Source organism: Akebia trifoliata, chromosome 11, assembly GCF_017979445.1.
Source record: "Akebia trifoliata isolate Shusen 1 chromosome 11, ASM1797944v1, whole genome shotgun sequence".
Lineage (NCBI taxonomy): Eukaryota > Viridiplantae > Streptophyta > Magnoliopsida > Ranunculales > Lardizabalaceae > Akebia > Akebia trifoliata.
In genome coordinates, this window is record NC_141385.1 from 17,933,264 (window position 1) to 18,005,352 (window position 72,089).

Sequence of the window (72,089 nt, forward strand, 5' to 3'; positions counted from 1 at the left end):
GAAATTCCAGATAATCTAACCCGGAGGTTTCGAAGGTCTTGACGTCGTCGTCTTTTCTCCCTTTTGCGACAAAGGACGGTTTGATCCCGGAACGGAGGAAATCCGAGGTTGAAGTTTCGAAACCCCCGTATATAAATACGGCTGATTTTTGACGATACGAGATGAAAATGAAAGTGAAATGAAAAGATCTTGGGTGGGTTTCGTAGATGTCGAGACTGCAGACCTTTTTCCCTTCTGTGTCGAAGTCGACGACGACAGATCTGAGTTTGAAAGTTGAAGAAAAATAATAATTTTTTTTAAAAAAAACGCCTTGGCTGGGTTTTTAACGCATTTGGAGGATGAATAGTGAAAAAAAATTAAAAAAATTATTTATATAAATTTTGGGATGAAATCGGTATTTTACTTATTGTTTCGATCGACGATAACTTGACCGTCTGGACTCCAAAAGTGATGAATGAATACTCTATTTCGTTTAATTTTTTGTTTCGAATCTAATGGTGTAGTCAATTTCTACAAATTCTATTTCTAACAAAAATTTACATTTTTGGCCTGAGGTGACCTTTAAAATTGACGTCATTTTGTTTTTGACGATAATTTGACTTTCTGTGCTCTAAAAATGATAAATAAAAGTCCATGTTCAATAAATTTTTTTACGAACCCAATGGTATAATCAAATTTTAAAAATTATTTCTCTAGCAAAAAGTCATTATTTTGGCCTGGTCCGACTCAATAATCGAGGATTTTGTAATTTTTATGTTCGAACTTGCATTTGAGTGTGCTTATAGGCTAAAATATATTTTTCGATCATTTTGAATCCAATGGTGATGTCAAATTTCATTAAAAATGATCAGAAACATCCTAAAGTTTTACCCTTAAGTCCCACTTTCAAGATTTTCTCAAAATTTCATTATTTATTTTTTCTTGAGATACGAATTGAAAATTTGGGGTTTTACACATCTTCTCGGGCTTCCTCACAACCATCCACATAGTCATCCTATCAACCATCTACACAACCATTTTATCAGCCATCCTCACATTCATCCACACAACCATCCTATCAGTCATATATACAACCATCTGTACAGCTATCCTCTTGAGTATCCTCATAGCCATACACACAACCATCCTATCAGCCATCTACATGCCATTCTATCAGCCATCTACACAGCCATCTGCATAACCATCCTCTTGGGCATCCTTACAGCTATCCACACAACCATCCTATCAGCCTTATACACATCCATCCCATCAGCCATCCACATAGGCATCATATCGGCCATCCTCAAGTCATCCTATTTGCCATCTACACAGCTATCTTATCAGCCTTATCAACTATCTACACAGCCATCCTCTCAAGCATCCTCACAACCATCCTATCAGCCATCTACACAGTCATCCTATTAGTCATCTACACAGCCATCCACACAACTATCTGCACACAAGTTTTATTTAAGAGATTTATAATATGTATTTTTTAAATTAGGGCCAAATTTAATTAAATAAGATTTTTATAATCAAATATACATATCTTTTTATGATAAACTTTAGGAAAATGATCGCGATACAATAAAAATTTGAATAGATTTATCGAACATTGAAACAATGTCAGAAAGCTCCTTCTGACATTAGATCAAAATGTATTTTATAAAGTTTAATAAAATACATAATCTTTCACTTTATAGAATACCTTTGTAGCATTATGGTTCATCAGCGTTCATATCATTTGGATCATCTCTTTTAAGGAATGAGCCATCTTTTATTTCCACAACTATTCTATCAGTCATCCTCTTGGCCATCCTATCAGCCATCTACACAGCCATCCACACAATCATCCTCACAACTATCCACATAGCCATCCTGTCAGCCATCTTCACAGCTATCCTATCAACCATCTACATAGCCATTCATACAGTCATCTTCTCAGACATTCTCATTGCCATCTTATCAGTCATCTACACAGCCATCCACATATCCATCTTATCGACCATCCTCATAGCTATTCTATCATCTTGAGCCCAACAATACCGAGGTTTCACCATTCAGAGTTCGTATAAAATATAATATGCGATATTTTTTGAGGATTTTTCTAAAAAATCTAACTTCAATTAACAGAAAATCAAATCAAAATTTTGGATAGAAGTTATTGGATCATATCGTTGTCCTTGGCAATGGCACCAATTTGTTTGGTGTAAATTAATGATAAAATAATGAACAAAAAATAAGCCTTGGCTAGCAAGGATCAATCTACAAAGAAAACGTTGATCCAACGAATCTTTCAACTCAAAATCGAATGGGATTTGAAGTTATAAATTAACAAAAAAATTTACGAATAAATTACTAGTAAAAAATGAAACACATAAGAACATAAATCAACCTGAGTTCATATGCAAGTTTTAATTAAAATAATCATTTGGCTTCATAGAAAAATAAGAGATGAGAGAAAGAAAAATTATCTTCTTCTATTGATCTTGATCTGAAACTAGCAGTATCTCCTTACAATCTTGGAACTATTAACGAAATAAAAAAAATCAAACTCTAAAACTATAAAAGAACAGAAGAAGAGAGGTTGGTTTGAAACTAGGGTTTGGAAACCTTCCCTAAACAAAATTACCTTCAACCCACCCCACTTCAATATGAAATATTTGTATTTGCTAAGATCTAGCACAAATCTCGAACAATTTTCCATCGATACCACTGCATTGGCCAAGTTGACCAAGGAACCATGGTCTATGTAGGCCCAATAAGCCTACATATTGGTCTTTGGTCTTGTTTCGAATCCTGCATCGTAATAGAATCTTTAGATTTTTTCTAATTCACATAAAAACTTTATGTCATTTAAAAATATCGTGAGTCTTTCAATCTTCTACATGAATAATCGAAAGCTTGCGAGAGCCATTCCCCATTTCTTTCTCAATTTATCCCTATTATTTTCTTGAAACGTGCAACTTATAAATTTTTGCCTAGAATGTGATTTCGACCAGAATGATTTTTAATAATGAAGTTATATATTAAATGTAATAAGGGCCAAGATTTAAGCACGCAACGCATCTTGAAGATGTGTTGACTAAATTCGTCAAACTCTAAATCTCTCGTTTATATGACTTCAACTCATTTTTTCTCACAACACACGTTCACTTTCACCCTAACGACTTGAGTGAACACTTGCAGGTTCTTCCATCAGAACTCACAAATATTAATCTCCTTCTTCTTTTATACCTTTCAAGAATTGTAATCTCTATATTTTTGTCAAAAATTAGCTATCCTCTATAACTCACTCTCACTTACTCACTCTATAACCTACTACAAAGCTTTATTATTTTGATTTTCAAATTTTGTTAAGGAATCGAAAGGAATACCACAGATAAATAGGTGAGTCTCTCTCTCTCTCTCTCTCTCTCTCTCTCTATTTGTCGTTGAACTTGAAGAAACCTTTTTAAAACATACAATTCTGTTCAATCTGGTTTTTAGATATTTTCTTTCTTGATTTCATGAATTAGATTTAATGTCTTCTAAAAAACTCCAAACTTTTGTATGAATGGGACTTGTGAAAGTACATAGTCTTGATATCCGTAAAAGGTTCCAAGGTGAAGTGGTTTTGATCTTATTTATGCTCTTTTGTGCTCAGAAGGGTTAGAATTAGAAGAAACACATATTCAACCCCTACGCAGAAGGATTTAGTGAAAGGGTACACCCAACCGATGAACATCACGAAGAAACTATTCACGGAGGTCCCATTGATATTTCAGTACTTAGAATATTTAAGACACACAAGGCATTTTTAGTTGGCAATCACAAGTAAGTTCTACATTAGCTTTTTAATTATTTGATATAATTAATTATTATCTTATCTTAATTTTTTCATGTAATCATTTGTAGGAAAGTGATGCTTTGACTATATTCAATCATTCAAAGAAGTTGGATGATTGGGACTACGAAATAGAGACTAGTATATTTCAAAAGAAAGTTAAAGTTTTGGGTCTCTTAAATCTTGTAAGGTACAAATACCAATATCTTAATAAAACTTTGTTGACTACCTTTATCGAGCGATGGCAACCGAAAAACAATATATTTTATCTTCTATTCGGTGAGATGATGATTACATTAAATGGCGTTGACCATATATTGAATATTCCAATTACTGGTAAATCCATTTTTGTGAAGTCCTTACTTGGTTCAATGACTAGAGATTTAGTAATGGAGATTTCGGATCTTCAATTTGAAGAGGTGGCGGTTGAAATGATTACAAATAGGGGCTACATTATTTCTATCAACTAGCTCATTCAGAATTTTAAAGGGTATAATTACATTGTAACCCCACAGGAATTAGACTGTATTGTTAGAGGGTACTTATTATATGTTTTGGGGTGTACCATTTTTGCTGATAAAATTGGTATAAAGGTATTTGCAAGATACCTGACATTGTTACGGGATGTTGAGAACATAAAAGACTGTTTTTGAGGCACAACCGTACTTACAATTTTGTATCGACAACTGGAGTGCGCATCGAGGAAAGATGTGATACAAATAGTAGGATATCTACCATTATTACAAGTATGAGTAAATTAGATCTTATTTTATTTTTAATTTGACATCTATGTAATAACAAGTCTATATTTTCATTTGTAAGCATGGATGAAGAATTTAATGTTGGAGACTCGCGTATCAAGCGGTGGAATCCACGTTTTGTAAATGCTATTTCAATTGATGAGCTTTAGCATATACAACAAGCCATAGATGATATGGTGAAAGAAGACATAAATGTTAACCCATTTTGTATAATATAATGAGGTCATAATTATATTCAATCTAATTTATATGCTTAGCAGGTGATTTGCGGCTCATACAAGGAAGAGAGACAACAATATCCACTAAACTTAGTCACATTCTACAACAGTTCTGTGAGGTCAGATAATGTCGTAGAACCTTACTATCCAGTAAGGTGTCTTCGACAATTTGGATACGTCCAAACCATTCCTCCATATCCAATACAACCTATCTCTGAAGATAGGAGCCTAAATGTACTTGCTTACCGAGTTGAGTACAAATTTATCAAGAAACATTGGCAAAAATGGTCTAGGCATGTACTATCTCCAAAAGTATTGGGAGATAAAATAACTTTGCCATGGGATGCTGAACTGGCTTATCAGTTATGGTACGTCAACATATCGCATACAATCATCCAGAACCCGGATAATTGGATTGGAGTGATACAACAACGTCAAAATCAATCAAATAGAGACTTGATCCCCGAAGAAATCTCTAAATTGATAATTTCATATATATATATAGCTCAGATTTTATAGATTTGAATCAAACTTGTGCCTTATTATTTACTCTATTTTGCAATATTAATTAGTGCATATGTATGTGGGTCAGGTTGAGATAAGATTTAGCGTTGGGCCTATTGAAGGAATCAATTTCCTTAGGGCCCAACCAAGAATTACAGACTTTGCTAATGCTTAATTTATATTTTTATATGAATACAATGTCAGAAGGAATGATTCTTCTAACATTGTATAAAATACAATCTGATCTCATGTCAGAATGATGCTTCTAGGGACATAGAATTTATTAGTTATATTTCAAATAGATCCTTTATGAGAAATGTTGATCATTTTATTGTAATAAGGTGTACATATGAATCCTACTAATAGAAATAATTTGTATTTTTTTTGTGTACTGAACGTAAAGATAAATTAAGATTTTCAATTATGATATACATACATTGGTATTAAATTAAACTTTTTAATACTTACAAGTAATATGCACGAGAATGATGGTGACATGAACATAGATAACTTTCAAAGAAGAGTTGAAGGTGAGTCGATTTGATTGTTTAATATTCACAATCTTGTTTTAAAGTATTTTATAAATGTAAAAGTTTCTTACATGCTCCTATGATATGGAAAGTGAAAAGAAAAATCCAAAAAACTCCCGCATCACGACGACCTGATAGTACCTTAATAGATGCCATGATATTACTAAGAAAAGAGTATAAAAAGTATGAACAGTTATTGTGAAGTGTACATAACGTGTGAGTAGTGAGTTATATTTTTCGTAATTCAGACTTTAAATAATTTATTTTTAAAGTTGTGTTTACACACATAATCATGTCAATAATTTATATATATAGATATATAAAGGGTGGGGTTCAGAAGACAAACATAACAACTCACATCTCTACAAACTAATTCAGCCGTCGGATATATGCGAGACGTGCAGGCCAGATCGTTTGTCACTTTACAAACCTTTTTAAACAAACAAAAATTCTGAAATTGCAGCCACCTCCTTGATCTGTCCTTTATTCAATTCATTATCTTCTCTTTGATTCAAACTCTTCGATCTACCACTAAAAACGAACTCATCTCTTCGATTCACTCTCTTCACCCAAAAACAAAGACCGATTGATTCGATTCACTTCCCGTAAATTTCTGTTCTTCTTTCTTTGACAGAGATCAGAGATCAGATCTGACCTCATTTCTCTACAATCGATCTTCATCTTCGTCTTCTTCTTCCTCTCCTTCATTTCTACTAACATCACGATCTTCCTCATTTCTCTCTTTCTCTCTCTCTCTCTCTAACTCGTTGCAAAAAACAAAGAGCTCGACAGAACCCCACCCAAAATTTCAAACTTTCCTCTCCCTCTTTCTAACTCGTTGCAAAGAAACCTTATGGTAACAAATCACAAACCCTTAATTAATTTTAATTTTTTAATTTTTTTACACTTTTATTTGTTTAATCTGAAAATTTTGTTAGAATGGCAATTCGTATGTGTTTTTATTATAAATGCCTGAAGATATTGATTATGACGAATCATCGAAAACAAAGATTCATAAGGAAATTTTATGATTGTTGTTTCAATTTTTAGACATATTGAGGTGAAATTTATGATTGTGTTTCCAATTTGCTTCAGTTGCTGCTTTCTTGTTCTTTCACTGGTACATAGTTGTATTTTTTAACTATTGAAGAAATTCATGGCTTGCTTATAAATAGTTCATATTGAGTTCTGTTGGTTAAACCTTGGCCTAAAAAATGGCTATGTGTCCCATGTAACTTTTTTCCGAACCTTGGCCTAATTTCATGTTCTGCTGAGTTTTATGTATGGATTATGTACATATAATGTTGTAAGCCTTTATGTATTGACACTTTGAATAGATTTTGCGAAGAGTTTTTGTAGTTGGATATTTTGTTTTTTATACAAGATGACCATTACCCTGTTTATAGCTCAAATTTTAGCCAAGATCATACTTTTATAGGTATTTAGACACATTCTTTCAAGATTGAAAAGCATTCCTTTCATTCAGCATGCTTGGCTTGTCTCCTTATTAGCCATTAAACCAAATATCTAAGATCACCAAATACTATTTCACTATGTGTTGGACAGTCTCGACCGTCGAATTGGTCCATCGAGTTGGGCCTTGTCCAAAAAATATTCGATGGTTAAGAAACATAGAATTTAGGGATATAGCGACGATCGACGATAAAAAAAACCCTCCGTCGGTATATGAAGTTATAGCGACAACCGCTATTGGCTGTCACTATAGGGTATTTTATTAAAAAAAATATATATTAAACCTTTAGCTATGGTCGCCGACCGTCGCTATAGGGTACTCTTTTAAAAAAAATATTAGATCCCCAATTAGAACTCGCCCAATCTGGAAGTCCAAAAAGTAACACCTCTAATTTCAACCAACCACAAAACACATTCAGGCCTCAATCCTACATATGGCAGTAAATAACAAAAGGCCACAAGGATCGCGAGTCACACCATCAAGCTCTCCACCGTGAAATTTTCAAACAAAGAATAATGGAGCTAAAGGCCCAGTTACAAGATTATATTTTTCCAACAAAAAAGAAAAAAGTTCCTCTAAATTCCTTGTAGATCTTGGTCCAATAGAAAATTAGCCCCGTGATGGTTGTCAAGACTTCATGCAAAGGATGTCCTTCCTTTAAAGATCCTGCTATTCCGTTCCAACAAATACCCCCAACATACAACAAACATGATAAGTGATGATAGGATTCTCTTCTTGACCAACTTTTCATTCAAATGTCAACATTGGAATAATGCTAGACTTGAAGATGGAAACACCAAGACATTTGGAATAAAGAAAGAAAATATGACCATACCTCTTGTGTAAAACCCTGAATTTTCAATTCGTATCTCGAAGAAAAATAAATAGTGGAATTTTAAGAAAATCTTGAAAGTGGGACTTAAAGATAAAATTTTAGGATGTTTTTCATCATTTTTAATGGAATCTAACCTCACCATTAGATTCAAAATGATCAAAAAATATACTTTAGCCTGTAAGCACACTCAAATGCGAGTCCGAATATAAAAGTTACAAAATCCTTGATTATTGAGTCGGACCAGGCTAAAATAGTAACTTTTTGCTAGAACAAGAATTATTAAGATTCGATTATACCATTGGATTTGTAATAAAAAATTATTAAATATGGACTATTTATTTATCATTTTTGGAGCACAGAAAGTCGAATTATCATCAAAAACGAAAATGACGTCAATTTTAAGGGTCACCTCTGGCCAAAAATGTAAATTTTTGTTAGAGAAAAAATTTGTATAAATTGACCATACCATTAGATCCAAAATGAAAAATTAGATGAAATAGAGTATTCATTTATCAATTTTGGAGTTCGGACGATCAAGTTGTCGTCGATCGAAACAATAGGGGAAATACCGATTTCGTCCCAAATTTTATATAAATAATTTTTTTTAATATTTTTTAATTCGTTGTCATCCCCAACCCGTCCAAAAATCAACCAATAAAATACGAATTGTTTTTTTATTTCTTCCGATCTTTCACCTCAGATCTCTCACAAACGGCTCGCCGTTGACGATCGATGCAGAAGGGAGAAATGTCACAGCTGCGTTCTCTACAAAACCCACCTAATCTCTTTCCATTTCACTTTCTTTTTCATCCAATATCGTCAAAAATCAACCGTATTTATATATGGAAATTTCAAAATTTTGACCTCGGATTTCGTCTGTTTCGGGGTCAAACCGTCTTCTGACGTAGAAGGGAGAAACGTTCGTAGCCTCGACATCTACAAAACCCATTCAACCTTTTTTCGTTTCACTTTCTATTTCACCCGATATCGTCAAAAATCAGTCATATTTATATATGGAAATTTCGAAACATCGACCTCGAATTTCATCGATTTCGGGGTCAAACCGTCCTCCGTCACAGAAGGGAAAAATGACGATGGCGTTGAGATCTTCAAAATTACCAGGCCAAATTCAAAAATCAGTCGTCTCGAAGTTCGGTCCATCTCAATTTTTGTACCATTTGCCTCGATTTTCGAGCACGTGCTTCGATTATCTAGCATAGAGATTGTAAGGAACTTTCAATTTCTATTAGTAATCGTAGATTGTGAAAATTGCATTTAGGTTTTTATCGGAAAATTTTTGATGTATTTACAAAATATAGAATTCTTTTGTTATTTCAAAATTCACGCCAGAAATTGCATATTTGATATGTTTAATTGTATTTTTAACAAATTATACGTGGATAAGGTATTTTAACGGGTTATTTCCATCAATTGAGACTTGTGCACTGCTCGGATCTCGTTTTGATATAAAATTTGTATTCTTTTCCAATATTATTGATAAAAATAAATTCTATAGTTGGAAAATATGATTTAATATTCAATGAACTCATATTGAGTTGATGAATATCAGAAAATAGATATTTTATTGAAGAGATTGATAACTGTAAAAATCGGAAAAGGGGAAAAAAGGGTATGAAAACAGTAAAATATCAGAATCACACCCGAGGGGTGATGTTTGCATTTTACATTATTATGTTGTGTGTAGGTTGGTAAACGGGTATCCAGGATAATATTACTCGTTGCATGTTTATTTACTTTTTGTTAGCGCAAAGCGCTGTTTACGTTTTCGTTTTGTTATTTATTTTAGGCCGTTTGCCACACTTGCATGGTAGGAAACTGGATATCCATTCTCAACCTTGTATTGTTAATTTCTCTTTCGTTTTCAAATGAAAATAATATATATATATATATGTAGCTATTTTGTGAGTTATTAAAGAGTTTGTGAATGCCTGAAGGGATAGTGCGTCATATCATCCGGAGTGGTGTACTATCCTAGGATGTACAGTAGGGACCACGAAGCTCATACGTGGTATGGGACGCGTATGAGAGTGTAGTCACAATTGGAATCCGGGATATTCCTCTCTATCTTTACCAGTGAACTTGTAATGTAAAGGTGGTCGTATACGAATGGTTTATATATTTGGGAATCACATGTACGCCTGATAGGCATAGACGAAGATGATTAGTCAGTGATCACTAACAATCTATAGTAGTCGAACGTTCTGACACATCGAAAGGAGACCCATTACTTACGATCACGTCAAACGGCCAGCCTGAGCAGGATAAATAATCAACCAAATATGGTAAACAGTGACCAACCACAATATCGAGAACTAAAAGTCAGAGAAGAATTATAACATCATGTCTCGACTAGGAGTAATTCAGTCGTGAATCCCAACTTTCTAATTTCAATACTCCACCATTGTGTATTATGTATCTGTTGCTTATTTTGATATATAAAATGAAATCCATGTTTAATGTTTCCATTTGATCAATTAGATTTGTATAAAAAGAAAATGCTATAGTGGGTATTGTTGATTAATGTAATGTGAGTTTTAAAATATTTAGTTGCTCATCCCTGGCTATATGTACCAACTATTCGTAGTTCTTTTATAAAATTTTACAGATTTTAAAATGATTTAGCATGCCTATTCGTTCATGTTAGAAGTGGTTATTAGCAGAAATTGTGTTCTTCCTTACTGGGTAACCATTGTTACTCACCCTTTCCTTCTCCATTTTTTTTGTTTCAGATCCGGAGCTTGGCGAAGCAGGTGTAGAACACGAGTGAGGACTATTTAGTGGGTCAGATAGACAACCAGAGTCCGTCACCTGGTAAGTATTGGGGTTATACTACATTTGTCTAGGAGTATTATAGATTTGTACTGAGTGTTAGGACTCTTGTTAGAGTGAGGAATTTTTGTATAATCCCGTAAATTTCTTCTTCTGTATTCTAATCTATCGTACATTATTGGATGTATATAGGCTTCCGCTCATATTCTATTTTGAATGTATACATACAGATTGTATGTCGTTTATCAGGTGCAGGTTGAACGCCTTGGAATACTAACATAAACAGAGGAGACCATGCCGAAATTTCGAGGTGCCACCTAGTACCTCAAGACCTGACATGGGGATTTGTGTTAGCGTTTGGCGGGGCAGCACATCTTGAGAAAAAAAACAATGGATAAGGATGTCGTTGGCCGATTCACTGCTTGAAGATGGCACACAGGAAAGTGCCTCAATATCAGCAGCAGCATAGGAAATCCCATATCCAAATCTTGGGGAAAAAAATTGGAGGCTCGTCACTTATCATGTAGAGCAATGGTGCGAATTCTGCCGAAGGAAGCAGCAGCAGTGACAATCCCTACGGATCTACAAGAGCATCAGAAGTACCATCTCCAATCATCTATCAATAATGTACCCCCTCAAATCCAAGGTGACACAATGGCTAAGAGAATTCTCAAAGAGATCCGAGAAAGGATTGGCAGTTGGCACATTAGGGAAACTATCTTAATCAATACAAAGTGGTGAACAACAGCTCAACTTTTCGACACTATTTCCTTCTAGCCAAGACATTCTTTCTCATCTAAAATGCTCATGATAAGCTTCCCGTAGATTCTCAAATTGAAGTTGTAGCACATAAAAAAAGATGTTAACCAACACAAATCCAAAGCTTTTGAATCTTTAACCACATAACAACAATAACCTTGTAAGAAAATAGAGCATAAAAACTGTTCCAATTAACAGATCTGGAACAAATAAATTAATAATCAGCATTGCAAAAGCAGGATACCTGTTAACGTAACTGTAAAATTCGTTTTCCATAATTAATACTAATTCATAGAAACACGATTGTGTAGACACCCCATTTTTGCACTCGCCTGATTAATCAACTCGTCAACCCGATTGCAACGGTTCCCAATGATGGATGTTTATTCCAATGCTTTATTTTGTTACTACATATGTTTTAGAAATCCAGATGAGGTATCTCAAATTAACAAAACTGTAGAAACCACGCTACGTTAGGAAAATATAACCCCAAAAGCTTAGAAATCATCATTTTTCAGACAAAAATAAGCTTCACGATAAAAATCACTTAAACATGATCAAATTACAAAAATACCCCTAAACTTAAAATATCCCTAGAGCTTACGTTACGTTTAGGAAAACTCCTTCAAATACATAAAACAACAAATGAAACTAAATAAATTATTTCGCCAATTTTCATAGAATTCGACAAAATTACGAAAATACCCCTCATAAATTTCACGACCATTCCACACAAAAAATTTCATAAATGACACAAATCAATATTTCATTGAATTCCTTATGAAAAATCGATTCTTAAACATCCTGAACATAAAAAATCGACTTGAAATACAAAAAGTCCTCTCTGAGGGCAAAACGATAATTTTACAAATTTTATAATTAAAAATTTTAAAATTAATAAATAAAACATTAAATAATTAAATTGAAACATTAATAAAATTTATTTAAAAATTTGAACCAAAAAAATTGATCAATCAAGCTTTCAGGCAAAATTGTTGATGGTTGCCAAGAGATTTATTCAAGGACCCCTCCATTTGGAGGTCCAAAGAATTAAAGATATAATAGAGGGGGGTTCTCCAAAAAATTAAAGTCAATCAAGTAAGACTAAAGTCAAAATTAAAGTTAATCAAGTAAGAATAAAGTCAAAATCTTAAAGTCAATCAAATAAGACAAAAAGTCAAAATCCTAATAAAGTTCTAATTAAATAATAATTCTATTTAACAATCCTAATTAAATAATAACTCTATTTAATAGAATTCTAACTAAAATATAACTCTACCTAAAATAATTCTAATTAAAATATAACTCTAACTAAAAGAATTATAATTAAACATTAATTCTATCTAAACAAACACTTAAAAAATCTATAAATAGGAGCCTCCACACCCTATTTTCGTATCCAAGAATAAACCCTAAGAGAAGTAGGTCAAAAAGCTTTCCTAGCCTCTCATAAACTCTAATGTTGAAGCCCTAACTCCTTACCTAACACCCATACTTCAACTTTAGCTTGAAAAACATCTAGAAGCCCTTAAAAAATACCCAAAAATCCATAAACAAATCCGAAGAATCCAGATCTAGGAAAGAGATAGCTTGCCTCGAAGATCAGAAATCAGATCCGGAGACAGAATGAAGTGAAGAGTACTGTACAAGGAATTAGTCTATTAGATCTGAGGGAACAAGACCGTTGTCTTCAGAAAGGTATACAAATTTCTTATTTTTTTTATTATTACTTAGGTCTCTTAGCAATGTAGTTTATTTGGGAATTAGTAGAGACCGGTGTTTACCGGGCGGGGTTGGTGCCTAACACCTTCCAACCCCGTAATTTGATCCCCGAACCCAGTTATTGTTTAAGTAGATTAGTTGTTTTCATCCATTTAAAGTCGATATTCGATTCCTAGACCGTAATAATTAGGTGGCGACTCCCAAACCTCAAAAGTCAAAAGCGGATCCGCGCACCTCGCGGATCGAGGGCACTTTCAGATTGGTGTCTGTATTTCAATCTAGGGTTTAAATTTCTCAAGACAATACAGCTGAGGATCAATCAAGAACAACCAGTAATTTGAGAAACAAAGCATCCATTAAAAATTTAAAAAAATAAAATAAAAACTATAATTCATGAAGAATTAAGTACCAACGCATGATTTGATGGTGTGGATCTTGAGAAGCAAGACGAGAACACTGTCGAGATGGGTCATATCTCCTGCTAATCTGAAAATTTTCATCTTTGTTTGATAGATAGATCGATCGATCGATTAAAAATGTAAATGTTTCTTGAAAACAGATAGATTTCCTCTTCAATCGATCTGATCAACAAAAGGGGAAGATAATGTTTTTTTATTATTATTCAAAATTTTAGGTTTTCTTTTTCTTCTTATTTGCAGAATGAGACATAATTACCACTAACCAGGTTCCGTTCTTGCCTCTGTGATCAGAGTTTTGCTGTTTAATAATACTCCGTTCTAAGCAGTTGATCCAATGGAACGACGCCACGTATAATAAAAATAGAATTGTATCTGCGTCTCTACACACTTGTGTGGTGTTTCTTTACACTGCATTGTTGGTCTCAAGCCTATATAAAACAGAGTTACATCAGGTTGGCAGTCTATATAAAAAATTTATCATCTCTTAACATGAATCATGACCTTTCATTTGTGTCAACTAGGGCATATTCTAGAAATGACGAACAACAATGGTTTCCTATTGTGGTGGGAAGGTAGTTAAGGATTCTTTCATCGAACTGGATGAATGCAAGTAAAGAAATTAGTCCAAGAGTGTAGTATTTGTCTCATAACTTGGAATATGAAGATTTTACAAAGTACCTTCTCGTTAAGCACTACAGAGTCTGTAAGCATTGTGATGAGAAATTCTGTGAGCAAAAAATCACTCTTGTACACCGACTAAAATAACAGGTAAGTGCTTAAAGTTAGTGATACAATGAAAATAAGTCAAAGCAACATAGCTTATTTATAATAGATAGCATTCCACCATATTCCAAGCATTGGTCATTTGGTGATACAAGGATTTCTTTTGCCTTTAATTTGCCATTGTGAATTATGTTTTTGAAACATAGCTTATTTATAATAGACAATATTTTTTTTTATCATTATTTATTTATTTATTTTTCAAAATTTTAAGAACTAGAAGACCAAAAATACAAGCCAAATCATTGGTGAGACAAGGAAGAAAAGAAAAAGCCCAGCAATGTTAAGAGATAAAGTTAACACAACAAAGATAAAGTAAATGCCTCATACCAACTTTACCCACACAGTAGACATGATTCATGAGAAGTAGTGAAGGTTGTAAAGAAAAGAAAAAAGTTATTCAGCAAAATCATTAATATATAAATCAACTTTCAAAAGTCTCACATAAAAATGGTTTACAAGCATTAATATATAAATCAATCCCTACAAACTACAATACCCATGGCACGTATGAACATGTGCTGTACATGTACAAATGTTGTTTCTACGTGTGTGAGTTTTGATGCATATTCAGGTGATGAGACGACCCAATGTTATTTGCATGTTATGATGATGGATGAAAGACATAGAGATGATGATGGTGCACAAAACTATGAGATTTTGGTAGTGGTGGTGGAGCTGTTGGTGATGGTGGTGATGGTGGGTTGAGAAAATGAGTTGTTGGTGATGATGATGGATATCAGCTTTCCCACAAGACAATCCACCTTCCACTTCTACAATCCTTGTCCTCTGAATAAAACCCATATCTGTCTGCCCTTGCCCTTGGTCTGCAACATTTATTTTACTACAAATCAAATTGGAGTCATCCTAAGAACAAATTAACCATCTATTTTACTAACCTGAAAAGGTGTCACAAAAAGAAAAATCAACATGATTGAAAAGAGAGGCGAGTCACCGTTTCTTTGCAGCCGGTTCCTTCTGAGAGTTGAAGTATACTGCTGAGACCGGAAGGCCCAATCCATTCTGAACCGCAAAGTGTCTAGTACTAAAATTGGCACGGGCATCTGGCACTCGACTCCCAACCAACATAGGACCTTTTTGCTCAAATAAAGTGAATATGTATCGGTGAATCCCAGTCAGAGGCCGAGGTCCCATGTATGGGACGACCTCTTTTCCTGCAATAGAACCCACCACAATCATTACTAATCCCTAGAAAACTAGTACTTATCTCTAGGAAATCTGTACTTTTCATCTTATCTCAACGATGGGTCTGATGGATAGCCCACACTTCTCAATTTCATATATTTAAATTAGATCATGTAGTTAGGATACTTTGTTTCTATATAAAGATTTATGAAGACTTGACACAAGCAAGGTCAAGAGACTATTTAGTTCACGTTTGAACTACACGGTCCAAGGTTGGGATGGTGCACTCTCCCAATTGAGATGAGAGAATTTAGAATGAAATTAACCTTGATTTAGTAAGACTAAAATGATACACAATTAATATAGGGACAAGATGCACCTGTGTTTCCCTGTATATGCAAAAGTTCAAATGCAGATTGCACAACAAATAAATAAGAATTAGAAGAGTAAACTAAAGTTTGTAGGACATACTTATCTATAGCCGATTGCTCGAGTTGCAAAATTCGAATTTGGAAGAAGGATCCATATCAAGAAGTCGTGTAGCCTCGGATAGAAGTCCTTCATGTGCTACATTTAAAGACCGTTTTTACCAAAATGTATTACACAATGTGTCAAACCAACCAAGCTATGGGTCCCTTTCCATTTCATTTACTTGGCTACTTCAGCATGGTTTCTCTGATACTATTTTTAGTTTGAGGGATTAATGCTTTTAAGAGAGAGAGACATTAAAAAATTAAATAAATAAAATTATTATTTTTTAGCAAAGTATCCCAAGTATCCAACGACATAGAATAAAGAACACCATACATGCACACATTTTTAAGTAAGAAAACAATGAAAATGCCTGAGGAAGAGTTCCTCTTCCTGTGGTTGGTATTCATGCACAGATTTGGTGTAGAAAAGCTTGAGGAGAAACAAAGCAAAAAAAATATCTCAAGTGAGTTTTTGTCCTCAGTACTAGGACTATCAAGCACTCTCTCCATGTTTAGGAACAATGGTTGCATTTAAGAAATCCATTTGTAACAGGCAAATAAGGTAGAATCAAAATATAGATAAAGAAAACAACTAATAGTAAGTGGGACCCAATGATGAGCTCTAACACAAGTAGCCCTTCTTGTGATTTGTTTAAAATCATATTGGTTCATAAAAAAAAATCAATAATGCAAATTAATATGCTTATATTGACAGTTGCTTCAACTCAATGTGATAAGGCTTATGATTCTAACCATGCAACGGACTGGAACCCAATTGATACCACGGAAGAATGGGTGCTGCTTAACTTCATATATGTCACTGTATGGAGATGCTTAATGTAACGAAATAATAAGTGTAAAAAATAAAAACAAAAACTGTCTCAAAGCAGAGCAAGGCCTGGCCTTGCTAACATGGCTAATTTAGACAACACACTAACCAGTGCTATGTACTCCTCCGTTCCAACAAAGGAATTTGACGCTCGCATTAATTCAGCCATAAATATTGGAGGCAATTGTTTTTTCTGTTGCTTCTTCTGTTCCTGGTTATATTGAATTAAAAGCTGAAAAGTACATCTTAGACTCATTAGTCTATGCAACAATAATACACCAAAACCAGAACCCAAATAATTGTAAAATCAAGGATACATGCCCATTGTGCTGGAGTAATACATTTTCACGTTTCAAATCCCTGTATATTATACCTGTATAAAAACAATGATTTTCCATGAAATACTCATGTTTGTTTGATGACATAAATGGGTTAATATGAACATGTTTTTAACAATCAACAAAATTCAAAATTGATTCTATCAATCACTAGTGAAACAACGAGATTGGGTTGGCATGGACCAAAGGAACACCAATCTGATGGACTGCACCGCACGCTCACAGGGAACCTGAAAACATAATCGGGGGGCTCATTGATATGTGGATCACAAAATTCTGAGAACTCTACAAAATGATAAGGTGCCACGTGGATGTAAAAGCATAAAATTCTAAAAAAGGAAACATTTTTCATCATTGATGAACACATTTTAACAATTGTTAGTACAATGGTTGAAACCTTTTTATCAGGATTCATCTAGACCATTGTTCTTTTTCTTTTGGCAACACTATTGTTGTGGACCTCTAGAGAATAATTTAGAAGATACATGTATGGCAATTTCACTACATTCATACCTATAGTTGTCACATTGATGTGGAACAGGTAGCTGATTAGCAGTCAGGTTGATCTATGTGATTTGTCCTTAGCCACATGTTTGTGGGTTAAGTGAGAAATAGCTTAATTTAGCCAAATTGAGGATGTTTGATAGTACACCACCAGTCCCACTGTTTTCTAATGTGTTGGGGCAACAGTTCATAGATCAGACACCAAGGCACCCAACCAGCCCACACTATCCTCTCTCTTTAACAAGTAGCAACAGATGTGCTACTTTCTTGCTCACAACCAGCCCTCACTATCCTCTCTCTTTAACAAGTAGCAACAGTAGCCATGTGCCATTGCCAATATCTCAGAATTTAATGGATATCTAAATCTATTATTTACTCGATTGGCTTGAAAGGAAGATAACATTTTTTAAAGGAAAATGTCATCTAAATAGTCTAGATGAAGCTAATCGTTACAAAATTTTGGAAAAAATGAAATGTTTATATCAAATCAAAGATAGTAAAGGCAAAAGAATATAAGAGAAACAGAAAGATAGACGGATTTGAGAGCAAAGCTTTTTCCACCAAAAGACTCTACTATTGCTTCGAAGTGCTGCATCAATAAAACAAGAATGTTATTGAATATACCAAAAAATGTCATTAAAACCAAGATTGAAGTATCTTGCATTGAGTTGTCAATGGTAGCTAGATACATGAAAAGGTTAAGACCAACCAGCACTCCTCATAGCACTTGTAAAAGCTCAAGCAAGTCTACAACTTGCCCTCAAAATAGAGAGGTGATGAATTCTGTACAAAGAGTCGATGGTGAGAGAGATTCTGACGGCACCTGCTGTACAATTTACCCACAGCAGAGGCCTAGAGGACTAACAATTTCAACTAGAACAGTTAATCACCAAAACGAAGAAAAGTGAGATGCGCATAGTCAAAGAACTGTCCAAGATGTTAAAGTGATTGAAATGCATGAAGAAGCGATGAAGTTCTTACAAACATTCACATGGTCGTTTATGTGGCGCCCCGCCGAACGCTAACACAAATCCCCATGTCAGATCTCGAGGTATTATGTAGCACCTCGAAATTTCGACATAGTCTTCTCTGTTTATGTTAGCATTCCAAGGCGTTCAACCTGCACCTGATAAACGACATACAATCCTGCATACATATAAAAAATAATATTAGCGGAAGCTTATATACGTCTAATAACGTACAAAAATCAGAGTGCGGAAGAAGAAGTTTATATACACGATTATAGAGGAATTTCTCACTCTAACAAAATTCCTAATGCTCAAAATAGGATCCACAAAACTACCTGGAGGAACTGACACCACTAGGGGTAATAACCCCAATACTCACCAGGTAATGGACTCTGGTCGTCTATCTGACCCACCAGATAGTCCTTACTCGCTGGTTCTATGCCCGCCTCGTCAACTGCAGGCTCTAAAGCTAAAAAAAATAGGAAGGAATGGGTGAGTAACAATGGTTACCCAGTAAGGAATAACACAATTTCTGCCAATAACCCCTCCTAGCATGAACGAATAAACATACTAAATCATTTTAACAATATAAAATTTTACATAATAAACTACGATTAACTGGTACATATAGCCAGGGATGAACAACTAAACATTTTAAAACTCACATTACATCGATTAGTAGTACTCACTATAACACTCTCTTTTTATACAAATCTAATTGATCAAATGGAAACAATAAATATGGATTTCATTTTATATATCAAAATAAGCAACAGATACATAATACACAATGGTGGAGTATTGGAATTAGAGAGTTGGGATTCACGACTGGATCGCTCTCAGTCGGGACATAATGTTACAATTCTTCTCTGGTTTTTAGATCCTGATTTTGTGGCCGGTCGCTGCACTTACCACACTTGGTTGGCCATTTATCCGGCTCAGACTGGCCGTTTGACGTGACCGTAAGCAATGGGTCTCTTTTCGATGTGTCAGAACGTTCGACTACTATAGATTGTTAGTGATCACTGACTAATCATCTTCGTCTATGCCTATCAGGCGTAGATATCATTCCCAAATATACAAACCATTCATATACGACCACCTTTACATTATAAGTTCATTGGTAAAGATAGAGAGGAATAAACCCGGATTCTAGTTGTGACTCCATTCTCATACGCATCCCATACCACGTATGAGCTTGGTGGTCCCTACCGTACATCTCAGGATAGTACACCACTCCGGATGATATGACGTACTATCCCTTCAGGCATTCACAAACTCTTTAACAGCTCACAAAATAGCTATATATATATTATTTTCATTTGAAAACAAAAGAGAAATTAACAATACAAGATTGATAATGGATATCCAGTTTCCTACCATGCAAGTGTGGCCACCCGGCCTAAAATAAATAACAAAACGGAAACGTAAACAGCGCTTCGCGCTAACAGAAAGTAAATAAACATGCAACCAGTAATATTATCCCTGGATATCTGTTCACCAACCTCACACAACACAACAACGTAAAATGCAGACATCACCCCTTGGGTGTGACTTTGACATTTTACCGTTTCACACCCTTTTTTCTTTTTTTTTTTTATTTTTACAATTTTCAATCTCTTCAATAAAATATCCATTTTCTGATATTCATGAACTCAATATGAGTTCATTGAATATTAAATCACATTTTCCAAATATAGAATTTATTTCTAACAATAATATTGAAAAAGAATACAAATTTCATATCTAAACGGGGTCCGAGTAGTGCACAAGATCCAATTTATGGAAATAACCCGTTAAATTATCCTACCCACGTATGATTTGATAAAAAATACATTTAAACATTTCAAACATGCAATTTCTGGCGTGAATTTTTAAATAACAAAAGAATTCTATATTTTGAAAATACATCCAAAATTTTTTCGATAAAATCTTAAATGTAATTTTCACAATCTACGATTACTAATAGAAATTGAGAGTTCCTTACAATCTCTAGGCGAAAGGATCAAAGCACGTGTGCGAAAATCGAGGAAATCAACACAGAAATCGAGACGGACTAAACTTCAAAGTGGCTGATTTTTGAATCTGGCCTAGTAGTTTTGAAGATCTTGACGCCATCGTCCTTTCTCTCTTCTGCGACGGATGACGATTTGACCCCGAAATCGATGAAATTCGAGGTCGAAGTTTTCGAAATCCACGTATATACGTACGGCTAATTTTGATGATACGGGTTGAAAAAGATGAGAAAAATAAAAGAATTTGGTTGGGTTATGTAGAGAATGAGGCTGCGGACGTTTCTCCCTTCTACGTCGGAAGACTATTTGACCTCGAAACGGACGAAATCCGAGTCAAAGTTTCGAAATTTTCGTATATAAATATGGTTGATTTTTGACGATATTGGATGAAAAAGAAAGTGAAATGGAAAGAAGTTGGGTGGGTTTTGTAGAGAACGCAACTGTGGATATTTTTATCTTCTGCGGTAATCGTCGAAAGTGGACTGTTTGCGAGGGATCTGAGGTGGAAGATCGGAAGAAAAAATGAATCTTTTTGTTTATTATCACGGCTGTATGGACGAGTTTGGGGAAGATGAGATAAAAAAAAATTAAAATATTATTTATATAAAATTTGGGACGAATTCGTCATTTTGTCAATTATTTTTATCGACGATAACTTGACCATCCGGACTCCAAAACTGACAAATGAATATTCTATTTCGTCTAATTTTTCTTTTCGGATCTAATGGTAAAGTCAATTTCTACAAATTATGTCTCCATAAAAAATTTACATTTTTGGCCTGAGATGACCCTTAAACTTGATGTCATTTTCGTTTTTGACGATAATTCGACTTCCTGATCTCCAAAAATGACAAATAAATAGTCCATGTTCAATAATTTTTCGTTACGAACCCAATGGTATGATCGAATCTTAACAATTATTGCTCTAACAAAAAATCACTATTTTAGCCTGGTCCGACCCGGTAATCGAGGATTTTGCAACTTTTATATTCAGACTCGCATTTGAGCGTGCTTACAGGCTAAACTATGTTTTTCGATTATTTTGAATCCAATGGTGAGGTTAGATTCCATTAAAAATAATAAAAAACATCCTAAAATTTTACCCCTAAGTCCCACTTTTAAGATTTTCTTAAAATTCTACTATTTATTTTTTCCTCGAGATACGAATTGAAAATTCGGGATTTTACATTCTCCCCCCGTAATAAAAATTTTATCCTCGAAATTAAAATCATACCTTATCGAACTTTGTCGTGATTCCACTAACATGACATTATAATAAACAACACCTATTTTCGATTACCATCTATTCTTGAGTCCCAAGTCAATCTCATTTATAACTCGTAGACTTATGTTTCTCATATTCCGTAAACCCAACACATTCATTAATTTATCACTCTAATTCAAATTCATACTCCAATCAATCCATTATTTATATAACTATAAGATAACAATCAATTCACCTTATATCACTTCCCCACCAATGTCTATCAACAACAATCCTCTGACATCTTTTCTATTCTTTATCTTTATTTCTCTCATTAATTACACCATCTATTATGTTTTACTCATACTTGTTATGAATATTATTCCTCAATGCATAGTCTTACCGCAACCACACCACTATCTTTATATTCGATTCAATATTATATTTTCTACTTATTGTGATATTTATTAAAAATCTTTATCATAACATTTATAATTTAATATCTTGCTCGAGGGGATAGATAGTACATCCCATCAACTTTAATTCGAGATATATATGTACTTCCCATTCTACATTACATCAACCAACCTACACTTCTCCTTTAAACACATCTAATAAATTTTCTTGCAAATTAACCACGTGTGTGTGTGTGTGTGTGTTTTTTTTTTTCCTTCTCATCTAAAAATTTCTTGTATAAATAAATGAACCTTACCTTATAAGAAGTGCATGTCTTGATTGCAGACCTTCTCTCTTTAGGATGGATGTGGGCACAAGCAGGTGGTAGCCGTTCTTTCTACGGAGTCATAATCTTTACGTATAGCACTTTCATTTCGATGAGTAAAAATGAGCCACGATCGAAGTCTCGAAGTGAGTACTTGTCTGTAGAAGGCATTGATCACGTAATGAGAATGATAATAATGAATTCTTCTACTGGAAGGCGATCGTGAAAGGAGAAAGCAAAAGAAGAGTAAGAGTCAACACCGAGGATAGAAAGATGAAAGGAAAAGATGATCTATCTTTTTAAAGGAGGAGAATCGATTCAAGAAGTCGTAAAGCAAGAGCTGCTTATCTAATAGTTCAGTCGTTAGGCCTCTCAAAGTTAAGCTATCTTCAATCGAAAGGAAAGATACGCGACTCCCTGCGTTGATATTCGAAGAAGTAGCTCTCGACATGAAGGATATACAATAAACACCTGCTTATCTACTAGTGTAATATACGGAGTAATTGACTAGACTATTGATATAAAGACTAGCGTACCAATTGAACATCACTTGTCTTTTCATACTTTACAATTATTCTGATACCTATTTTACAAGTTCTTAAATGATCTTCCAAAAATCTTATTCTTTCTTCGTAAGGCCTCCCAATGGTATAAATAATTTCATTACTTGACCTGTGTCAGTGGTTTCTAGCTCTAGCAAGTGTGCAAACTCTTTACAGAATTATATAATCTAGAGGAACCAATATTGAGTAAAACTCCACGTTCTAACATTATAATTAGAAATTGTACCTTCCAAAACTTTGTTGGAGACAGGTACTTTCTCCTAGGTCACAATCCTTGCTCGCGACTGTGATATAGGGCATTATTTCCTAATATGTTCCACATGACCACACGCGTAACAATGTCAATGATTTTGTCTTCGTAGATCTCTGTGGAGTAGGCAGTTGGTAGACTGGGGTTTGTAGGCTCTGAACCTACCTTGTTGATTCATTTGGCCTTGTGGGCATCATTGGAGTTCCAACTGCTATATAACTCAGCGATTGAGGAACTCTACAACTTGATAGTGGAGGAGTTCTATATTGTGGATACACTGATCCGGGAAGATTAGCCTCGAATACATCGACCTCTTGGCCGAATCTGATCTGGGAAGAAAAGAAATCTAAGGTCAACTCATTTGCCCCTTGGAGGTCTGAAACTCTATCTCCTCTCGTTTTATCCTTTAAGCTCGATTTACCGTATCTCTATAATTGGTAGTCTTAATCATCGATCTCTTGGCCCTTAGGTAGGGTTGTAGTCTTCTAAATAATCTACGGGCCTTCTGCAAATCTGTCAGGATAAGCTCGGGCGCTTATCGTGACAACCTAGTAAACATCATATCATGGTCTGTAATCGATAGATTACCCTGCACTAATCTCAAAAACTCCTGGTGTTTGATTTCTCGAGCAGTCTCGGATATAAATCTATCCTCTCGAATTCTACCCACTCAAATGATCCATTTCCCAATACATTCATCTCAAAACGTTACTAATGATTGGTATCCTCGTCGAACTAGAATGTAATCGACCATCACCCACTGATCTCTTGGGCATTACATGTCACTCAAAATCTTTCAGGTCTTCAAAACCCACTTATTGACCTCAATAAGATCGAAAAAGTCCCCAAATTTTGATAGATGTAATCGTTGAAAATTCTACAACCACATCCTTGGATTTACCTGTCCTTTGGGCTGGGGAATTCTCTTATTCTTCAAAGGCACGACCTTGTCGTAATGGTCTCTAAGTGGAATAGTATTTCCCTTTTGCGAAGAAGTCCAGCGCTTCCTCATTTCTTGGATTTAGTGGTGTGCCTTACAATCGTGGTAAGTCTTGTACCATCTCTCTCTTCCGATCGCTAGTCTTGTCTATTCGGGATGGCACGAATACGTGATCAACTTTATTAAATCTGGTGGCCTTATTGTTCCTTCAATTGGTTTGTCTAGCATCTTTTTGAGACACACATCCTTAATCGATTGATATTGACCCGAACATTGTTCTCCTTTATATCCCAATTTACCACATTCATAAAATATCACAACTCTTCTTTTCAACTGATTTAGTAGTATATATTGTTTCTTATAAAATTCTTCCATCCATTGAGTTGGTATGTCTATAATATCACACCTCACGTATGGTTATTTTTCCTATGAATTGCTAATTTCGTAATTATTTGTCTCTTATTAAATACTAATTGCCTTCCTTTTGTAGACACCCCATTTTTGCACTCTCCTGATTAATCAACTCGTCAACCCGATCGCAAAGGTTCCCAATGATGGATGTTTATTCCAATGCTTCATTTTGTTACCAGATATGTTTCAGAAATCCGGATGAGGTATCTCGAACTGACAAAACTTAGAAACCACGCTACGCTAGGTAAATACGACCCCAGAAACATAAAAATCATCATCTTGCAAACCAAAAAGAAGCTTCACGATAAAAATCACTAAAAATGACCAAATTACCAAAATACCCCTAACATCAAAACAACCCTAGAGCCTACATTACGCTTAGGAAAACTCATTCAAACACATAAAACAACAAATCGAAACCAAATAAATCATTTCACCAATTTTCACAAAATTCGACAAAATTACAAAAATACCCCTCATAAAATTCACGACCATTTCACACAAAAAAATTTCATAAATGACAAAAACCAACATTCCCATTGAATTTCTTACGAAAAACTGATTCCAAAACATCCTGGAACATTGAAAAACGACTTAAAACGTAAAAAATCCTCTCCGAGGGCAAAATGGTAATTTCACAATTTTAATAATTAAAAATTTCAAAATTAATAAATAAATCATTAAATAATATAAAGTGAAACATTAATGAAATTAATTATAAAATTTAAACCAAAAAATTGATCAATCAGGTTTTTAAGAAAAATTGTTGATGGTTCGCAAGATATTTCTTTAATGACCCCTCCATTCGGGGGTCCAAAGAATCAAAGATATAATAGAAGGGGGTTCTCCAAAAATTTAAAGTCAATCAAGCAAGACTAAAGTCAAGATATTAAAGTCAATCAAATAAGACTAAAGTCAAAATTAAAGTCAAAATTAAAGTCAATTAAATAAGACTAAAGTCAAAACCCTAAATCAAAACCCTAATCTAAACTAATTAAGTCAATCTCATAAGACTAAAGTCAAAACCTTAAAACCCTAAAGACTAAGTCAAAACCCTAATTGAAACCCTAAAAGAAACCCTAATCAAACCCTAATGCTTCTAAAAACTTTATAAATAGGAGCCTCTACACCCTATTTTCGTATCAAAGAAAAAATCCTAGAAAAAGTAGGTGAAGAAGCCTCCACAACCTCCCCAAAACCCTAATTTTGGAGCCCCAACTCCTTCCCTAACACCCCTACTCCGATTTTAGCCTAAAAAATACCCAAAAACCTCTAAAAAACATCTCAAAAATCCACAACAAATTCGAAGCACCCAGATCCAAGAAGGAGATACCTTACCTCGGAGATTAGAAATCAGATCCGGAGATAGAACGAAGTGAGGAATACGGTACAAGGAACCGTTTTCACCAGATCTGAGGGAATATCACTTTTGCAGATCGAAGGTAATATTTTTCATTATTTTTTAATCTAGGTTTATCATTAGCGATGTAGATTTATTTGGGATAAGTAGAGACCGGCAATGGCCGGGCGGGGTTGGTGCCTAACACCTTCCAACCCCGTAACATGATCCCCGGATTCAGATTTTCTATAGTAGATTAGTTCATTATCCGTTTTAGAGTCAGTTTGATTCCTAGACCATAATAACTAGGTGGCGACTCCCAAACCTCAAGGGTCAAAAGCGGATCTGCGCACCCCGCGGATCGAGGGCGCTTTCAGTGGCGACTCCACTGGGGACTATTGAGGATCAAACTTGAAAACTCCCAAGTATGGGAGCATTGCCAGGATGACCTAGTTTTTTTTTATTTAGTTGGATTTATTTTATTTATTTTTTCTGTTTATTTATTTTTTTTGTCTTGATTGTAGATGATTTTGGGTATTGCATTTTTTTTTTCCAATTAAGGATCACTTTTTGATGACCCCTAAATAATGAAAGATTCAAATTGACATATGAAAATGATGGAATGATGAAGGTTGGGACAGTAATGTTGAAACATTTTTACAAAACATTTTAGTGAGAATTAAGTCTAGGAACCTTTTAATAAAACGTAGATCTCATCGAGTAGATTAATTTAGAACTTGAGTTCACTCAATTTCGTTATCGGAAGCCTTAGATATCATCGATGCAAGTTCAATTTGTAAATCTGGAATTGTTGTTGAATGAAAGTTGGGACAGCAATGTTAAAGCGTTTTCACAAAATATTCTAGTGAGAATTAAGTCTGGGAATCTTTAGTAAAACGTAGATCTCATCGAGTAGATTAATTTAGAACCTGAGTTCACTCAATTTCATTATCAGAAGCCTTAGATATCATTGATGCAAGTTCAATCTGTAAATCTGGAATTGTTTCTGAATGAAGGTTGGGACAGCAACGTTAAAACGTTTTTACAGAACATTCTGTTGAGAATTAAGTCTAGGCACCTTTAATAAAATGTAGATCTCATCGAGTAGATTAATTTAAAACTTGAGTTCACTCGATTTCATTATCGGGAGCCTTAGGTATCATCGATGTAAGTTCGGATTGTATTTTCCAAATTCACAGAAAATTCGAATTTATCTAATGTTAGCACAATTAATGTTCCTGAGAGTGAGCTCATCTCAACCATTGTCATTCTATCATCAATGTAACATCTATTGGAATCTCGATTTATTTTGGATCACCCAAAAATAACCCTTGATTAGACCATAGACAACAAATTTATGGGCTTTTTTAATGTTGGATCAGATTAATTATTATTTGTGTTATATGCCCATATAATATGCCATGATCTCTACAGATATATTTGTGATGTGTTTGCTTTCATCTTAATTTTGATGTGATGGGTTTTGTATTATTTTCTTGATCAATATTCATTTGATATCCATATGTGATGACATAATCTGGCCCATGGGCCCATGTGTTTGAAAAAGGCCCCGGGCACACCCCACCCTGTTTTGCACATACCACATGCACGTTTACTGTTTTGCACACTTACACGTCCTATATAGCCAACGTGGCACTAGTGCGTGGCCCGATCTCTTCGGAGATGCGACGTCATTCATGAAAACCACAACTCCAGTCACGTACCTTAGGGTATATCAAACTGGGGCATCAATACCATCTAATCAGGTGATTCTGAGAGATATATTGATGCACCCAAACTGGAGAGACCTGAGCCTTTGACCTATTTGTAAGCCACACAGTCACATGTCCCGATTGTCAACGTAGTACTAGTACGTGGTCGGTCCCCTCGTGGGATGCCAAACCATTTATGAAAGCTACAACTCTTGACTCGTACCCGTAGGTATAAAAGATAGTCTAAGTATATCAATTGCACTTCTTGGTCAAAACCGGTGCCTAAGCAAGATCTTGCCCCGCTGTACCCTACTGTACGAGGGGGATAGACTACGTTTATTCTAGACGAGAGGTATTTAAGTGGGCCCTTGCTCTGCATTATGCGCCACCTCTCAACTGGAGATCGAACTGGCTGTTTTTGGCTTCAGAGAAGTGAATTGAGGTTTTAGATTATCACCTACACGGTATATCAAACCAAGTCACCACGTATCGAAAGGTATATAGGTATGCTTGGGCAAGGGTGGCCAGATAAAAATGCATTGCACGTAGTAAGCTTAGAGTCTAGAAACCTTCCCTGTAGGTCACGACTCGAACTTATCGTGGGTGTTCCCGGGTTGTTTATTGAATGAAACATTTTGATTCATGAATGTAGGTGAATGATATGAATGATGAGATCAGAATGCATGTGAATGATGAGATAAGGAATGTATGGTTGTCCTCAAGGATAAAAAATTTTGTTTCGAAAATTAAAACGGGTGCACCGACCCAATAAAAAATCCATCTCTTGCAAATGACCCAGCCCAACTCGATCCAACAATCCTGATGGACCGGGCCATTTAAATCGAAATAGAAATCAAATTTTCAAAGAAGAAAAATAGTTTACAAAGGGAAAGTATTTTCCAAAATAAATGTTTTCTAGAAAAAGTGTTATTCTTTAGAAAAAATGTTTTCTAAGAAAAAACGTTTTCCAAAAAATATTTTCCATAAGAACAAGATTTTCCAAGAGAAAATGCTTTCCAAATAAAAAACTATTTTTCAGAGAAAAAATGTTTTCCAAAAGAAAATATTTTCCAAAAGAAAAGAAAATTCAGAAAAAAATGGTTTACAAAAAAATCTAGTTTTGAATGAAAAATTATTGAAATATGTTTGTGGAAGTTGTTATTCAATGAAAACATTATTTGTCAATATTTTTCAAGAGTGCAATAAAATTATTTTTGTGAATAATCATTACATTAATGAATTGTTTAATGGATTGGTGCACAAATTTAATAAAATCTCAGGGTTCATTTAAAATGTTATCAAGGGGGTTACACTGAAATTGGTTAAATTCACCTTCAAAGAGGTTTAAGGGTTATCATTGTGTCTAAGCTCAATCGTCCATCGTCTAGCTAGGGTTGTAAATCCGGTCAGTTAGAGTAAACGTCAATATCAAATCAACAGTCAGAAATGACCTCAACATCGTCCAGTTGTTCTTTAAAGATCATAGTGTTTCAATCCTGCCGGTTATAAGCAATATCTCAGTCCTCAGTCCTAATCAAACTCGTGTGGGTACTTGTCTTGAGTTTTCATGAGTCATTTGGGTTAGCTCGAGTCATTTTTTCCAACAAGGTCATGTCTTCCTTAGATTGAGTCTACTCTTTCCTATTGAGTCAAGTTAGTTCATCGAGTCTATAGAGGTGTCTGTTGTCCCATCTGAAATTAATCGGATAAAGAAAATTTTTGAATACCTCGAGCGCATTAACGAATTAACTAATAATTTGATAGATTTCGTTTCTGAACAAGAAGATAAGAGTCGGGCTCAACCTTTAATCGAGAAAGTAAAGGTCTTTGACCTTGAAATAAAAAATAATTCCTAAAGAGATTCAAATAGAAATCATCTTATCCCTAAAGGAACACGAGGGGATAATGAATTTATTCAAAATTTTCAAAAGACTTGTTCGTGTGATCATATGAGGGTATGTTAGGTACAAGCTTGGGTGTTGTTCAACACGAAATAGATACTCGTCTATATCGATGGAATTAAAAAAGATGTTATAAAATGTATCAGCACTATCCTTACTACATCTTGAGTTTCAAATCACATATTATCAGTCGATATGGGGGTACCTTTTGAACTGATCTCTGATAATGGGTCGTACTTCAAAGCATAATCATTACTCTATGTTTAAAGTTGAAGATCCGGAAGCACAAATCATCCCCCTACCGTCCTCAGATCAATGGAACGGTTGAAGCAGTTAGTAAGAGTCTCAAGACTATCATCAGGAAAATGTGTCAATCACATCAAGATTGGTCAGAAAAATTATCATTCACGCTATGGACATATCGAACTTCAATTCGATCCTCTACTGGAGCTACTCCCTACGCCTTAATGTATGGCATGGAAGCAGTCTTGCCAGTTGAAATAGAAATTTCGTCTCTCAAGGTCTTGTTGGAAAATCATTTGTTAGAAACAGATTGGGTTCATCAGCAGTATGAAGAATTAAACTTGATCGAAGAAAACGAGTTAAAGCCCTATACCATGTGCGAGCTTATTCAAGAAGAGTCACTCGTGCATTTGACAAAAAGGTCAAAGCTCATCATTTACAAGTCAAGGATTTAAGTATCAGACTTCAAAGAAAATTAAACACTCCTCCTCGACTATAGGAGAAAGTCTGAACCCAATTGGAGAAATTCATTCATTAAGGAAATACTGTCTGGAAAAATCGTCAGACTTCAAGATCATGATGGAAGTGAACTACCAGAGTCAACCAACCTTGACCGGATCAAATGGTACTACATTTAAGGAGGCCATCTTTGGCCGAATCAATTTTCCTGCTACCCAGTTCATTATGTCCTTTCTCAGCCCTTTGCATCTTTTTCAAAAAAAAAAATAATGCCTTTTTCTTTCTCAGCCCGATCACCTAACCTAGGGGAGGGAAAATCCGAACTACGTTTTGGTCTGATCCCAAAAATTTGGGGTACGTAGGCAACCTGAGAAGTTACTTCAGGCCCGACCACATCAAAATAAAAAAATAGATTCCCTGACAAGAAAAAAATCTAAAAAGAAAAAAATTCAAAAGAAAAAGAAATATCTTCAAAATAGGGAAGAAAATTCAAAGCAAAATAAAAGAAATGCCACACAAGGGGCATTTGGGTTTTGAGCCTCAAAATCCCTTTTACTTTATGCCTAGTCCCAAGCCTACCTATAAAAATCCTCCTAAGTACCGTGTGAAAAGGTCAAGGAGGGTAGTAGAACATGATCAGACAGCAATTCTAGAAGGTCAAATGAAAAGAAAAAGATAAAAAAATGATGAAGCCTGCTAAGTTGAAAACCCGAAAAGGGCGACTTAGGCAAAAATTAAGGCAAGCTCGCAAAGTTGAAAATCTGAAAGGACAACTTTGGCAACAATCAGAGCCAAGAAAAAAGAAAAAGCTCGTTAGATCGAAAACCTGAAAAGGCGATCTAGGCAAAAGTTAGAGCAAGCTCGATAGATTGAAAACCTGAAAAGGCGATCTAGGCAAAAGTTAGAGCGACAAAGAAAAACAGAAGAAAATCCTAAGTTGAGAGTAGTTCGAGCTGAAACATCAGAAGTCCGAATAATCAAGTTCAATACTCAAATTAAACCAGGCATAGATTCAGAAGCCACAAGTATCTTATCTACGATCGATCTGAAAATTCTTACTTCCCCAAGTGAACCAATGGAGAGAAGGGTGAATTCTAGGATGAATCTCAAAAGGAAATATTTTGTTCTCTTGAGCCTGACTCAAAATCTTCAATAAAATTAATCAAAATTAAAAGTTGGATCTTTATTGCGCTTGTGGTAATCGAATATTTCAAACCTTCATACAAGGGGCATTTTTCTTTTTCCTCTAAATTATGTAATTTCCCTCCTTATACCAGGGGCATTTTTTAATGATGTGTTCAATTATTTTCAATGCCATGTTTATTGTCCAACTAGGGACATTTTGTTTTTGGAGCAATGTTAATCTTAAAAACCTCAAACTTAAGGTTACCCTTTTGATAACAGTTCTTCAAAAAAACTCTTGAGGTTCAAAAGAAATAAAAACTCAGGTTTTAAATTCATAAAACTTTTGAATAAATCCTTGAGGTTCAAACAAAAGCACTTCGGATCTCACATTTGACTGTGTCCAGAGATCAACTAATATGGTATTCCCAGATCCAATCATTCTTGGATTCGATCATTTCTCTTCCAGATTCAGTCTTCCAGATTTATTCAATTCACTCTGATCAGTCTTTTCCAAATTCATTCATTCTTTCCCAAAAGTCCTTCATTCCTTCGCCAATTTTGCTCAGTTGTCGCCAAGGGTTATCTTGGATTTTGCTCAGTTACCGCCAAGGGTTAGCTTGGATTTTGCTCAGTTGCCGCCAAGGGTTATCTTGGATTTTGCTCAGTTGACCCTTGGATTTTGCTCAGTTGCCGCCAAGGGTTAGCTTGGATTTTGCTCAGTTGTCGCCAAGGGTTGTCTTGGATTTTGCTCAGTTTCCGCCAAGGGTTAGCTTGGATTTTGCTCAGTTGCCGCCAAGGGTTAACTTGGATTTTACTCAGTTGCCGCCAAGGGTTATCTTTGATTTTGCTCAGTTGCCGCCAAGGGTTAACTTGGATTTTGCTCAGTTGCCGCCAAGGGTTATCTTGGATTTTGCTCAATTTCCGCCAAGGGTTATCTTGGATTTTGCTCAGTTACCGACGAGGGTTTACTCGGAATTATGATCAATTTATGCTCAATTATGCTCAGTTTATGTCTAATTTATATTCACTTTGCGCTTAGATTTTACTCAAATTTACCTCAAATTTTTGAGTCCACACACTTGCACAGTTGTTACATCAGTCAAGGAGAATTTTTTAAAAATTCAAGGATCTGACGTTACCAGTGAGAGCTCGCGCTCAAGGACCTGACAACCTTTTAGTTCGGGGAGAGTTTACGCTCAAGGATCCGAACGCCCAGACGAATTGCTAAATCAGACTGCAAAATGAACTGTCACTAGCTTTGGCATTCGGATATCGCACTATCTACCGAAATAGATTTGCTATCTAGTTTACTTCAACCCTCTGCCAAAGAGGGGCATCTGTAGACACCCCATTTTTGCACTCTCCTGATTAATCAACTCGTCAACCCGATCGCAAAGGTTCCCAATGATGGATGTTTATTCCAATGCTTCATTTTGTTACCAGATATGTTTCAGAAATCCGGATGAGGTATCTCGAACTGACAAAACTTAGAAACCACGCTACGCTAGGTAAATACGACCCCAGAAACATAGAAATCATCATCTTGCAAACCAAAAAGAAGCTTTACGATAAAAATCACTAAAAATGATCAAATTATCAAAATACCCCTAACATCAAAACAACCCTAGAGCCTACATTACGCTTAGAAAAACCCATTCAAACACATAAAACAACAAATCGAAACCAAATAAATCATTTCGCCAATTTTCACAAAATTCGACAAAATTATGAAAATACCCCTCATAAAATTCACGACCATTTCACACAAAAAAATTTCATAAATGACAAAAACCAACATTCCCATTGAATTCCTTACGAAAAACTGATTCCAAAACATCCTGGAACATTGAAAAACGACTTAAAACGTAAAAAATCCTCTCCAAGGGCAAAATGGTAATTTCACAATTTTAATAATTAAAAATTTCAAAATTAATAAATAAATCATTAAATAATATAAAGTGAAACATTAATGAAATTAATTATAAAATTTAAACCAAAAAATTGATCAATCAGGTTTTTAAGAAAAATTGTTGATGGTTCGCAAGATATTTCTTTAATGACCCCTCCATTTGGGGGTCCAAAGAATCAAAGATATAATAGAGGGGGGTTCTCCAAAAATTTAAAGTCAATCAAGCAAGACTAAAGTCAAGATATTAAAGTCAATCAAATAAGACTAAAGTCAAAATTAAAGTCAATTAAATAAGACTAAAGTCAAAACCCTAAATCAAAACCCTAATCTAAACTAATTAAGTCAATCTCATAAGACTAAAGTCAAAACCCTAAAACCCTAAAGACTAAGTCAAAACCCTAATTGAAACCCTAAAAGAAACCCTAATCAAACCCTAATACTTCTAAAAACTTTATAAATAGGAGCCTCCACACCCTATTTTCGTATCAAAGAAAAAATCCTAGAAAAAGTAGGTGAAGAAGCCTCCACAACCTCCCCAAAACCCTAGTTTTGGAGCCCCAACTCCTTCCCTAACACCCCTACTCCGATTTTAGTCTAAAAAACACCCAAAAATCTCTCAAAAACATCTCAAAAATTCACAACAAATTCGAAGCACCCAGATCCAAGAAGGAGATACCTTACCTCGGAGATTAGAAATCAGATCCGGAGATAGAACGAAGTGAGGAATACGGTACAAGGAACCGTTTTCACCAGATCTGAGGGAATATCACTTTTGCAGATCGAAGGTAAGATTTTTCATTATTTTTTAATCTAGGTTTGTCATTAGCGATGTATATTTATTTGGGATAAGTAGAGACCGGCAATGGCCGGGCGGGGTTGGTGCCTAACACCTTCCAACCCCGTAACATGATCCCCGGATTCAGATTTTCTATAGTAGATTAGTTCATTATCCGTTTTAGAGTCAGTTTGGTTCCTAGACCACAATAACTAGGTGGCGACTCCCAAACCTCAAGGGTCAAAAGCGGATCCGCGCACCCCGCGGATCGAGGGCGCTTTCACCTTCCATTTGGCTTCGAGGTGGTGATGGTTGTATTATTCATATTTCCTCTCTAAACTTGATATGAGACTTAGCCATCTGTCTCATTAATGACATTAGCTGTGCTATTAGGTCAGTGGTTTGATCAAAACGTGTCTTGTCTCTATTACGTTTCGACCTCTGCCTCGTCCACTCCTCTCGCTTATGTTCATCTGTATTAAGGCACTTATCAAAAGAAGGCCAAAACTGCTTTTACGCAACCAAGAATTACTACCGCAGCCTGGAACTTAGTAATGGACTCCATTTCCATTACTAACAGAACAAACCTAGAATCCTATCCTAGGCTTACTAGGCTCTATAGACATCTAGATACAGAAAAACTCATAATTCCAATACGAAATTATTAATGAGCTCGGATACCGAATTCCTAGTGACACTCTATGATTATCGCTTTAATATATGTGGTATCAGCCAATTCTCTAAAACATAGCAGATCTGTATCCCATACGGATCTAATGCTATGCTCTGATACCATCTGTGGCGTCCCGCCGAACGCTAACACAAATCCCCATGTCAGATCTCGAGGTATTATGTAACACCTCAAAATTTCAGCATGATCTCCTCTGTTTATGTTAGCATTCCAAGGCGTTCAACCTGCACCTAATAAACGACATACAATCCTGCATACATATACAAAATATAATACTAGCGGAAGCTTATATACGTCTAATATCGTACAAAAATCAAAGTGCGGAAGAAGAAGTTTATATACACGATTATACAGGAATTTCTCACTCTAACAAAATTCCTAACGCTCAAAATAGGATCCATAAAACTACCTGGAGGAACTGACACCACTAGGGGTAATAACCCCAATACTCACCAGGTAATGGACTCTGGTCGTCTATCTGACCCACCAGATAGTCCTCACTCGCTGGTTCTATGCCCGTCTCGTCAACTGTAGGCTCTGAAGCTAAAAAAAATAGGAAGGAACGGGTAAGTAACAATGGTTACCAAGTAAGGAATAACACAATTTCTGCCAATAACCCCTCCTAACATGAACGAATAAGCATACTAAATCATTTTAACAATATAAAATTTTACAGAATAAACTACGATTAACTAGTACATATAGCCAGGGATGAACAACTAAATATTTTAAAACTCACATTACATCGATCAGCAGTACTCACTATAACATTCTCTTTTTATACAAATCTAATTGATCAAATGGAAATAATAAACATGGATTTCATTTTATATATCAAAATAAGCAACAGATACATAATACACAATGGTGGAGTATTGAAATTAGAGAGTTGGGATTCACGACTGGATCGCTCACAGTCGGGACATAATGTTACAATTCTTCTCTGGTTTTTAGTTCCTGATTTTGTGGCCGGTCGCTGTACTTACCACACTTGGTTGACCATTTATCCGGCTCAGGCTGGCCGTTTGACGTGACCGTAAGCAATGGGTTTCTTTTCGATGTGTCAGAACGTTCGACTACTATAGATTGTTAGTGATCACTGACTAATCATCTTCGTCTATGCTTAGCAGGCGTACATGTGATTCCCAAATATACAAACCATTCGTATACGACCACCTTTACATTATAAGTTCACTGGTAAAGATAGAGAGGAATAAACCCGGATTCCAGTTGTGACTCCATTCTCATACGCGTCCCATACCACGTATGAGCTTGGTGGTCCCTACCGTACATCCCAGGATAGTACACCACTCCGGATGATATGACGCACTATCCCTTCAGGCATTCACAAACTCTTTAATAGCTCACAAAATAGCTACATATATATATTATTTTCATTTGAAAACAAAAGAGAAATTAACAATACAAGATTGAGAATGGATATCCAGTTTCCTACCATGCAAGTGTGGCCACCCGGCCTAAAATAAATAACAAAATGGAATCGTAAAGAGCACCTCGTGCTAATAGAAAGTAAATAAACATGCAACCAGTAATATTATCCCTGGATATCTGTTCACCAACCTACACACAACACAACAACGTAAAATGCAGACATCACCCCTCGGGTGTGACTCTGACATTTTACCGTTTCATACCCTTTTTTCCTTTTTTCGATTTTTACAATTTTCAATCTCTTCAATAAAATATCCATTTTCTGATATTCATCAACTCAATATGAGTTCATTGAATATTAAATCACATTTTTCAAATATAAAATTTATTTATATTAATAATATTGAAAAAGAATACAAATTTCATATCAAAACGGGGTCCGAGTAGTGCACAAGACCCAATTTATGGAAATAACCCGTTAAATTATCCTACCCGTGTATGATTTGATTAAAAATACAATTAAACATATCAAACATGCAATTTCTGGCGTGAATTTTTAAATAACAAAAGAATTCTATAATTTGAAAATACATCCAAAATTTTTTCGATAAAATCCTAAATGCAATTTTCAAAATCTACGATGACTAATAGAAATTGAGAGTTCCTTACAATCTCTAGGTGAAAGGATCGAAGCAAGTGCGTGAAAATCGAGGTAATCGGCACGGAAATCTAGATGGACCGAACTACGAAGTGGCTGATTTTTGAATCTGGCCTAGTGGTTTTGAAGATTTCGACACCGTCGTCCTTTCTCTCTTCTGCGACGGAGGACGATTTTACCTCGAAACCGATGAAATTTGAGGTCGAAGTTTTCGAAATCCACGTATATACGTACGGCTGATTTTTGACGATACGGGTTGAAAAAGACGAGAAAACGGAAGGAATTTGATAGGGTTATGTAGAGAATGAGGCTGCGGACGTTTCTTCCTTCTACGTCGGAAGACGATTTGACCCCGAAACGGACGAAATCCGAGGTCAAAGTTTCGAAATTTCCGTATATAAATACGGTTAATTTTTGACGATATTGGATGAAAAAGAAAGTGAAATGGAAAGAAGTTGGGTGGGTTTTGTAGAGAACGCAGCTGCGGATCTTTTTCTCTTCTGCGACGATCGTCGAAAGTGGACTGTTTGCGAGGGATCTGAGGTGGAAGATCGGAAGAAAAAACGAATTTTTTTGTTTATTATCGCGGCTGTATGAACGAGTTTGGGGAGGATGAGATAAAAAAAAATTAAAATATTATTTATATAAAATTTGGGACGAATTCGGCATTTTGTCAATTATTTTGATCGACGATAACTTGACCGTCTGGACTCCAAAACTGACAAATGAATATTCTATTTTGCCTAATTTTTCGTTTCGGATCTAATGGTATAGTCAATTTCTACATATTATGTTTTCATCAAAAATTTGAATTTTTGGCCTGAGGTGACCCCTAAACTTAATGTCATTTTCGTTTTTGACGATAATTCGACTTCCTGATATCCAAAAATGATAAATAAATAGTCCATGTTCAATAATTTTTTGTTACGAACCCAATGGTATGATCGAATCTTAACAATTATTTCTCTAACAAAAAGTCACTATTTTAGCCTGGTCCGACCCGGTAATAGAGGATTTTGCAACTTTTATATTCAGACTCGCATTTGAGCATGCTTACCCGCTAAACTATGTTTTTCGATCATTTTGAATCCAATTGTGAGGTCAGATTCCATTAAAAATAATCAGAAATATCCTAAAATTTTACCCCTAAGTCCCACTTTTAAGATTTTCTTAAAATTCTACTATTTATTTTTTTCCTCGAGATACAAATTGAAAATTTGGGGTTTTACAGTTTAGGTCCATATAAATGGGTGTTCCGTCAGTCCATATAACCCAATCTCAACATACATACATAAGTAAGTAAGTATATGTATGTATGCCTTAATTATCGCTTTTCGTTAGACAATCCTCTGTTTCATTTGCATCCCTTAATATATTACACACAAGGTTATCCCCCTAACAAACTCTCTTAAATTTACGAGCTTTTTACATTTCATGGCAAAACTTAATTTTAACATTTTGTTTTTTTTTCTTTATTTCCTTGTATTAAAATAAATTATTTATTAATGCTATAATAGTAGCGAATTTTAACTTTTTTGAGGTTGTGCACGATGGATCGACCAATAAAGAGAGGCTTCATTTCAGAGAAAGAATTATAAAAGAAAAAACTATTATAAATTACTAATATTTCAGATGGATTAAGATACTAAACAACACACTCAAACCTTTTTAGCACTTACCAATGTGCTAATGCATTAGACCACACTAGCTGAAATAAAATAAAATATTTAAACAATTGATTGGAGAAACAAGATTCATTACAAGCACACAAGGCATCGTGCATACTGCACATGGCAACTCTATGAGAGCCAATTGAGGCCTCTAAAGTCTCCACAACAACCTCCATCACAAGCATACAAGGTAAACTACCCATTGCCTTCTCCCTTACTTCAACACAAGAATAATCAAGCAAATAACAACCTACTTAGGACAGAAACAGTTGCTGAGAGACTCAACTACAGACCACCAAACCATCTATGAACGCATCGTTGTCTTCACCTTATCCCAATTACAGTGGAGTCACTCGGTCATCTACACACTAGAAAGGGAAATGGGTAGTACCACTATTGCCAACATTAGCTGGATCTATTTCCAAATTATTTGAAAATAACATTGGTCCACACTAGTGTTTATCACAGTCCATTTCCATCCTGTATTGTACGTCTCCACATCCATAACACAAGCTTCCTTTAATTTGAAGTTAATAGACCACTTACACAGATAAATTAACAAACCACTTACGCAGGTAAATTTAGCTAATGTTAACATTAGCATTTATGATATTAGATTCATTAAGATGAACTTTAAGTTAAAATCAAGAATCATTTTGCATTAATCCACATCAGCATGTATGATATTAGTCCAGACTCCAAAATACATCCAAATAACAAAGACATGGAGGCCTCATTAGTTTATCCAAGCCAATAGCCACAGTTGACATTGAAACATCAACATGGTATTATGACTCACAAACTCAACCAACATAATATTTAAAATGCAAATTTAACAGAATGGATGGGGAACATAGGAAATTTTAAATTTATAAACATTTATAAACATCAACAGATCTACCAGTTTTAGACTTCATTGATATTTTTATCAAGTTGAACAGAAAAAAAAATAGAAGTAGAACTTGAAAGTACATTAAATCTATCAAAGTTATATAAGTAGAAAGTGAAACATCAACATCATGTAACTCAAGATGAGTCGATTATCAGATCAGGTTTACTTCAGAGTTCAGATAAAGCAAGAAGTGTAGAAAACAAGTGTTAATTAATCGATTTTCTGGATAAAATCTCTACAGTTGGTTCAAAAAATTGCATTCATCTCGAAATGAATTAGCAACACCAATGTAACACAAAATGATTTTTTAGGAGTTTTTTTAAGGGTTTTTGAGAGAGACAGACTTACAAATGAGATTTGGAGTCGTTTGATCGGTGGCACTGATAAGTGAGCTTCAATTCTTAGGGTTTCCGACTTGATCTCTGATTTCTTCTTCGATTTGAGCTCTGAGAGACTAAAAATCCATTGATGAAGTGAAAAGAGTTTGTTTGGTGAGAGAGATTGAGAGATCGTTTGATGAGTAAGATTGAGATCGTTTTCCCTCTCGATCGCTCGGTGTTCGATTGAAATGGTTGATCGAACCAAATCGAAATGGGAGTTCTTCTTGCGTAACCAGACTCGTTTTCCCTGAGATAGCTGAGAAGGAAGTCTGTTGGATGTTTTAATTTTTTTTTATTAAAAAAAAAAAATTCGGTGGTTTGTCGGGCTCAGGCTGTCGAATATTTTTTATTGGGCTTAAATATGTGTTTTGGGCCTGCGAAAATAAACGTGAGACTTGGGCTGTCGAATTTAACGCTATAATAATAACGAATTTTTGCTTTTTTGAGGTAGTGTTTATTTTAGGTTTTTCCATTTTCGTTTAACTAATTCTTTTGCAAAGCCAAGCAAATTATTATTTGAAAGAATTTTACATTACTCTTTTTTGGGATAAGTTAACTAGCTATCTGACACATATGCCACTAGTCCTTTTGAGGATTCTAGAAATGGCTTTCCACTTATTCTTTCAGATAGTTTTGAATATCATTCATTTGAATGTAAGAAATATGAGTTGGCAACTCCTTTTGTATTATTATTTAGATATTTAATAAATAGAAATTTCAATATCTTTAAGTTAACCTCAACTCTTGAACTGGGATTTCATTAAATTATTTTTATCTAGAAAAGAAATAAATTCATAGATTTTTATGACGAATCATCGAAAATAATTAATTTGTTAATTTATTTTAAATAATTCTTTATGGATACGATTGACGTTGATAAGTGTGGGAGTGTACCTATGAACAAAAATGTGGGATCATCTTCGATTATGAAAGTAGATAGTAGGGAACGTGTTGATTGCCTTAATTCTAACAAAGATGTTCGAAAGTCAAATGAACCATATGTTGTGTTGATTTTTTATTCAACTGAGGGAGCAAAACAATATTATGAAGAATACGAACGTTAGGAAGGATTTTGCATTCGTGTACTAAGTAGTTCAAGGACAATACGAGATTCAAATGCGATGATTGGGATAACATATGTTTATACACATGAAGGCAAACATACATTCGGGAAAAAAGAAGATGCGATGACAGATGAGAATGAAAGGGGGAAGAAGAGAGTTGCAAGAAGTTGTTCCACTTTTAAATGTGGATGTGAAGCATACATGCGCATTGTATTCGACCAATATGCAGTAAAATGAAAAGTATTATTTTTCAATGATGATCATAATTACAAGGCTATCACGCCATCGAGAAAAATGAAAATGAAGTCGAATCGAAATATGCAGAGCATAACTAAGGATCTAACAGAAACATTCCATAATCAAAACCTTCAAATTAATAAAGTTCCATCAATTCTTCATGGAAATATGATCGATTTTGATGGTAGAGATTGTTACAATCACCTTCGAAATGTCAGGCGACAGGATTTAGAAAAAGACGATACATAATGTGTACTTGAGTACTTTATTATAAAATAAAATGAAAATCCACAATTTTTCTTTGGGATAAAATGTGATTAAGATGGGAGAGCAATTAATTTTTTTGGGTGGATACGAGGTCAAGATTATCATATGAATATTTCGGTGATGTAGTGACATTTGACATAACTTATAGGATAAATAAGTACAAGAGGCCATTTGTCCTATTTACTAGAGTCAATCATCATTTTTAGTATATCCAATTTGGATGTGCTCTTTTAGGAAATGAGACAGATACTACTTTTGTATGGTTGTTCGAGATGTGGCTTAACGCTATGAGGGAAAAACATCCAACTTCAATAATCATAGATCAGGATTTGGCAATGAGGAATGCAATTGCCAAAGTTTTTCCCAACAGCCGTCATCGTCTATGTATTTGGCACATTTGGAAGAAATTTGTGGAGAAGTTGTCCCATAAGTACTTTGAAAATTCTACTTTCAAAGATAGAAAAATGTATTTGATCGTCATACATTGGGGAATAGTTTGAAAAATAGTGATAGAATGTGATTCTGAAAAATGGATTAGAAGATTATGAATGGGTGCAACACCTGTTTGAAATAGGAAAATCTTGGGTGCCTATGTATAATCGAACAACTTTTTTTGCTGGTATGAATACCATTGGATGTAGCGAAAGTATCAATACATTCTTTGATGAATTTTTTAATTCGACAACAAGTCTTAGAGAATTTGTTGTGAAGTATGAGGAAGCATTGAAGAATATTTTGAAAAAAAAAGAGTGATGAAGATTATGAAATGGAGCACAAGTTTCGATGTGTCAATGACAACGACTTGCTTTTGAAATATGCAGCAAAAGTTTATACGAGAAGTATATTTAAAAAATTAAAGGAAGAATAGGTCCAAGTTTTTTGATATAAAGTTGAAAGAAGGGAGATAGAAGAAGGAATTCAAACGTTTTTAGTGAAAACTGAGTTTGGCGAGTTTGATGACTTTATTTTGAAAATAAATCTGGATACCTACGAGGGTACATACGGGTGATAATAATTAAAATTTCTTAAAATTATTTGTCGGCATTTTTTAAAAGTGTTCACACACCTTGACATTGATGTTATACCATCATACTTTATTATTGAGAGATGGAGATAAGGGGCTAATAAATTTAGGTGATGGATGTACAAGTAACAATCGATGAGAATGAACTGTCCAAAGCATTGAGATATGACAATATGTGTAAATAGGCTAATACATTGGGTAGTTATATATCATATTCAATGAAAGCATACACATTTTTCACGAATGCCGTAAATGATTTGTCGAAACAAATTTATGCAATTCAAATGGAAAAAATGACAGAAATTGTTGCTCAACCGAATGAAGAGGCACATGAAAAAAGAAAATGTAACCTATCTCAGTTACTTTTGGACTCGAATATCACGCAAACAAAGAGTAAAAAGAAGGATGAGAAGGGAAAAGAAAAGGTTGATACTATGGGTATGTTGAAAAGCAGTACTGAGTTGAGCCAACAAAAGAAGAAAAGAAAATGTGCATTCTATCATAAACTTGGACACGATAAGCGAATATGTCCTATGAATCAAATAGAAAGAAAAAAGATTGTACACAAGGTAATTATAAGTATTTTTTATAAACTAATGACTTAATTTAATGCATTTAATTGAATAAATTTTAAGTAATGTCTTATTTATTTATTTATAAATTTTTCCTCAAAAATTGATGATATACAAGAATTGGACAAAGACATGGAGAATGATCACGAGGCCTTTACTTTGGAATGAGGGTATCTTATGTTTTCCTTTGGATTTCCTTTCTTGAAATTTAAAAATACATTCCTAAAAATGATTTACCAATACTAAATCAGTATTATGATTCACCAATGCCGAATCAGTCCTAAAAATTGAAGGTTATAAAGCAGATGATGTTGTAGCTATGCTTGTAGAACAAATTCTACAAAGGGGATTTCGAGTAGTTGATGGGTTTGGAGCTGTTGTTAAATATGATGCATTGTGCGTGATGAGGTCGATGGCGTAATAAGAACTGTAGGCAAACCGTACGTGCAAAATGCCCTTACTAACATGTAAGTGTTTTGAATTGGGTCATGCTTCTAGCCCTTTTTTCATCCTTATAAGGGTGGTCTTTTAATGCCCACGGCCTCAAGATTGAAATTATTGAGTACCATTTAATTGTGCCAATGGCTTCTCAACCAAGTCACAACCTGCATCAGGAAAGAATAATGAGAAATGGTCATTCCACCATCATGTGACATATATGTTGCTAAGCAGTGGTGATCATGTTTCATGATTGACCTTTTGATGAGTCCCACTAAAGAGATGTTCAAAGTTTAAATCCAACATTCTCAAATGATAACAATCAATTATCGTGTATTGACCTTTTGTCTATAAACCATTTCCTTCAACTGTCCACAACTGTTTTTTAATGTGAAGTTAATTTTTCTTCTTATGACTTTATATGATATTATTGACTTGTTAAGAGATTTTTTTCCTTGTTAGTATACTGCCTGTTAACCTTTTTATTGATTCCGTAAAAATATTGGATCCAGGTAAACCAGATAGTTTGAGTTCTAGATTGGTGGTTTCACATATCGGGATGAGTTCTATAGGGACTTCAGTCAGGCAATTGCTCACTCATGGGAATTCAGCCCCACAAGATATAGTGTTCTTCCAGTGTGAGTGTAGCATTTCTAAATCGATATCTGGCTTTAGAAAACTAGGACAAAAAGTAGCCACCTCCATGTTCACCATGGGGAATGATATTGGAAAAATGTTTCATTTCATATAACATTCTAATATCCTTTTTTTATTGCATGTCTTTTACTCTCATATAACACATACCCATGGACAATGACCTTATGGTCTAATTGGTGAATTATGTAGTTTTCCTTCTCTTTGATAACAGAGTATGGTTTCTTTCTACTGTGAACTGTTTGGTGTTGATTTAGAGGGAGATACTTGTTTCTGCTGAATCTGTCGAGCTTATGAGGAATCTACTTTACTTCCTAAATTCCACGACCTCCCAACTGCCACTCAAAGTTCTGCATCAACCAGGTCAGGAGTTTAGCTCACCTATGTATTATTCATCAGAATTTGACGTATTAGATAGTGTTACAAATTAGATCAATCTGATATTTGGTATAGGCATTCTAGTGTAAGAATCTGAAAAATAAAACTGAAGTTTGTATTAGTATTTTGAAAAATGGATGGGATTTATTCCTAAAAGAATGTGTCCTGAATTTTGAGAATAAAACTGAAGTTCATTTCCCATATTAGTATTTGTATATATTCTTCAAGCTTTGTCTTCAATTCATTAGTGATTGTAACATTTGGAAGAAGGTTTAGATAACAGTAGAGAGAGAGAGAGAGAGAGAGAGAGAGAGAACATTTGGTTTCATGCTTCTTTAGAACCTTTGTCTGTTGAATCCTATGTGGTTGATTTACCTTATTTTTTTCACCATGTTTACCCAAGCTAAACTTAATTTCAATTATGGCATCGGTTCCATTAATATGTCAGTGAGTACTTTGACAACTTCTGGAAACACTGGGGTTTATGGATCTAACACCCTATGCAGAAGAGTAAGGCAAATAGGTTTGAGGGTTCAGGTTGGATGGTTGTTCAAATGGAGTGATCAGGGGATGAATGCTAGTGCAAAACAAAGTGAGAGTGCTAATGAGGACATATTAATATTCTTTTTCCAGCTAAACTTGGCAACTCGAGTGCAAGTAAGTATCTTTATAAATTGTTGCAGTTCCTTGACTTTCTTCCTTGGCAGTTGTAGTTTTGTATTGTTTAATTTTTGTTTGTTTGGTAAATCTGGAATGGTAGTTGCTTTGAATATGGAGTAGTATGATAATGCCAAACAATTGAGAGACAAGCTTACTGAGATAAATCCATTGGATTCATGTTGTTTTGAGTCCTTCTTTAGAACAATTGAATCATTCTCTAATTTATTTTTCAGGTAAAGTTGGCTGAGGGTATGGTTGCTCAAGGTTCACTGACATGTAGTTTGAACCATCTCCTACAAAGCTATTCCAGTTCACTTCCATCACTTAATATACCAACCATGGGGGCTAGAGGAGATGGGTTTCATATGGTGGCATATCGGACATTGGACTGATTTCTTGCTTGGAATTTCGAAGATGTGGACATGGGTGATATAGGTGTGAAGAATAGACTGACTCAGAATACACCCACATTACACAGGATTGCAAGCTCGGAACATCTGCAGAATATAATTTTCACTGAGGCTATAAGCAATGTTTCAGGGATTTGGCTATGAGAATGACTTAATTAATTTGGTTGTTTTTTTAGACTTTAGTTTGTATGGAAAATTATTGTTTCTTTCCCTTGTTTTTTCTAATTGTAATGATAGTAAAACAAAATGACTCATTTGCTTTCATTTCCTCTATTTAGTTTAAATGTTGCAAATCTTTTCATATATGAGCTTTCTTGCGAATGAAGTAGATAGCCACAATAGTTCAATTTGATTAATTTTTTGAATAGGTTGCAATCTGTGGTAGTCATCTGAGAAGCTTTTCAAGAATACCCCAGGTTTACTCAAAACTTGAACTTGTCCCAAGGTTTCTGATAGAGAATTACTTGTATGTTTGCATCAGATCTGGAAATGATTTCGACATTACGGCTCAAAGAATAGCAACTTCGACCCTCATATGAAGGATGCCTTTGTTCAGGCTTTGAAAGAAGCTGAATGAGCTTCTATTACCAGTCCTAGAGATGGAGGAGTTTCTCGATTTTTTATAGTTAATTAACATCCATGTTCTTACCATTTTAAAAACATCGAGACTAATAATCTGATCAACAGGATTTGAGAAGTATCATACTTGTAATCCCCATGTATGGGAAAGATAACTTCTATATTGCTTTTATTGGCTCTCTGTTCCTACTTTGATTGTCGTCTCCATCGGATTGAAACAATAGTGGGCTTAATCAGAACAACCATTTGGTTCATTTACATACTTTGAAGAGACCTTGGTCTGTGCTTGAGATTCTTCTTTTATCTTCAAACTATTATTGTATGCATTCGTTTTCCATCTCAAATGGATTCCAATTTGATCGATTTACGTCGGGATTTTCCAGTAGTTACAAAGTATGAATTGTCCATTGGATTTCGAGGAAAAGTTCAAGTAGTTTTAGATGATTTATGTACTGGGCCTGTCCCCCAAAAGAAAACAAGGGTAAATACTTAGTAGTGTCATGTCCAAGTTTAATTCTCAAATTTCATCTGTGCACAGTAATTTCATCTAGGCTCAGCCTTGTTCTAGTGGACTCAATGTATAAATCCACGCACAATAATGACTTGGAACAAAGATTCATGATCCTCCACTTAAGTCACATAGATTAACCTGAAAACATAGTAGGTTGCAAAATATACATATAGAAACCCAATATCATCATTGAAATTAGAAGCTCATTACCAAGGATATCTTTTACAGTTGATTTCTGGAAGATACATATAGAAACCCAATATCATGATTGAAATTGGAAATCATATTTAGGTTGCAAAATATCTACTTGGGAGTTAGAATTATAACAAGAACACAAGTTTTGGGTCTCGAGTATGACCTTGATCTCTTCAATAGGTTCAGATTAAACAGGGGATATACATTAATACATAACATAACTTTTGTACATACACGAGTGAGCTTCAATCCTCACTGCCTCATTGTTACTTTAAATACAAATTACTAAAATTACCAAAGGTCTATTCTAGTCCTCAATTTCTAATTTATCTAATTTTTCTTTCAAATTATTATAAAGATTTACAATATTCTCAAAAAGGCCTTCGATCATTTTTTTCCCATTTGTAATTTCTTCACCCGCCTCTACGTCTATTGATGCATTAGTCTTCAATTCCTCATCCCACATGAAAAAATCGTAATCATTTTTTTCTGACTGAAAAAGAATTCACATAAAACATAATTTGAGAAAAAAAAAATCACTATAAACTACAATGTTGATTCAGTACAAATAAAAAAATTCACTTACAGTTGATTTAGGACAACAATAAAAAAATTTTCCTTTATTGCCATTTTTGTTTGATGTGGTAGTTATTAATTTGCAAGGTCCACACCCACATTTGCAACATTTTCGTTTATCCATCCAAATCCAATATCCACAATCATTGTCATTTCTAACCTAGAGGAGACAAACAAAATTATTCATAAAGTTTTCAATAATTTCTTATCAAAGAGTATGTTAAATAATTAAAGATTACCGTATTTGGACATTTAAAATAAGGACGATTAGGATTTCTTGAAGTTTCAGAAATGAATACTTGACAAATTCCTTTGACACAAGCACATGAAATTTTTATTTCCAACAATATCCCAAATACTTGAGAAGATAATATGAAAAGAAAGAAAAAAGAGACAGTTGGATAAGCATCATAAAACACTAACCAACATGAAAATTTTAAATGAAATATTACAACTACTAAATCTAGTAAAGAAAAAAAGTAATAGGCAAAAGTTGGGGTGCCAATTAATGCCTGCATCTTCAATGCCTATCATTTGTTTTGGATAAGTATCTCCGAAGCCTATCATATATTGATCTGATCAATGCATTCTATGATAGATATTGAAAGCGCCCTCGATCCGCGGGGTGCGCGGATCCGCTTTTGACCCTTGAGGTTTGGGAGTCGCCACCTAGTTATTGTGGTCTAGGAACCAAACTGACTCTAAAATGGATAAAAAAGAACTAATCTACTATAGAAATCTGAATCCGGAGATCATGTTACGGGGTTGGAAGGTGTTAGGCACCAACCCCGCCCGGCCAATGCCGGTCTCTACTTATCCCAAATAGATCTACATTGCTAATGATAAAACCTAGATTAAAAAAATAATAAAAAACCTTACCTTCGATCTGCAAAAGCACTATTCCCTCAGATCTGAAAAACAGTTCCTTGTACCGTACTTCCTTGCTTCGTTTTGTCTCCGGATCTGATTTCTGATCTCCGAGGCAAGGTGTCTCCTTCTTGGATCTGAATGCTTTGAATTTGTGGTGGATTTTTTGGATTTTTTGGGAGGTTTTTGGGTGTTTTTTAGGCTAAAATAGGAGTAAGGGTGTTAGGGAAGGAGTTGGGGCTTCAAAATTAGGGTTTTGGAGGGGTTGTGGAGGCTTCTTCACCTACTTTTTCTAGGGTTTTTTCTTTGATACGAAAATAGGGTGTGGAGGCTCCTATTTATAAAGTTTTTAGAAGCATTAGGGTTTGATTAGGGTTTCTTTTAGGGTTTCAATTAGGGTTTTGACTTAGTCTTTAGGGTTTTAGGGTTTTGACTTTAGTCTTATGAGATTGACTTGATTAGTTTTAGATTAGGGTTTGATTTAGGGTTTTGACCTTAGTCTTATGAGATTGACTTGATTAATTTAGATTAGGGTTTTGATTTAGGGTTTTGACCTTAGTCTTATGAGATTGACTCGATTAGTACCTTGACTTCAGTCTTGCTTGATTGACTTTAATTTTGACTTCAGTCTCACTTGATTGACTTTAATACCTTGACTTCAGTCTTGCTTGATTTACTTTTAATTTTTGGAGAACCCCCTTATACTATATCTTTAATTCTTTGGACCCCCAAATGGAGGGGTCCTTAAAGAAATATCCCACGAACCCTCAACAATTTTGCCTGAGAGTAATTAATCGATTTTTTTAGGTTCAACTTTTTAAATTAATTTCATTAATGTTTCACTTTAATTATTTAATGTTTTATTTATTAATTTCGAATTTTTTAATTATGAAAATTGTGAAATTACCGTTTTGCCCTCGGAGAGGATTTTTTACGTTTTAAGTCGTTTTTCAATGTTCCAGGATGTTTTGGAATCAGTTTTTCGTAAGGAATTCAATGGAAATGTTGGTTTTTGTCATTTATGAATTTTTTTGTATGAAATGATCGTGAACTTTATGAGGGGTATTTTCGTAATTTTTCAAATTTTGTGAAAATTGGCGAAGTGGTTTACTTGGTTTCGATTTGTTGTTTTATGTGTTTGAACGGATTTTCCTAAGCGTAATGTAGGCTCTAAGGTTGTTTTGCGATTAGGGGTATTTTGGTAATTTAATCATTTTTAGTGATTTTTATCGTGAAGCTTCTTTTTGGTTTGCAAGATGATGATTTCTATGTTTCTGGGGTCGTATTTTCCTAGCGTAGCGTGGTTTCTAAGTTTTGTCAGTTCGAGATACCTCATCCGGATTTCTGAAACATATCTGGTAACAAAATAAAGCATTGGAATAGACATCCATCATTGGGAACCTTTGCGATCGGGTTGACGACTTGATTAATCAGGCGGATGCAAAAATGAGGTGTCTACAGATGCCCCTCTTTGGCAGAAGGTTGAAGCAAACTAGATAGCAAATCTATCTTGGTAGATTAGTGCGATATCCGAATGCCAAAGCTAGTGACAGTTCATTTTGCAGCCTGATTTAACAATTCGTCGGGGTATTCGGATCATTGAGCATGAAACTCTCCCCGAACTAGAAAAATGTCAGATCCTTGAGCGCGAGCTCTCACTGGCAGTGTCAGATCCTTGAATTTTAAAAAATTCTCCTTGACTGATATAACAACTGTGCAAGTGTGTGGGCTCAAAATCTGAGATAGATTTTAAAGAGTTTGAGTTGGAAATGAGTCAAAATGAAGTAAATTTAAACTGAGCGTAAACTGAGCATAAATCCAAGAAAACCCTTGGCGGCAACCGAGCAAGGTCCAAGATAACCCTTGGCGGCAACTGAGCAAAATCCAAGATAACCCTTGGCGGAAACTGAGCAAAATCCAAGATAACCTTTGACGGCATCTGAGCAAAATCCAAGATAACCCTTGGCGGCATCTGAGCAAAATCCAAGATAACCCTTGGCGGCAACTGAGCAAAATCCAAGATAACCCTTGGCGGAGACTGAGCAAAATCAAAGATAACCCTTGGCGGAGACTGAGCAAAATCCAAGATAACCCTTGGCGGCATCTGAGCAAAATCCAAGATAACCCTTGGCGGAGACTGAGCAAAATCCAAGATAACCCTTGGCGGCAACTGAGCAAAATCCAAGATAACCCTTGGTGGAGACTAAGAAAAATCCAAGATAACCCTTGGCGGCATCTGAGCAAAATCCAAGATAACCCTTGGCGGCATCTGAGCAAAATCCAAGATAACCCTTGGCGGAAACTGAGCAAAATCCAAGATAACCCTTGGCGGCATCTGAGCAAAATCCAAGATAACCCTTGGCGGCATCTGAGCAAAATCCAAGATAACCCTTGGCGGAAACTGAGCAAAATCCAAGATAACCCTTGGCGGCATCTGAGCAAAATCCAAGATAACCCTTGGCAGAGACTGAGCAAAATCCAAGATAACCCTTGGCGGCAACTGAGCAAAATCCAAGATAACCCTTGGCGGCATCTGAGCAAAATCCAAGATAACCATTGGCGGCAACTGAGCAAAATCCAAGATAACCCTTGGCGGAGACTGAGCAAAATCCAAGATAACCCTTGGCGGCAACTGAGCAAAATCCAAGATAACCCTTGGCGGCATCTGAGCAAAATCCAAGATAACCCTTGACGGCATCTGAGCAAAATCCAAGATAACCCTTGGCGGAAACTGAGCAAAAATCCAAGATAACCCTTGGCGGCATCTGAGCAAAATCCAAGATAACCCTTGGCGGCATCTGAGCAAAATCCAAGATAACCCTTGGTGGAAATTGAGCAAAAATCAAAGATAACCCTTGGTAGAGACTGACTGAGTAAAACTGAGAACAAAGAAATAAATCTGGGAGAGAAACGATTGAAAATGAGTCTGGAGAAGAGTGGTTGAATCTGGGCATGAATAGATTTGGGACAGAATGGATATCCTATTTCCTATGTGAGATTCAGAATGCATTTGTTTGAACCTCAAGGTTTTATCAAAAAAGTTTTGTAAATTTAAAACCTGAGTTTGAACCTTAAGAGTTTTTTGAAAAACTGCTATCAAGAGGGTAACCTTAGGTTTGGAGTTCTCATTTTAGGATTAACATTGCTCACAAACAAAATGTCCCTAGTTTGACAATAAACATGGCATTGAAAATAATTGAACACATCATTAAAAAATGCCCCTAGTATAAAGGGGGGAAATTACATATCTAGAAGAAAAAGAAAAAATGCCCTTTGTATGAAGGTTTGAAATATTTGATTACCACAAACGCAATAAAGATCCAACTTTTAATTTTGATTAATTTTATTAAAGATTTTGAGTCAGGCTCAAGAGAACAAAATATTTCCTTTTGAGACTCATTATAGAGTTCACCATTCTCTCCATTGGTTCACTTGGGGAAGTAAGAATTTTCAGATCGATCGTAGACAAGATACTTGTGGCTTCTGAATCTATGCCTGGTTTAAGTTGAGTATTGAACTTGATTATTCGGATTTCTGATGTTTCAGCTCGAACTGCTCTCAGCTTGGGATTTTCTTCTGTTTTTTTTTATTGCTCTAACTTTTGCCTAGATCGCCTTTTCAGGTTTTCAATCTATCGAGCTTGCTTTAACTTTTGCCTAGATCGCCTTTTCAGGTTTTCAATCTAGCGAGCTTTTTCTTTTTTCTTGGCTCTGATTGTTGCCAAAGTTGTCCTTTCAGATTTTCAACTTTGCGAACTTGCCTTAATTTTTGCCTAAGTCGCCCTTTTCGGGTTTTCAACTTAGCAGGCTTCATCATTTTTTTTTTTATCTTTTTCTTTTCCTCTAACCTTCTAGAATTATTGTCTGATCATGTTCTACTACCCTCCTTAACCTTTTCACACGGTACTTAGGAGGACTTTTATAGGTAGGCTTGGGACTAGACGTAAAATGAAAGGGATTTTGAGGCTCAAAAACCCAAATGCCCCTTGTGTGGCATTTCATTTAAACTTTTTCTTGAATTTTCTTCCCCATTCTTTTGAATTTTTTTCTTTTTAGATTTTTTTTCTTCATCGGGGAATCTATTTTTTTAATTTTGGTGTGGTCGGGCCTGAAGTAACTTCTCAGGTTGCCTACGTACCCCAAATTTTTGGGATCAGACCAAAACGTAGTTCGGATTTTTCCCTCCCCTGGGTTAGGTAATCAGGCTAAGAAATAAAAGGCACATTTTTTTTTTCTTTTTGAACAGGCTGCAAAGGGCTGAGAAAGGAGATAATGAACTGGGTAGCAGGAAAATTGATTCGGCCAAAGATGGCCTCCTTAAATGTAGTACCATTTGATTCGGTCAAGGCTGGTCGACTCTGGTAGTTCACTTCCATCATGATCTTGAAGTCTGACGACTTTTCCAGATAGTATTTCCTTAATGAATGAATTTCTCCAATTGGGTTCAGACTTTCTCCTATAGTCGAGGAGGAGTGTTTAATTTTCTCTGAAGTCTGATAGTTAAATCCTTGACTTGTAAATGATGAGCTTTGACCTTTTTGTCAAATGCAACGGGTGACTTTTCTTAGATAAGCTTGCATATGGTACAAAGCTCTCAGTCGTTTTTCTTCAATCAAATTCAATTCTTCATACCGCTGGCGAACCCAATCTGTTTCTAACAAATGATTTTCCAACAAGACCCTGAGAGACGGAATTTCCATTTCAACTGGCAAGACTGCTTCCATGCCATACACTAAGGAGTAGGGAGTAGCTCCACTAGAGGATCGAATTGAAGTTTGATATGTCCATAGCGTGAATGATAATTTTTCTGACCAATCTCGATGTGATTATCACATTTTCCTGATGATAGTCTTGAGACTCTTACTGACTGCTTCAACCGTTCCATTGATCTGAGAACGGTAGGGGGATGATTTGTGCTTCCGCATCTTCAACTTTAAACATAGAGTAATGATTTATGCTTTAAAGTACGACCCATTATCAGAGATTAGTTCAAAAGGTACCCCCATATCGACTGATAATATATGATTTGAAACTCAAGATGTAGTGAGGATAGCACTGATACATTTTTACAACATCTTCTTTGATTCCATTGATATAGACGAGTATCCATTCCATGTTGAACAACACGCAAGCTTGTACCTAGCATACCCTCATATGATCACACGAACAAGTCTTTTAAAATTTCTGAGTCAATTCATTATCCCCTCGTGTTCCTTTAGGGATAAGATGGTTTCTATTTGAATCTCTTTAGGAATTATTTTTTGTTTCGAGGTCAAAGACCTTTCCTTTCTCGATTAAAGGTTGAGCCCGACTCTTATCTTCTTGTTCAAAAATGAAATCTATCAAATTATTAGTTAATTCGTTAATGCGCTCGAGGTATTCAAAAATTTCTTTTGTACGATCAATTCAGAAGGGGCGACAGACACCTCTATAAACTCGACGAACTAACTTGACTCAATAAGAAATAGTAGGCTCAATCTAAGGAAGACATGACCTTGCTAGAAAAAAGGACTCGAGCTAACCCAAATGACCCATGAAAACTCAAGACAAGTACCCATACAAGTTTGATTAGGACTGAGGAATGAGATATTGCTTACAACCGGTAGGATTGAAGCACTATGATCTTCAAAGAACAACTGGATGATGTTGAGAAAATTTGAGGTCATTTCTGACTGTTGACTTGATATTGACGTTTACTCTAATTGACCGGATTTACAACCCTAGATAGACAATGGACGATTGAGCTTAGATACAATGATAACCCTTAAACCTCTTTGAAGGTGAATTTAACCAATTTCAGTGTCACCCCCTTGATAACATTTTAAATGAACCCTGAGATTTTATTGAATTCTGTGCACCAATCCATTAAACAATTCATCAATGTAATGATTATTCAGAAAAATAATTTTATTGCACTCTTGAAAAATATTGACAAATAATGTTTTCATTGAATAACAACTTCCACAAACATATTTCAATAATTTTTCATGCAAATATATATCTTTTGTTAATCATTTTTCCTTCATTTTCTTTTCTTTTGGAAAACATTTTTTCTTTGAAAAATAGTTTTTATTTGGAAAACATTTTCTCTTGGAAAATCTTGTTCTTATGGAAAACATTTTCTAGAAAACATTTTTTTCTTAGAAAACATTTTTTCTAGAGAATAACACTTTTTCTGGAAAACACTTCTTTTGGAAAACATTTTTTTCTAGAAAATACTTTCTTTTTCATCTTTGAAAATTCGATTTCCATTTTGATTTAAATGGCCTGGTCCATCATGATTGTTGGATCGGGATGGACTGGGTCATTATTGTAAAAGAATGGATTCTTTATTGGGTCGGTGCACCCGTTTTAATTTTCAAAAATAAAATTTCTTTGATCCTTGAGGACAATCATACACTTTGATATCATCATTCACATCACTCACATACATTCATCAATCACATGCATTCATTCAATAAACAACCCGGGAACACCCACGATAAGTTCGAGTCGTGACCTATTGGGAAGGTTTCTAGACTCTAAGCTTACTACGTGCAATGCATTTTTATCTGGCCACCCTTGCCCAAACACACCTATATACCTTTCGATACGTGGTGACTTGGTTTGATATACCGTATAGGTGATAATCTAAAACCTCAAATCACTTCTCTGAAGCCAAAAACAACCAGTTTGATCTCCATTTGAGAGGTGGCGCACAATGCTGAGCAAGGGCCCACTTAAATACCTCTCGTCTAGAATAGACGTAGTCTATCCCCCTCGTACAGTAGGGTACAGCGGGGCAAGATCTGCTTAGGCACCGGTTTTGACCAAGAAGTGCAATTGATATACTTAGATTATCTTTTATACCTATGGGTACGAGTCAAAGGTTGTAGCTTTCATAAATGGTTTGGCATCCCACGAGGGGACCGACCACGTACTAGTACTACGTTGGCAATCGGGACATGTGACTGTGTGGCTCACAATAGGTCAAAGGCTCAGGTCGCTCCAGCCTAGGTGCATCAATATATCTCTCAGAATCACCTGATCAGACGGTATTGATGCCCCAGTTTGATATACCCTAAGGTACGTGACTGGAGTTGTGGGTTTCATGAATGACGTCGCATCTCCAAAGAGACCGGGCCACGCACTAGTGCCACGTTGGCTAAATGGGATGTGTAAGTGAGTAAAGCGGTAAACGTGCATGTGGTGTGTGCAAAACAGGGTGGGGTGTGCCCGGGATTTTTTCCAAACAAATGGGCCCATGGCCCAATCAAACCAATTAGAACATGAATTATATGGATATAAGCATCATTCCAATCACATAAACATTTAATCATGATCAACATTATGACCAACATCAAACATGCATTCCCAATGATATTATGGCACATTAAATAGGCAATTATCATGAATTAATAATATGGTCCGAACCATGGAAATAAGCATGCACATCACCTTCATATACCAATCATGGTAGTTTATAGTCCCGATCATTGCAATATTTTGATAAATTTCATAGTCCAATCAAGGGTGTTTTGGGGCGACCCGAAATAATTCGAAATTTCTAAGGGTTTTGAATTAAGTGTATAATAATGATCAATGAAATAAAGAGGATGGTTTTATTTTTATTTTTTTATCATTATTTTTCTTTTAAAACCGAGTCTAGCCCAAAAGAAATTCAGAAAAACAGAAAAACTTGAACATGTGTTGCTGTTTAGCAATATTCAAAAAGATGATTTTGCTGTTTTTTTTTTTTTTTAACTTCCTTCCAATTTTTTTATTTTGATTTTTTTCTTTTTTAGAAACAAATTAATTTCCTCTCTTTTTAGAAAACAAATTGATCTTAAAAAACCAAAATAATTTTGGGAAACAAATTATATGCCGCTGCCAATGATCGAATTCATCCAGCACATGTCGAGATCAACAGCAGCTTGTCATCGAGATCAACCTATGACAGCAGGTTAGTCGTCGAGATCAGTAGATTAATCGTCGAGATCGACGTCGAGATCAACCCTTAACGGCAGCTTAATCGTCGAGATCAGCAGGCTAGTCGTCGAGATCAGAAGGCTAATCGTCGAGATCAGCCTATAACAGCAGGCCAGCGTCGAGATCAACAGCAGACCAGCGTCGAGATCAGCCTGTAACGTGGGGTTTTTCGACGAATTGCTCGCCATTTCAGCGCTGTGATGAGAGAGATCTCTTCATGAACTTCTCTAATGGCGATTATGTGGAAATCGGAGTCGAAAACTCGCGTTCGAAATCGGAGTCAAAACCGCTTGGTAACGAAAAAAATGATCGGAGAAGACTCCACAACTACTTGGAAAACGATGTTCGACTGAAACCAAACGCATGGGGAAGATCAATATTGAGTGATCTCTGATCTCCATCGAACATCTCATCTCACACAGCAGATTGTATTCCCTACCCGATCCTTAATCCATCGTTCTCGTTCGATCAAGCGATAAAGGATGACAGCAAACTCCCATCGTCCAACCTCTAGATCATTCGAGATTCGTAGAATCAATGCAAGGCTTTAGAACCCTCAAAGAGCAGAGTTCTTGGGTCTGTTGAGATCGATAGAACTGATGGGGACGAAGAGATACATTTTGTTCTCTTAAAAAGAGGATTAAAGAATAAAAAATCAAAGAGATTTTCACTATCAACACCTCACTTATTGCCAAATTAATGGTTTAGCCATCAGAATCCGATTTTACTCAAACACCCCAAAAAAAAAACGAATGGGAACTTTACTGTTGCTGTCCCCAACAGTATACCCCAAATTTTTTTTTTTTTTTTTTTTTTTTTTTTTTAATATATATATTTTGTTTTATAAAAAGAAAGGCTTAAAGAACAAATCACACATGCTGCCCAAAAACGGGAAAAAAATAAAAAATAATAAAAACTAAAATAAAAAAAACCTCTCATGCTCAATAATCATTAAAACCATCCCTAGGAAAAAAAAAACCTTTCGAACTCTTGTATTATTTTAGGGTCACCCCGAATGATCCTTGATCGGATCATGAAGATTAACGTGTTAGATCAAAGTGCTCCGAGTAGAATCAGATAATAAATGATGTACCAACAACAATAAACAAATAATAAAAAAAAAAAAACTAACTAAGAATTAAACGAAATAGACTAGAACAAAACTAGGTCATTGGCAATGCTCCCATACTCGGGATTTTTCAAGTTTGATCCTCAATAGTCCCCAGCGGAGTCGCCACTGAAAGCGCCCTCGATCCGCGGGGTGCGCGGATCCGCTTTTGACCCTTGAGGTTTGGGAGTCGCCACCTAGTTATTGTGGTCTAGGAACCAAACTGACTCTAAAATGGATAAAAAAGGAACTAATCTACTATAGAAATCTGAATCCGGAGATCATGTTACGGGGTTGGAAGGTGTTAGGCACCAACCCCGCCCGGCCAATGCCGGTCTCTACTTATCCCAAATAGATCTACATTGCTAATGATAAAACCTAGATTAAAAAAATAATAAAAAACCTTACCTTCGATCTGCAAAAGCACTATTCCCTCAGATCTGAAAAACAGTTCCTTGTACCGTACTTCCTTACTTCGTTTTGTCTCCGGATCTGATTTCTGATCTCCGAGGCAAGGTGTCTCCTTCTTGGATCTGAATGCTTTGAATTTGTGGTGGATTTTTTGGATGTTTTTGGGAGGTTTTTGGGTGTTTTTTAGGCTAAAATAGGAGTAGGGGTGTTAGGGAAGGAGTTGGGGCTTCAAAATTAGGGTTTTGGAGGGGTTGTGGAGGCTTCTTCACCTACTTTTTCTAGGGTTTTTTCTTTGATACGAAAATAGGGTGTGGAGGCTCCTATTTATAAAGTTTTTAGAAGCATTAGGGTTTGATTAGGGTTTCTTTTAGGGTTTCAATTAGGGTTTTGACTTAGTCTTTAGGGTTTTAGGGTTTTGACTTTAGTCTTATGAGATTGACTTGATTAGTTTTAGATTAGGGTTTGGATTTAGGGTTTTGACCTTAGTCTTATGAGATTGACTTGATTAATTTAGATTAGGGTTTTGATTTAGGGTTTTGACCTTAGTCTTATGAGATTGACTCGATTAGTACCTTGACTTCAGTCTTGCTTGATTGACTTTAATTTTGACTTCAGTCTCACTTGATTGACTTTAATACCTTGACTTCAGTCTTGCTTGATTTACTTTTAATTTTTGGAGAACCCCCTTATATTATATCTTTAATTCTTTGGACCCCCAAATGGAGGGGTCCTTAAAGAAATATCCCACGAACCCTCAACAATTTTGCCTAAGAGTCAATTAATCGATTTTTTTAGGTTCAACTTTTTAAATTAATTTCATTAATGTTTCACTTTAATTATTTAATGTTTTATTTATTAATTTCGAATTTTTTAATTATGAAAATTGTGAAATTACCGTTTTGCCCTCGGAGAGGATTTTTTACGTTTTAAGTCGTTTTTCAATGTTCCAGGATGTTTTGGAATCAGTTTTTCGTAAGGAATTCAATGGAAATGTTGGTTTTTGTCATTTATGAATTTTTTTGTATGAAATGATCGTGAACTTTATGAGGGGTATTTTCGTAATTTTGTCAAATTTTGTGAAAATTGGCGAAGTGGTTTACTTGGTTTCGATTTGTTGTTTTATGTGTTTGAACGGATTTTCCTAAGCGTAATGTAGGCTCTAAGGTTGTTTTGAGGTTAGGGGTATTTTGGTAATTTAATCATTTTTAGTGATTTTTTCGTGAAGCTTCTTTTTGGTTTGCAAGATGATGATTTCTATGTTTCTGGGGTCGTATTTTCCTAGCGTAGCGTGGTTTCTAAGTTTTGTCAGTTCGAGATACCTCATCCGGATTTCTGAAACATATCTGGTAACAAAATAAAGCATTGGAATAGACATCCATCATTGGGAACCTTTGCGATCGGGTTGACGACTTGATTAATCAGGCGGATGCAAAAATGAGGTGTCTACAGATATTAGTACATTTTAACCCCTAACCCATAGAATCGGTCACTTAAACAAAGAATTATATAGTAAGATCTACATGCTTTTAAATCGTTCATGTGAAGAAACAAAAAAAGTATGGTAATATTTGCTTTGATATAATATGTAAACTATTATTAACGAAATAACTAAGGGAATTCTTATGCATGAAGAAACAACAAAAATCAACAAAATATTATGCCAAAGGTACTATAAAGATTAAACAAATCAATAAGTTCAAAAGGACAACTTGTATAAATTATTGAGCTACAATACTTACAATGCAGAGAAAAGAATTAGAAAATGAAACATTCTCACTACAAGGACTGCAAACATAACCATTTACCAGGAAAATCACACAAAATAATAGGTTGGTTGAAGTTCTATTACATGGTTGGCATACTTTTACACGTGGACCATCAAGATAATGCATTGTTGAGATCATGACTAACTCCAAGCAAGCTTATGCCATCAATGCAAAATATATATATATATATACATATACAATATTGGTAGTGTGTCATGTGTGGGTCATCATAAAACAAAACTTTAAATAGTTTGAGGTAGACACATTACTGAGATATGTGAACTGCTCAGCAATTGGTTTCTTCATCAAAACAAAGTTGGCGGGACTAAAGCTCAATGTGATCAAGTGGTAGCCAAACAGAAGATGAAAAATGATTGATTTATCAATCATCAATGAGAACTCCATTAAAGCTAAAGCCCCCCAGTTAGGTAGTAACTTTTGCATGCAAAAGGCAGTGCACTGAAGTTCATTGTAAGCATAATTGAAAACTTCACGATTTCTCAAAATTTTGGTTGAAATATTTTAGCTTTGCCTGGAATTAACCCATTTTCTTTCACCACTAATTTCAGTTGAAACTTTGATTCGCAATGCATCTCACTTGAAATTTACAGAACAGAAATATAATACTTGCATTACTTCGTCAAAATATGTTATGATCAAATGAAAATTTTAAACAAAAGTTTACAGAGATATACCAAACCCACTTGTATAGAACCAAATTGATTTGACTTACACCTAAAATGATTCTCATTACCTAAAATATACCATGAATACTTCTGAAAAATTTATAATATGTTCACATAAATTAAATTTTTTCCATACTGATCAAAATATTTCTTCCATTTCCATGTTGATTGTGATACATCTTGAAATAAAAATTGTCACCCTTGGTTGTGACAAAATGAAAATCCAATAGAAGTGCCAAATGAATTACAAATCAATCATCAAAAAGTCTGAAAGTTGAACTGAGGCCTCCAACACAAGTACAAGTTTTCCATGTTGTGATCATCAATTACTACATATTTACAAATTTTGTTTGCCTGATAAAATTTTCCTTCGAACTCATGAAAAGAAAAATCCATGATGGTAACCAACTAAATAAGGGCATCATTAGTTGCATCAACCATTTTACCAGGGAAGCTTAACTTTAATAAAATATTTTAAAAAACATAGTTTCCATACTGGAAAAGGTATATGATACAGTGAAAAGGTTCTGATATTCAGCAGAACATGAAATTTAAAATAAAATAAAAACAAAAAGTAATTAAAGGTTTCTCATTTCTTACCTTTGAGAGAAATCAAGTTTAGGGTTTCTTTGGAACAAGTTAGAGTTAAGAGTAAGGACGAAGCCATGACCTTCGTCTACACCGTTGCAGACAAAGAGGAAGAAAGAAGACAAAGTTGATTTCGTTTCCAGTAGATTGTCATCGTTAGTAGAGAGAAGCAAATGAGGAAGGAAGGGGAGCTGAAGTCGAATAACAGATAATGTTCGATTTGTGTTTGTTTTTGGGAGAAGAGAGTGAATCGAAGAGATGAGTTCATTTTCGATGGCAGATAGAAGAGGAAGAGTGAATCGAAGAGGAAGATAGTGAATTGAATAGAAGACAAATCGGGGAAGTAGTTGCAATTTTGGAATTCTCGTTTGTTTAAAAAGGTTTGTAAAGTGACAAACGATCTAGACTGTAGATCTCGTGTATATCCGATGGTTGAATTAGTTTGTAGAGATGTGAGTTGTTATGTTTGTCTTTCGAACCCCACCAATATATAACTTAATGACATTAGTTTCACAACTAATGAAATGTACTCGAAACTTATATAATGTGTCATCCCAAACTCATGCTACAGTACTGGGTAAAGTGAAACGAAATTGATACAATGACAATAAGCAAGTAATTGAGTTGTCATCAAGTAAACAAATATAAAATCAAATGTAATATGTCATGTTGTTTTATGAAAGACGGAATGGTTCAAATACTTGTAGATTCAAACATTATGCAATATAACTAACGTCTTCTAATTATAACATTTTTGCCATATTGTGTATAAATTCAGATGCTTGAGATATAGATGATTGGTTGAGTTGTCACAAGAGACTAAGGTATTACTTGAATTGTACACTGCAAGTCTATTTTTTATAAAATCAATGTTAGAAGGATACTTCTAAAATTAAAAAATTTCATGAGAGATTACATATTTTCACAAACCTATCTATTCCAATTTTATAAAAAAAAATCACAACTTTTGGATGGTTGTTAGGATGGCTGTGAGTATGGCCTAGAGGATGGCAGTTACGATGCCTGATATGATGGCTAATAAGATGGCTTTGAGGATGACCAAGAGGATAGTTGTATGGATAGTGGCTAGGATGGCTATGTGGATAGTTGCTAGGATGACTTTCTAGGATGGCAGTGTGGACGGTAACTAGGATGATTTTCTAGGATGTCTGTGAGGATGGCTATGTGGATGGTATTTAGGATGGCTGTAAAGATGGTTTTCTAGATGATGGATGATAGGATGGCTTAAAGGATTCCTGTATGGATGGTTTTCTAGGATGGTCAAGGGTATGGCTGTGAGGATGGTTGATATGATGGCCTACATGATGGCTATATAGATGGTTGTAAGGATGTCCAGAGGATGATTATAAGGATGGTCGAAAAGATGGCTAATAGGATGGCTGTGAAGATGGCCGAGAGTATGGTTGTGAGGATGACTGATAGGATGGCCTAGTGAATAGCTAATAGGATGGTGGCTAGAATGATTGTGAGAATGGCCCAGAGGATGGCTGATAGAATGGCCTACAAGATGGTTATGAAAATGACTGATAGGATGACTTACATGATGGCTGTAAGGATGCCCGAGAGTATGACTGTGAGGATGATTGATAGGATGACCTAGTGAATGGATGTGTGGATGGCTAATAGGATGACTAAGGATGGCTATGTAAATGGTGGCTAGGATGGCTTTCTAGATAATGGATGATAGGATGGCCTAGAGGATGCTTGTGTAGATGGTTGTGTGGATGGAGCTCTAGGATGGCTGTGAGGTTGGCCCAAAGGATGGTTGTGAGGATGGTTTTCTAGGATGACTATAAGGATGGCTAATAGGTTAGTTGTGAGGATGACTTTGTAGATGATAGATGATAAAATGGCCTAGAGGATGCTTGTGTGGATGACCAAAAGGATGGCTATGTGAATTATTGTGTGGATGGCTGTGAGGATGGATTTCTAGGATAACTGTAAGGATGACTAATAGGATAATTGTGAGGATGACTTTGTAAATAATAGATGATAGGATGGCCTAGAGGATGTTTGTGTGGATGGCCAAGAGGATGGCTATGTGGATGATTGTGTGGATGACTAATAGAATAATTGTACTAAAATACATTATGATATAATGTCAAAGAGTTCCTTCTGACATTGAATAAAATACATTCTGATCTAATGTCAGAAGGAGCCTTTTGATATTGAATAAAATACTTTTGATCTAATGTCAAAAGGCTTCTTCTGACATTGAATAAAATACATTCTGATCTAATGTCAAAAAAAACCTTTTGATATTGAAAAAATAATTCTAATTTAATGTAAAAGGTTCCTTTGACATTGAACTAAGGACATTATGATCTAATGTCAGAAGGATTCTTTTGATATATTTTGAATTAATGTTAGAAAGATCCTTTTAACATTGAATATTTTCATTGTATTCAAGTCTTTATAGGATCAAGTGCATATAGGAATCCTTTTGCTATAAGTAGTTTTTTTTAATTTAACACTAATCTAAAGTCTATAATTGTAATACCCTGAGTTTTTAACTCATATCTCGAGGGAACTTGATAATTAAATTATGGGAAATCCTAAAGGATGAACTTAGATTAAAATACTCGGATATTGTATGTTCATTTTTCAATGGAAATTGACTTCACCATTAGATTTAAAAAGGTCAAAATATATACTTCAGCCTATAAGCAAGTTCGAATTCGAATTCGGAGGAAGAAGTTATAAAATCCTTGAATTTCATGTTGAATGGGACCCAAATTAGTCAGATTTCGTTATAACAAGAATAAAAAAATTCAATCACACTGTGGGGTCTGCAACAAAAAAATATTCGAAATGAAATACTCATTTGTCATTTTTTGAGTCCGAATGGTCAAGTTACCATCGAAAATAGAACAAGTAAAAAAATACCAAAATACCCTCCAACTCTTTATAAAGAATTAAACCCTTCTCTTATTTAAATTCCTTCTCTCTATCTCACAAAGATTCAGCTCTTTCTAACTCAAGAGTTTTGACTCATTCCCTCAAAGATTCGTTGAGAACGAGGTTGAGTTGAACCACGATGAAGAAGGCAAAGTTGTTGGCTACGATCAGAGCTACAACCTCACTACCTTTGTTTGTCCATTATCGTTCATCTCCCCCATCTTCCATAAAAAACCAGAACCTCTACACATTCCATCCGAATGCTTTATCGAGTAGGAGTTAAATCTACCCTTCATTGTAGAAGCGAATGAGAGCGCCGTCGTCGAATGCTTTGCAAACCCTTGCTCATTTTGCACCAAACTCAGTCCAATCTCGACTCTCGTGCTATTTAATTTTGATTCTCATGCTAGTTCATCACCTTTGACGTCTACGAACTTCGATAGGGGACTTTCGATTCTTATTAGTAACCGTAGATTTTAAAATATGCATTTAAGAATGTTTATCGAATATATGTTGTGTTTATAAATCCTAGAAATACTTTATTTGATTTTAAATTCATGTTTAGAATTATATATTTGATGTGTTTTATCATGTTTTAACATTAAATTTATGGGTAGGTCGAGGGATTCAAAGAACGGAAGAGAAAATCCAAAAAATGGATCAAAAAATCGAAAGTTCATGCAACTTTCAGTACTGTCGGCAAGAGCTAGCGGTTCCATCGACACCTGTCGTAGGCTATTCTAACTGTTTCACTGCCAGAATTAGGGTTTGCTAACTTTCAGTACTGTCGACGGGAGCTGGAGGTTCCACCGATACCCATCGCCAAATTTTTTTTGATCAAAACTGATTTCTGATTTTTGGGTTGCTCTCCTTATGACTTATACATGTTTTCTCACCCTTCATTTTATTAAAAATATTTAAGTGACTTTCGACTTTTGGGTTGTTCTTCAAGTTTTTTAATGAAATTAAGGTTTTACCCCCCATTTTGAAATAATGGGAATGGTTTCGAGATCCAAATCTCAATGGATCAAAATTCGAATTTTGATTTCAAAAACAAAATGTAAATTTTGAGGTTTTTAGCAAAATTTCAAAAGTTAATATTTTTTGCGTTACTATGAATTAAGTTATAAAAATTATATGGTGTCGAATTTTGTGTTCAAAGCTTTCATTTCCAAAAATCTATTTTTAATTTCAAGAACTTTGAAAAATCAAGTTTTTGACTTGTCTAAAGTTGGCCTATTCGTACGACCTTGGGTGACTGTTTCAATATATAGTTTAACAAAGGTCTTGTGTAAATACAGATTCCAATTTGCTTTACCTTTGTCATTTTGTGTTGCAACTTGTTTATCCTTGTTTATATTTGTTGTTTCAGAAGACATCTTAAAATGAAAACAAACAAATATGTGAAAAGAAAATTAAATAAATATTTAAAAAAAATTAATCATGTGTTAGAGAAAAATTAATTACAACAAACTGATTCTAATAGGAATTAAAACCGATAGAAGAGACAAGATAATGTGTGTCAATGTAGGACTTGTATTACGTACTCTTAAGATTATTTACAATTAGGATTAGGCTTATATAAAATCCTAAATCTAACAAATAAAAATATAATAGAGAGAGAGAGAGAGAGAGAGAGAGAGAGAGAGAGAAAGAGAGAAAAAATACCCTTAATGTTGATAATGCACCCAGAATGCACAAAAAATTATCAAAATACCTTAATAAATATATAAGTACACTAAATATATATATATAATAAATTTATATTAAAAAATATAAAAATAATTATTTTAAATTTAAATAAATTTATAAATTTTATAATTCTATCAAAATTTCAATAGTATCTCCTTTAAAAAATGGACATATGAAATTTTCTTGATGGAAAAAATACCGGCATAATACATAATCTAACATCCACGCAACATCTCATACACATTAACATTTTAAAAAATACATAATATGTACATCAACATGTTTCAAACCATTAGAACTCAAAGATAATTATTCAAATTTCAACTTCTCTAACAAAGCAATTCTAACTAGTGAACTTCACTAAAAATTGCTTTACCCTTGTCATTTTGTGTGGGAACTTGTTTGTCATTATTCATATTTGTTGTTTTATAAGACATCTTGAAATGAAAACAAATAAATATGTGAAAAAACAAAAAAAAAACCTTGCAAGACATCTTGTTCATATTTGTTGTTAACTCTACATATCTGGGTGATCTGTAGTCAAATATAAATTATAATTGCAAGAAACAAAAAAGCCTTCAAGATTTTATAAATCACCCATAGATTTATAACAAACAAAGTAGATCTAAAACACCATATAATTCATATCTTCATGTTGTTAGAGTAAAGTCGACACTCATACCCCAAAGATTTCTATTGTAGTGTATATCTAGTGTATATACATCCCTTTATATTATTGTGGGTATAGCATGATAGTGAGTAGATATTGAACATGAGGTGTTAGATGATTCATTTAAAGTTGGGTGTCTTTCTTTTAAAATGCTACCATTTAGTCATTCATTATAATTTCAAAAGAATATATAATAATTCCAAATGAAAACTTTTAGAGTTTTATAATCATTCAAACACTAAACCTAAAAGTAATCATTCACTTTATACCAACTCTGATTCCAGCAACATGGATAATAAATATATAAAAAAACTAAAATAAAAAATTCAACAATAAGTCACATGTTTCTTTCGATAAATTAATTAAATAATATATATAAGGTGTCAATCAAAAATGTAAATAAACAAATTAAAGTACTTAATGATTTTCGCGCCATGGATAAGATTATGATCTATGATAAAGCAATCTTAATTAAGAAACTAAAAATATATAACATAATAAATATTTTTCAAAGAAGCAATCGAGTACCTTTTCATATTAGTGAGAATATATATGTGTGTGTGTATGTTTCAAAAAATGATTGAAGCTTATACCTTTATGTTTGGAGAAAACATAAAAACTCATGATGCATATGGTTTATCCACTGAGATTATGATAGAGGTGAATGCATCCATTATAGGATCTCAAGTCACAGTTATGCACTTGAGATTATATATTAATTGTGGCACCCCGCCAAATACTAACACAAAACCCCATGTCAAAAACTCGGGGTACTAAGTGGCACCTCGAAATTTCGGCATGGTCTCCTCTGTTTATGTTAGCATTCCAAGGCATTAAACCTACACCTGATAAATGGCATACAATCCTGCATATATACATACAAAATATAATACTAGCAGAAGCCTATATACGTTTAATAACGTACGATAAATCAGAGTGCGAAAGAAGAAAATTTATATACAGGATTATACAGAGATTTCTCACTCTAACAAAAGTCCTAACGCTCAGAATAAAAATCTATATTACTCTTGGACGAATCGACACCACTAAGGGTAATAACCCCAATACTCACCAAGTGACGGATTCTGGCTGTCTATCTGACCCACCAGATGATTCTCATTCGTTTTCTACACTTGTTTCGCCAAGCTTCGGATCTGAAACTAAAAAATGGAGAAGGAAAGGGTGAGTAATAATGGTTACCCAGTAGGGAATCAAACAATTTCTGCTAATAACCTCTCCTAACATGAACGAATAAACATACTGAATCATTTTAAAATATACAAAGATTTCCAGAAGAAACAACGATTAACTTGTACATATAGCCAGGGATGAGCAACTAAACATTTTAAAACTCACATTACATCAATCAACAGTACTCACTATAACATTCTCTTTTTATACAAATCTAATTAATCAAATGGAAACGTTAAACATGGATTTCATTTTATATATCAAAATAAGCAAGAGATACATAATACACAATGGTGGAGTATTGGAATTAGAGAGTTGGGATTCATGACTGGATCGCTCCCAATCGGGACATAATGTTATAATTCTTATCTGGTTTTTAGTTCCTGATTTTGTGGCTGATCGCTGTTTACCACGCTTGGTTGACCACTTATCCGGCTCAGGCTGGCCGTTTGACGTGACCATAAGCAATGGGTCTGTAGCGCCCTGCCAAACGCTAACACAAATCCCAATACTGCCTCGAGGCACTAGGTGGCGCCTCGAAATTTCGACATGGTCTCCTTTGTTTATGTTAGCATTTCACGGAACTCAAACCTGATAAACAATACCAAACAATCCTGTATAAAGCAACGAATCCACAATGACTAATGAACGAAAGACAATAGATTTTATGAACAACAAAATAAGCAAGATCAGAGTTGCGCAAAAAGGTATAAAGTTATACAGGATTACAAAGTCTATCCTCTCTCTAACATAGACCTAGTACTCGGTCCCAAAATACTATGTACACTTCCTAGGATGGACAGACTCCTAGTAGAAGTAGTCGTGTTGCTCACCGGGCAACGGACTCTGGTCGTCGATCTGACCGACCAGGTGTTCCTCGGCTAATAGCTCAGCACCCGCTGCGCCAACTGAAGGCTCTGCAACTAAAAAAAAAAATGGAAGAAAAGGGTGAGTAACAATGGTTACCCAGTAGGTCCACAAACAATTCCTACTAATAACCCTTCCTAAGTATGATCGAATAAAGTATACTGAACATTTTAATACATGCAAGATTTTACAAGATAAAATACGATCAACTGGTACATATAGCCAGGGATGAGCAACTAAACAGTTTTAAAAATTACACATAGCATCAATCATCCATACTCATCATACATTTTTCATTTTATGCAAATAAGATTGCCAACATTGAAATAATAGACATGCTTTTCATTTATAATTCGAAATATAACAACAGATACATAATACAAATGGTGGAGTATTGGAATTAAAGAGTTGGGATTTACGACTGGATCGCTCCCAGTCAGGACATGATATTACAACATAAATCTGGCTTTTAGTTCCTGATTTTGTGGCCGATCGCTGCACTTACCACACTGGTGACCATTTATCCGGCTCAGGCTGGCCGTTTGACGTGACCGTAAGCAATGGGTCTCTTTTCGATGTGTCAGAACGTTCGACTACTACTAGATTGTTAGTGATCACTGACTAATCATCTTCGTCTATGCCTATCAGGCGTGCATGTGATTCCCAAAGGACACTCCACTCGTATACGACCACCTTTACAATACACGTTCACTGGTAAAGACAAGAAAGGAATGAACCCGGATTCCAGTTGTGACTCCACTCTCATACGCGTCCCATACCACGTATGAGTTTGGTGGTCCCTACCGTACATCCCAGGATAGTGCACCCCTCCGGATGATGTGACACACTATCCCTTCAGGCATTCACAAACCCTTTAACAGCTCACAAAATAGCTACGTACATATATGATTTTTCATTTAAAACAAAAGAGAAATTAACAGAACAGGGTTGAGAACGGATATCCAGTTCCTACCATGCAACTGTGGCCACCCGACCTAAAAATAAATAACAGTACTCAGCGCACGCGCTAACATAATCGGAAATAAACATGCAACCCTTTCATTAATAACCTGGATATCCTTTCACCAACCTACACACAACATACAATGTAAAAGGCAGACATCACCCCTCGGGTGTGATTCTGACAATTTACCGTTTCATCCCTTTCCCATTCTTTCAACATTCTCATTTTTCGTCTTTTCAAATCAACCATCCATTTCCAATCTTTCAAAGTCATTCTTTTGGTCTTTCCATTGAAAACCATCGAAGTTTATTCAAAAACAAGGTCCCGGCAATGCACGAGACCAAAGCTGTTAAAATGGTAAAAACTGGTGAAAATTTGGCTAAGTGTTGGAAACTCAATTTTTCAAAGTTCTCGAAATTAAAAACGGGTTTTTCGAAATGAGAGTCTCTATCATGAGATTCGACACCATATAGTTTTTGTAATCTAATTTAAAGGAACGCGAAAGTTATTTCATTTTGAAAACTTGCCGAAAACGTCGAAAATTACGTTTTGTTCTTGAAACCAAAATTCGGATTTTGATCCTTTGAGATTTGGATCTTAAAACCATTCCCATTGTTCCGAAATGGGGGGCTAAAAACCTTAATTTCATTAAAGAACTTAATGTAAATGGAAAGTAAAAATTAAAGAGGACATTTACTAAAATGTTTTTAATGAAATAAAGGGTGGAAAATAGTGTATAAGGTGTGAGGAGGTCAAGCCAAGAGTCAGAACACTGTTCTGATCAAAACTGTGTCTGTCGGTGGCAGAACCAGATTCTGTCGGTGGAACCGACATATTGGTCATCGGCAGATGTCGGTGGGACCGACGGTCCTGCCGACAGAAAAAAAATTTCGGGTGCTTCTTGATTTTGTCGGCGGCAGAAGCAACTTTTGTCGGTGGGACCGACAGAATGCCTTCGGTAGGTGCCGGTGGCACCGACCCTTCCCACCTACAGCCTGAACCTTACTCGAACCTTCGAGTTTTCGATCCATGTTTCGGATTCTTCTTCCATTCTATTCTTCGAATCATTCAACCCACCCACGATTTTGTTATCAAAATTCGATAAAACATAAACAAAACACCTACTTCTACCATGAAATTTGAAAATCAAACACCAATTTCTACGAAAATAGTGTATAAGGTGTGAGGAGGTCAAGCCAAGAGTCAGAACACTGTTCTGATCAAAACTGTGTCTGTCGGTGCAGAAACCAGGATTCTGTCGGTGGAACCGACATATTGGTCATCGGCAGATGTCGGTGGGACCGACGGTCCTGCCGACAGAAAAAAAATTTCGGGTGCTTCTTGATTTTGTCGGCGGCAGAAGCAACATTTTGTCAGTGGGACCGACAGAATGCCTTCGGTAGGTGCCGGTGGCACCGACCCTTCCCACCTACAGCCTGAACCTTACTCGAACCTTCGAGTTTTCGATCCATGTTTCGGATTCTTCTTCCATTCTTCGAATCATTCAACCCACCCACGATTTTGTTATCAAAATTCGATTAAAACATAAACAACAAAACACCTACTTCTACCCATGAATTTGAAATCAAACACCAATTCTACGATTCAAAAGCAAATAATAAGTTTTGTTTCCAAAACCCTAAATGCACATTGAGAAATCTAAAGTTACCAATAGAAATTGAAAGTCCCCTACTTGTTGTGGACGCCGAAAGCGATGAACTCGTACAAGGATCAAAGTTGGTGTTGAAGGAGTTGGTGTTGAGTTGAGTTTGATGCAAAGTGAGCTAGGGTTTGCAATCCCCTTTGACGACGGCACTCCTTTGCTTCTACAATGAATGGGGGGCCTAACTCTTGCTCGATGGAACCCTCGATGAAGATGTGTTAGGATTCACTCGAACCACACGCTGGGTGGTTTTGATGGAGGATAGGGCAAACAAATGAGAATGGGTTAACAAGGAGGGTGTGAGGTTGTAGCTATTGTCGTAGCCGACACTTTGTCTTCTTCGTCGAAGTTCAACGGTCATTCGTTCTTAACGGATCTTGAGGAGAAGAGAGGAGAACCCTAGGTCTTTAGAAAAATCTGAGCTTTGGATGCTTTGGAGAAGAAAGAAAGTGGTTTAAAAGAAAATAAATTTTCTTTTATAAAAAGGGCGAGGGCATACTTGTAATTTCCCTATTATTTCTAGTTTCGCCCGTAACTTGACTATCCGGACTCGAAAAATGACAAACGAGTATTCCATTTTGAATAATTTTTCGCTACTAATCTAATGGAAATGTCAAATTTTCCTAATTCTCCTTCTAACGAAAAATTTTCTGTATGGTCCCACTCGACGCGAAATTCGAGGGTTTGTTAACTTTTTCACCCGAACTTGATTTCAAACTTGCTTATAGGCTAAAGTATATATTTCGATCGTTTTGAAGCTAATGGCGAAGTCGATCTTCAATAAAAACGAACATAGCATAATTCGGGTACTTGACTCTAAGTTTCCTTTCTAAAATATTCTTCAAATAAATACTTTGATTTTCTCGAGATACGAGTTAAAAATACGGGGTGTTACAGGGTCTCTTTTCGATGTGTCAGAACGTTCGACTACTATAGATTGTTAGTGATCACTGAGTAATCATCTTCGTCTATGCCTATCAGGTGTGCATGTGATTCCCAAATATACAAACCATTCGTACAAACACCTTTACATTATAAGTTCACTAGTAAAGATAGAGAG

The 72,089-nt window shown here is 35.2% G+C and overlaps 1 long non-coding RNA gene across 3 annotated transcripts; it reads right to left on the bottom strand.

The window, feature by feature from the left end:
• Window positions 1–15,023: 15,023 nt before the first annotated feature.
• LOC147391071 (uncharacterized) lies at window positions 15,024–40,418 on the bottom strand. 3 transcript variants are annotated; one of them, XR_015183279.1, is made up of 4 exons: window positions 40,074–40,418; window positions 16,215–17,613; window positions 15,553–15,772; window positions 15,030–15,424 (listed from the first exon to the last, which is right to left on the bottom strand). It is a non-coding gene; the product is annotated as an uncharacterized LOC147391071 (long non-coding RNA). The 3 variants fall into 3 exon arrangements; XR_015183280.1 differs by lacking the exon at window positions 40,074–40,418 and having other exon boundaries at window positions 15,024–15,464; window positions 16,215–18,886; XR_015183278.1 differs by lacking the exon at window positions 40,074–40,418 and having other exon boundaries at window positions 15,029–15,424; window positions 16,215–18,886.
• Window positions 40,419–72,089: the final 31,671 nt, after the last annotated feature.